Genomic DNA, 62,552 nt, shown 5'->3' with positions numbered 1-62,552 from the left:
AAACATACAAATATCCCTCTAATGGAAGTGGAGCTGTGACCCAAGTGGTAGAGCACTAGTATTGAGCAAAACAGCTCAAGGGTAGCACCCAGGCCCTGAGTACAAGCCCAAGACCAGTACAAAAAAAAAATCTCACTTTCAAGATAGTCTAAAAAGAACCCTATTCAAAAACCATGAGGAATTTTTTTAAGTAAAATGTATTATATAAGATGAAGTAATTTTTGTTGTTGATAATGCCCTCTGGATAAAGACAAAGCTATAACCCAGCAGTTAGGTGTGTTCATTTGATGCTGCAAAAAGAGATCACACAGCAGAGAATTTGTAGGGAAGTCTAGAACAATTTTAAAAAGAAGGAATAAAATGTAGGGGAAGAGAGAAGTAAAGATAAAATCTAAATAAAGCAGCAATAGAAGAGCTCAAAGCAAATCAGATCTATATATAATGTTGAACCTGAGTTCAGGAGTAGACTCAAGGTTCTGTGTGTTTGGAAACACAAATTTAAAACCATGCAGAATATGAACCTCTGCACTTTTTTTTTTTTTGGTCAGTTGTGGGGCTTGAACTCTGGGTCTGGAAGCTGTCCCTCAGCTCTTCAGCTCAAGGCGGGCACTCTACCACTTGAGCCACAGCACCACTTCTGGTTTTCTGAGTAGTTTATTGGAGATAAGAGTCTCATGGACTTTCCTGCCTGGGCTGGCTTTGAACCACGATCCTCAGATCTCAGCTTCCTGAGTAGCTAGGATTACTGGTGTGGGTCACTGGCACCTGACTAAACATCTGCACTGTAAATGGAAGCCACACTTCTAAGTCAAAGTGATTGACCATTCAAATCCTCCAAGTGAGAAAGGGATATTATGTTCTCACTGATAACCATCTGAGAGCAACGAAGTTTCCAGTTGGTCTAGGATGTTAAAGGTCCAATAACCTCAGCACCTTGTCCTTTGATAACTAACCAAAGCAGTTGTGCAGGTGTGTACCTTATAGTATTAAATAACTAGGACAAAGAAAATACAATGTATCAAGAAACCTCCAGGAGCTCTGATTTTTAAAGAATTTGAGTTATGGAAATAGAGAAAGGAATATAAGGTTGGGGAAATCTAGAAAGCCTCTTAAGAATTCTGTCATCCAGCTTTCAAGATAGTCCAAGATTGAGGATGGTTGACTACTGAGGCTGGATCATAACAGGCATTGTGGCTTCTGCCTGGGTCTCTTGGATTACATATTCTTGGGGAGCAGCTGCCCCCAGAGAACACTCAGATGACTCTAGACAGGGATTAAGGCCTCCCACTAGAAGCCAGCACCAGCCATCAGCACCAGCCTGACAGTCATGTGAATGAATCATCTGACAAACATCACCATCCCCAACCAAGCTTGGTAACTACAACTTCACAAATAATCCCACACCAGGAAGCTCGTCCCAGATGAGTCTAAATTCCTGGCTCATGTACACAGTGAGAGATAATAAAAGTTTATTGTGTTAAGCCACCAAAATTGGGTGTAGTTTGTTATGCAGCTGATGTGATTTGGGCTAAACCTTGAAAAAGCAGGTAGAACATGGGGTTTAGGAAAAGATATAATAACAACAAAAGTTATAAATACAAGGAAGTATATAACAGGCCAGGTGTGATAGTGTATACCTGAAATCCCATCGTGGGAGGTAGAGATACAGTAGTAGGATGGCAGTTTGTAGACCAGCCTGGGCAAAAAAAAAAAAAAAAAAAAAGTTAACAAGAATTTATTTCAAAAACAAGCTGGGCATGATGGTGCCTGCTTGTAAACCCAGCTGTGCAGGAGGAGGAAACAGGAGGATTATAGGTTGAAGGCCAGCCCCAGGCAAAAGCTAGAGACCCTGTCTGAAAAATCAAGCAAAAAAGGGTCATGTGGTAGAGCACCTTCCTAGCAAGTGTGAGGCATTGAGTTTAAACCCCAGGACTTCCAAAAAGAATGTCCAAAACAAGATGGAGGAACAGGACTAAGTTCAGAGTGGAGTATAAACCAAGAGAAAAATTTAATGTTTAATTGAGATGAGCTCCTGGAGGATTTGCAACATCAAGTTACCCAGGTGGGATCTTATCTTGTGTGGAGGAGGGGGTATTCTGTAGATTTAAGAAAGCTTTTGTTTAGAGAAAGCCATGCTAATGGAGTGTGAAGGACAGACTGAAGGAGGAAACCTGATCAGGGAGACCCATTTTCACATTTGGAAAATAATCCAGGTTAAAGCACTGCCAAACAAATAGGAAGAGAGGAATTTTGTGAATTTAAATTGGATGGGGCTAGGTAGGGTTGTTAATTGGTAGGAAAACTTTTAAATTGACTTACCTATTTCCTGGCTGAGTACTGAGTAGATGATAATATTTACCTAAAGTCAAAGGTACAGCAGTGATACACTCTTACCAGGAAAATGAGATACAGATGAATAAACCCGACTATTTTTCCCTCACCAGAAAAAATCCAAGACCAGTCTCTCTCTAAACTCCAATCTTGATATCCTCTCCTCCAAAAGAGATGTTCTACCTCACCCCAAGAGATGAACGCCCACTCCTAGTCACTACAATGGGCTTCTTTGGACATTCTACTCCTTCCTGAAATACAGTTTCTCCCTTCCTTAACTCTCTTCCAACTCAGTTCATCTTTTTTTTTTTTTACAAAGGTGATATACAACTGGGATAACAGTTCCATAAATCAGGTAATGAGTACATCTATTTTTGAACAGCATCATCCCCTCCCTTATTTACTCCTAGTTTTTCCTCCCCTGATCCTTTCCCCTTACCCCCAAGTTGTATAGTTCATTTCCAACATAGTGTCTAGTGAGTATCACTGCTGAATTGGTTCACCCCTTGCCTAGCCATTTCTGTGTTTTCCCCTTCCCATTCCCAAATCAGGGAAACTAATATACAAGACAGAAGGTATAGAAATAAAAGGGAAAAAAAAACAGAAGAAAAGAAAAAGAGCCACAAACAGTACGACAGACCGTACAATAATAATGAAGCCATAATGATCTGTTATGAACACTCTGCACATACATCCTGCCTAGTTGAACACCTCTTTCAAGTTAACTCCTCCCTCCTTTGTAATTACTTCTGCATCATATATAGTCCTATTGATATGTGGTGGGGTTTCTTGGAAGATCAATCTTAAAAAAAAAAAAAACTATCAAAGGAGAAACTGACAGCCACTTTTCTGACAAGGTAAATGTTACCCCCATCACTGGGAACGGATGGTATTGGCTTAGCCAAGTGTCTTCAGAAGCTTCTCTTAGGAAAAGGAGATACAAATGGAAGGAGAGCCCTAGGTACCCATTGCCCAGGTTACAGGACATTCCAGCCTGAGTTAGCCCAGGCTGCTGGGGAGAAGTTTATAGAAGACAGCCTCCTAAGGGGGTAGGGAGAGAGAGAGAGAGACCTCTGCCTCTTTCTTTTTTATGAAAATTCAGTATTTTTAGACTCTTTATATAGATGGGAGAGTTCCTGTTACCCACTTGCATTTCTAAACAAGAATAGGAAGTCTGGTGGTAACACAACCATAGCCCAAACAAAGGATTGCTCCTGTATAGTGTGTAGCTAAACCTTGAAGGCTACCACGGTTCAGCCCACCTAAGAACTACCCATGTTTTCTGAGACTAATGTCCCAGCATCAGGAGAGCTAGAAGTCATGCTTCCAGCTGCCACAACTTGTTCATCCAGGACTCTACGGCAGGTGAGCAAAGAGACCTGGCACTGAGACCTGGCAACTTACAAGGGCAATAACAGCTAGTGGCCAAAGGGGTTGTGGGCAACAGATTCTTTGGGATAAGTCTAGTGTCTTTGGGCTGAATAGCTCCTATGGTTCTTGATAATTAAGTAATAGGCAGCCTCAAAATTTTCTTATAAGGATTTCCTAATAAGGAATCAAATTGAGCAATTAACTGGAAAGATAAACTGTGTACCCCACAGTACTAAAATTCAAAACAATTATACAAATGTATTTTTTGTTTCTTTGTGTGTGTATGTCTGTGTCTGTGTGTAGTGCTGGTGATAGAACCCAGGGCTCACCCATGCTAAACAAGCACTCTACCACTGAGCTATATCACCATCCCAGCAGAGGTGAGGATGAGGAACACCCAACCCTTAGGCCTTATTTGGTCTGGTCCTGCCAAGGCAGCCACAGGTAGAACTCCAATTTCAACAAACCTTGGAGCTATTTTCAAAGCAAAGTTCAGTAAGTCTGGGTCTACAAATGATGTTAGAAATTTCCAAATGGCCCTTATCAGAGAAAAAGTTCTCCATTCATGCTACTGTATCCAATCTGGGGCTCAACTACACTGTTCCTGATGTTCAGTAAGTGTTTGCTAACCAAAACACATTCATTTTCAGTGTTAAAAGAAATGCCCTGTGGAAAATGACAAAGTAGCCAGCAATTAAGATCTAGTACTTGGGTCAGTGATAATTTTTTAAGTACACTTTTGAGTTCTTTGACATTTCAGCCATTTTAGTACCATTGGATTCACTTATTGAGGTGTTAGGGACATTTAAGGAGTCACATTGCTCAGCTTTTTAACAGAAGTTGTGTTTCTCAATTGCAGTTGATGCATCTGTCATGATGGATATCCCTTGCATTATCCCTCAGAGAAAAGAAAGCATGCAACAATTGCAAATTTACCAATTCAAGAACAAGCCGGATATTTAGAGTAAAAGCGATTGTAAATATCTATCATGTCTAACTCTCAATAGGGTTACAGAAGTTTCTTTAGAAAAAAAAAACAATTCATGAAGGGAAAGCTAAAAGTTTAAAAAGGATTAAAGGTATACATATTAAAAATTAAATGGTAAAAATCAGGGAGCTAGAGAAGAAGGAAAAGAAAGAAGACAGAAAAGGATGAAGTATATTGAATAAAGGTGTAAGAAATAATAGTTAACTGTCACTAGTTCTTTTTTTTAATTTATTTATTTATTTGTGAACATACTGTACAGAGGGGTTACAATTACATGGGCAGGATAATGCGTACATTTCTTACCAAGCATTGCAGCCTCCTCCTTTGGTTTACCCTTCACATCCCTTCCCAGCCTCCCCCCTCCCCCCCCTGTCACTAGTTCTTAACAATACCTCACAAATGATAGCTCTTGTATCATTAATGGCATGATAACAACTTGCTCCAGGGCAGACACTCAAACAAGTTCCTATAAAATAGATGGAATGCTGAAAAAAAGGAATGATCCAATAAGCAATTACTTAGAAGAAAAGGTTAGACCAGACACAGCATCAAGGAAATTGATAATTACAAAAATATATGAGACATTTAAGGAAAAAAGCCTAAAAAGAACCATTTTGGGGACAGTTAAACGAACTCATCTTTACTGGCACCATATATTTTCAGAACACTAGTTTCTTTCCCTCCAGTCATCTCTGAATTTCACATCTTCCACAGTCCACTCACCTTGCCTTGCCAACCCTCCCTACCACCATTTCTCCCAGGTACCCTCTGCTCCAAATAAACTGGGCTACAACTGGCCATCACTACCTAGACTTTTTTTCCTGCTATTTATTAGCATGCCTGAAATATCCCCTTTTCTGTCCTCTGCTTTCTAAAGATCTTACCACTAGAGAAGACTGACATTCTTAAAGCATTAACCAGGTCATATAATCTTCTGCTAAACTCTTCCAGAAGCCTCCCTGCTCTCAGACTAAAGTCCACCCTCCTTGCAAGGATACTCAGTCTTATATCTGATAACCTCTCATTACATAAGCATCTTTCCTGATGTGAATGGACTCCCCTCATTATCTCTCCTCAAGTTGCTGCAGCCCCTACTCTCCCCAATGTACCAAGTCTGCTCATGTCTTGGTTCAGTTACAAAGGTTGAATGATTTCATATTTGGAAAGTATTTAATACAGTGTTTGGCACAAGTAAATATTCTATGGATTTGTGTGTGTGTGTGTGTGTGTGTGTGTACATATGTGTTTTGCTTCTCTGAAGAATGCTGACTAATATAGGACCTTTATAAAAAGTGTTTGCTAACCTCTGCCCTAGAAAATCAAGGATAAGATTGCTTCAAACAGTAAGATATTTATGAGACATAGCAGGCTATAAAATGAGCATGCACAAATCAATATCATTCACATATACAAATAGCAACCAGTTACAAGATATAATGAATGAGGACTCCCTATTTTAATAGCAAAAACAAAGATAAAATATTCAAAATAATTAGCAATAAGCTACAAAAGATGTTCAAAAACATATCTAAAGAAAATTATAAAACATTCCTAAAATGCACAAAGGTAGACTTAAGCAAATAGAAAACATTCTTGTCCTTAGTTGGGAAGTTCCAGTATGATAATTCCACCAGTTTTCCCTAAGATATTTTATAAACTTAGCAACTGGATTTATAATTTACTTTAAAAATTACAGAAAAAAATCCAATGTGCTTTTCTATGGGGTTGTAGATGAGGTAAGCCTATAGTTCATATGGGAGAATGACCATCCAAGGCAATTGAAGGGAAGGAACAGAAATAGAGCCAAATGTATATAAGCATGTAGAATATGATACAGATAGTATCTCTTGAAACTTGGACAAAGATAGCTGTTTGTTTGTTGTTTACTTAATAAATCATGTTGAGACTGGTGGATAACCACTTGACAAAAAGGAGAAATTGAAATCCCTCAAACCATACATAAGCAGAGACTATAGGAATCACAGATCTAAATGTAAAAAATGAAATTGTACGAATCCTATGGAAGACATGGACAAATTCCTCTATAACCTAGATATCAGAAAAGGCTTCCTAATGCTGACTAAAAAGCCCTATGAAACAAAAGAAAAAAATTTGGCAAAACTTAAAAATAATTATATAGCTAATAAAACATTTTCACAGGTCAAACATACTGTAAGCAAAGTCAAAATAACAAATGACTAGCTGTAAGAAAATATTTCTAACCTGCATTGGAAATAAAAGGATAATATCCATTATACATAATCTATGAAGCCTACAGAAAAATATCAGAGATTATGCAGAAAAATGGACAAATGGAAAGAATGGACAAGTTACAAAAAAGATATAAAATGTTGGAAGATAGTCAAACTTACAATAAAATACAAAATGAACTATAGTAAGATCACTTCTGTACCCACAACATTGGCAAAAGTTCAAAAGCTTAGTAACATTACAATAAGGTTGTTGGGGGAAATCGACGCTCTGCACTTCTGGTCAGAATGGGAAAAATTTTAAGGGGCATTTGACAATACAGATTCAAATATAAAACAATACATATATTTACTATACTATATTTACCCTTTGACCCAGGAGTTTTTTAGGAAGTAGTTATACTTCCAAAAATACAAAAATGCATATGCACAAATTATTTTGAGATAGAAAAACATTGGAAACTAACCAAATAATTAAATGGACATTCATGGACTGATCTTGATATATACCCATAATGAGTTTTATGCAACTATAAAAACAAAGGGAAAATGTCTGTAAACTGAAATGGACTAATAGCCAGGAAGTTTCAGTAATTTAGAAAAAAACTAACTTTTAAGTAAGAAGGAGGGGCTGGGAAGGTGGCTCAGTGGTAGAGTGCTTGCCTTGCATGCCTGAGACACTGGGTTCAATTCCTCAGCACCTATAAGCAAAAAGAGCAAAGCCGGAAGTGGTGCTGTGGCTCTAGTGGTAGAGTGCTAGCCTTGAGCTGAAGAGCTGAGGGACAGCGCCCAGGCCCAGAGTTCAGGCTCCACGACCGGAACCAAAAAATAAATAAATAAGTAAGAAGGAAAAATGCAGACATTTATCTTTGTAAAAAAAAAACACAAAAGAAAAGTCCTGGAGTTTGTTCTGTTTCCAGTACCATTTGCTACACACTTATGTCAGAGGAGACCTAGGGTGTCTGAAACCATGAGGCAAATACTTTACTGGGTTGTCTGAAAAGATGGAAGAAAAATAATGCATCTCTCAAATATCCCTCATACAACCTGTAAAATAGTTAAGAATGCCCTGTAGGAATACAGTAACTCTCAAAACCCAACTAGGCAGTTTGTCATCTAAAAAGATGTCAGTGTTGCTACATTTGAAAGGATTTCTACATTTTGCTATGGAGGGGGCGGGGTGCAGGGGAAGGTTCATATCAGTAGTGGCTTATTTTTTTCTTCAAAGAATTAGGACATCATTTTATGCCAGGCAAGTTACCCTAGTTACCCCACACTGGGTACGAGGCTGAGAACTACACAAGCTAGCAAGTTGTGCCCCACATATACATAGACCTTTCACAGAACACTAAGGAGTCCACTGTATTCAAGTGATGCATGGAGTAGTTCAAGAACTTGCATGATAGTAATAATAGAAGTCTAAATATCTTATGTTTCAAGGGCACTCAACTATCATCATAGACAAGTTTGGGAGTTGCTTTTGTTTTGTTTGTTGTGGGTACTGGTATTTGACCTCGGGGCCTCACACTTGTTTAGCTTGCTTGCTCTGCTGGCACTCTGCCACCTGAACTATATCTTCCAATTTGGCTTGTTGCGGGTTATTTTGGAGATGGAGTCTGGAGGAGTTTTCCACTTAGGCTGGCTTCAAACCAAACCCCCTCCCCCGATTTTAGACTCCTATATAGGATTGTAAGTGTGAGCCTCTGGACCCTAGTTTAGTGAGTTAGTTAGTTGGTTAGTTAGTTAGTTGAGACAAGGTCCAGTCATACTCGTCTTACCTGAGCCTTTCCAGTACAGGAAGTACAAGAATGTGCCACCATACTTGGCTACAGCCTCATTGATAGAGATGAGCATGGATTTGTTCTCTGCATGCCATGAAGTGGTCAGCTCTGAGGCCCTTTGGTATTGTCCTACCTGTCCTGTGGTAGCTTTACCTCCAATGTCAACCTGCCACCTCAAATCCTCCCTTCATGTATTTTGTCTCTAACAACCACATTGGTCTAGTGTGGGAACCCACTTCTATTATCTCTGTTAGTAAACAAATTCAGGGGCCCCCATTGTCTTCAGTTCCTCAAAGTTTTTCTTTTTTTTCTGAGGGTGCGCATTTCATCAATCATTCTACAATGTTGTGCCATGATTTGCTAGGGCTCCAATCTTTCATGAGAAAAATCTGCTGTGAACACCAGCATACTTACCACCTCAAAGGTGTTTTACAAACACCCACATTTGGGCTGTAGATCTATCTGAGCACCCACACTTGAATGCCAGGAAAGAGAAAGAACCATGCACCAGGAGTCCTGAGTCTGAATTCCATCTCACACTCTGCCCTATGTAACTGTGTAGCTTTATTCTCCCTATTTCTTAACTGTCTCAGCTGTGGACGAAAAGGATCAGTACCAGTCACTTCAGGAATGGAGCTTAGAATTATTGGCTTCTGGATTTAAAGGTCTGGACCTGTGTCAAACCAGAGCATACCAATGGAGATCAAAGTAGATAAGCCTCCCCCCACATTTGAAAAAACAACGGAAAGACCTGTAGTTTTCATATTAGACACCACTGTACAAACATGTATATACATCACTTCTATCCATTTAAAAATACCAAATATATATATATATTTATGTGTATATATATATGTATATATGTATGTATATATATATATATATATATATATATAAAAGAAAGTTTTGATTAGGTGAAAATGTTTTTAGGAATAATGAGTTCATTCCTAAGGAGTTGTACATGGGAATTTTAATGTGATGAGAGGTTCAATATGGTACTCCAGTGGTAGACAAGCTGTGTTGGAAAATTCCACCAAACTTATACCACAAAAAGTAAACTTTCCTTTAGGGAAATTAAAAAAAAACAATCAGGCTACAGGAATCCCATGATAGAATGCTAGCTATGAAGAATGAACCTAACCATACCTCATAATCACATGGGAGAGGGCAGAGTAAAGTCCATGAGGATCTTGTCTCCAATTAATTAGCAAAAAGCTGACCAGCAAAAAAGGCACCCTGGACCAGAGTTCAAGCTCTACTACCACAGCATACACTGGAGAAGCAAAACTGGAGAAGCTCAAATAAAGTCTGTGGCATAGTCAGTATTGATTCCCACATAAATTAAAATTCTGTTTCTACTATACAATGATAACATTAGAAGCAGACTGGTGCACAGCGTACAAGAATTCTCCATTCTGTATTTCTTCTCTATGACTCTAAAATTGTTTCAAAGTAAGAAGTTCAGAAAATGTTACATTAAAATGTCTTCAGTGTCACAATAAAAAAAATCATATCTCATCAAAAGCCTTATTGTTGGATCCAGAAACCAAGTTCAAAAAAAAAATCTAAGCTAAGCATAATCAACAAATCCTAAAATTTCAACAAATGCAAGTTATTGTATTCTTTTTTTTCTCTTGAAATACCAGCCACATGCTGTTTTGGGCCTATCAACTAAGCCTGGGAACATGGCTTGCCAATCCTGAATTTGTTATTTTGTCATTGAGCTTACTTTTTATATCTTTAAAAGAACTTCAAAAGATTGCATAGTTCCAGGCTAGGGAAAACATTTTGTCTCTATCCAGGCCCAATAGACACAAAGAGAACCTTCAGCCATTTCCAACCTTTCTCATTTCTTCCAGAGATAGAAATGTGCAATAGTACATTCATGTGACTTAAAATGGACGTTTACATAAAATGGTTCCATAAATGCAAAATAAAAGAAAAACCCGCAAAAGTTCTTCTAAGCATATTAAGTACCATTTCATGGTAGAAGGGAAAGAAGAGAGGAAGGAATATGGGAGGAACTTCCTGGGTCCATGGGTGGGCAGTGAGTCGATGGCTGGTCCACACAAGGAGATTGGAGAAGTCTGATGAGGGATTTGTTGTTGTTGCTGCTGCTGTTGTTTTTTAAATTATATTTTTATTATCTTGAAGTGATTATACGAAGGGGTTATAATTCAACGTGTCACTATGAGTATAATGCATCTGCTCATTCTCACCCTTTTCATCCTCCTCTTCCATCCCCTCAATTTTTCTAGTTTCATAGGATATACATAGCAGTAAGGTGTTTGTGTGAATGCGTTAGGCAAGAAGCACCTGAGAGTAACTGTGGCCTGTGGCCTAGTGAATCATGAGTGTTAAAGATCAGTAGTGAGGTGTTGTCAGGTCCACAGGCTGAAAGAGAAAAGGGAATCATCATTAAGGCTTCATTTATAGTGGTGGATCTCATTTTCTTCTCACAATTACCCTAGGAGACAGGTGTTATTATTATTGTCCTTTTATAATTAGGGTAAATGAAGAAACAAAAAAGGAAAACATGAATGAACTTGCCCAAGGTCACACTACTAGTAACTGGGGGAGCCAGGATTGAAATCTCAAAAGTTTTAAGTTCTTAACCATAATGAAGAGTCAAAAATTGAAGACATGGAACCCAGAAGGGAAGGATGGGCATTAACACTACAAAACTCTAACACATGTGTTATTATTATTATCATCTGCAAATAGTTTCTGTCTAATATATCCATATATGTGTAGAATGCATCTTGATCAGTGACACCCATTCCATCATTCTCCTTCCTGTTCCCATCATCCCATCCCCTCCGCCTCAAGTTACCTAGCTCCATTTTCACATATGTACATTAAGTACTACAAGCGTATGTGTCTACCATTCTTCTCTCCATTCATCCATCCATCCCATTAGGCCCCAGCTCCCTCAGACAAGACATGGTTCAGCTTTATAATTTTTCATTTTGTCAAGCTGTCTGTTAATTGGTCAAAGTTCCATGGTGTAAAACACCCCAGGGAAATACACCTATCTGTGTATCATACTTTAGTCAGTTTAATAGTATACATATGCATGTAACCTTGCATGTGTTTTCATATGTGTTTATATTTTAGGTCTAACTTCCATATATGAGAGAAAATATATGAGTCCTTTATCTTTGAGCCTGGCTTCCTTCATTCTGTATGATTTATTTCCAGGTCCATCCATTTCCTAGTGACATAATATTATAATATTATTCTTCTTGATAGATGAATAAAATTGTATTGTGTATGTATATATATCACATATCACATATAGCACACATACATATGTGTATATTTTTTTTCTTGATTCACTCCTCTGTTAAAGACTGCATTGGGCTACTCCCTGTCTGTAGTCACTGATGGGAGAGGCTATTCTACTTAACCTTCTTCACTGTTCCCTGATAGAATCTTAGCTCTGAGCACCAGTCTAACAGGTTGGAACTCTAGCTATCCCCACCTACTTTTTACTAAGTTCCTTCTCTGAGGCTGAATCCAATTTCTTTCTAGAAGTGAACCACGCAAGAAGGTTGTCTGTGTGTATCCTTCGATTCCTGATACTGAAAATAGCCAAGCTCCAAATATTTTGACTTCAAATTCTGCCCTAGCTATCCTGGTAGCTTTCTTAAAGCTTTCTTAACCCAGTGTCTTCCTAGTGGCCCTCTTCCCACTGGGAACACCAGTGACACCATTGCAGAGCATATGGGCTATGGTCTAGTGTATGGATGCTAGGGTGTCTGGAGAATATATTGCACATTTTGGACAAACAACAGCAACAGTTTTTATTAATGGATTCTGTCTCTTTGTCTTTTTAAAAGACCTTCAGTCTATGTGAAGACTAATGGTAGCAAATTTGTTTAAGTGAAAATATAATGGACCTGGTCATATACCAAAGGATGCTATATTAGCCACTGGGGCTTTGTGTGTATATCCTATTTGGGGGAAATAGGTTTTTCTTATTTAAGAAAAAAAAAAGACAGGGGCTGGGAAAGTGGCTCAGTGGTAGAGCGCTTGCTTTGCATGCCTGTGGTCCTGGGTTCGATTCCCCAGCACCATATAAGAAAAAAGCCAGAAGTGGCGCTATGGCTCAAGTGGTAGAGTGCTAGCCTTGAGCTGAAGAGCTGAGGGACAGCGCCCAGGCCCAGAGTTCAGGCCCCATGACCAGACCCCCCAAAAAAAGACAACAGCAGATGCTAAAGAAAAATAAAGGGACAGCTATGTGATCTTTATCTGCAGCTCTATTTGTCATCTTATTTTCACCCTGTTCTAGTCTCCAAGATCTTGACCTTTATCACTAGCTTATTAAGTGGGCTTCCAGCTAGGTTTGGCCAGTGACTGGGAGAGACTTGAAAATGGAATGAGGGCCTAATTCCTTTGGTTGCTCCTCAATTGGTGACAGATTATGTATTTCTAGGTCAAAGGCCACAGCTTCCTCCAAGAACTTCTCTCCTAATACCTTTACTCCCACTGGTTTGAGTTCCCTGTTCCTTCTTGAACCAGTGCTTTCATTAAAGTTACATTAATCACCCCTTTTGGCTTTCATAGCTTTCCTGCCAGGGACTGGGTTGACTGCTGGAAACAGACCCCACTAGGGGAAAGACTGGGGCTCAGATCACTCACTCACAGTATGTGATGGTGGATGGATATGACATTAGTGACTATGGCAGCAAAGATATAGAGATAGCTTAGGTGGCTTGGGACAGCCACTTCTCAACTCTGGGGAGCACTGAATGCCTAACTCAGGCATTTCTGACAAATGGGGAAGTGTTTGTCACATTTTAGAAGTCATTCCTTCAATAGGTTCCTCTAGCTAGGCACAGGATCAATTTACTTGAGAATTTTAAAGACAGATGATTGTAAAGGCTAGAGTTGTAGGTCAATTAAATAACACAGCAAAATGGTTTTCTTGTGCTAAATTAAGGCACTAATAAAGGAGTAAGAACTTAAGGTATCTGGTAGGGATATTTAAGTGAAAGAGATGGAAATAAAAACACGATGTTCTAATGTCCCCTGAACATTCTTTGCTAGTACAAACATTTCCTTCCTTCTAATGGAACCAGACTCCCACCCTAAACAAAAACATGGGAAGAGCCACCAGCCATTGCAAATGCCAATTTAGTCTTGAACTATAAATGGGAATTTGAGCAAGCCCAACGTGATGATGTCATTTGTAGTCTGGCATCTTTTCTATTAGCAAGTACTCATGGCAGGGAGCACACTATCCCTTATCCCAGGCCATATCATTCTTTGTCTACTAGAAGTCAGAGGGAAATGATGGTTTTAGCATATCATGAATATCACATTGGTCCATTGCATTGTTACATTGTGCCCATTGTACCCAGAATCACATCCTCAGGAGGCAGAGTGAAGAGAAGGCAACTTTAAGTAAAATTTTAATGGGACATATGGAAGGGTTCTTTCCAAGGGAGGTTTTGCTCCTTCAATTAAGCTCTAAAAAGTGTGTTCACGCTCTTCTGTTTCCTAAGAGTTGTCTCCTTCTACTTGAGTTTTGACCTGACTGCCCTAGCAGTCTGAATAAAGTAGGATCTCAGTGATGAGGTTTATTTTATACCTATCACTGTGTACAGAAGCACATTTTAACCCCATCAGTTTTGCACCTTCTTTGTGGCATATATAACAAGCTTGCTTGTAAATATTTTAATTTTTATATTCTTTTTTTTTTTACTTTCCGTAGCACAGATGTTAAGAGATGGTGCATAAGGTGCTCATGCCCATGTCTGCCCAGCTCCCCACAGACCTATAGTCAATGAAATGGAGAGCTTTCCTCCAGATGGAAACATCACCATGTTTATGAGTTCTTAGCCTTTGTAAAAGGATTTCTTCTCTGGAGATATTTGGTAAGTTATACTTGAGGTGCGTTCCTCTCAGAGTTATGCTTATCTTCTTCAGGATAAAGCTGTTGCTCAATCCCTCTCTTCTTTTTAAAAAATATCTTGAACTGGGCATCATGGTCTCAGGCCTGTAATCCTAGCTACTTAGGAAGCTGAGATCTGAGGATGGCAGTTCAAAGCCAGCCAGGGCAGGAAAGTCTGTGATACTCTTATCTCTAATGGATCACCAGGAAACCAGAAGTGGTGCTGTGACTCAAGTGGTAGAGCACTAGCCTTGAGCTGAAGAGCTGAGAGACAGAGCCCAGGCCCAGAGTTCAAACCCCAAACCAAGTAAAAAAAAAAAAAAAAAGAGTCTTGAATGCAAAAAATACAAAATACAAAAAATCTTAAATGGGTGCTATTGGCCAAATTTAAACTGCATTCAGAAATGATCTTCTCAAATTTTCAGTCCTTTCATAGAATAGGGTAGAAATGAATGTTGATTGCCAAGAAACAATATCAAACAGGGGATATGCATATTTCATAATGTATGAAACAATAATAGTTAACTAAAACAAGTCATTAACATTGCCACAGTAAAAGACTACATCTGTTGTACATGATTTCTCTTCAGAACTAGAATAATTTATTTCCTTTGGAAATAGAATAATCAGGGATTATTATATAAATAATAAATCATCTTTTGCATCATTATAATTCTTTTTATCTGTAGTGCCTTAGGTTATATTACAGCCAGGAGAAACTGGCATTATTTCTACATTTTACAGATCAAACTTCCAAAAACACTATAAATTTTCTTCAGTTGATATGGTCAGTAATTGGCAGGAACAAGCTTTGAACTTGGTACTGTTTAACAACAAAATTATTTCCTTTTTACCATGATAAACAATAACTAAAGTATACTCTGGAGTATAAATAAATGACCCCTAGTTGAAGGAGTCTGGGAAAACTTTTGAAGGAAGCAATATTTAGATGGAGCTTTTCAAAGAATTCAAAAGTAGAACTGGAGCTGTCGCTTGAGTGGTAGAGTACCAGCCATGAGAGGAAAAAGCTAAGCAAGAGTTTGAGACCCAGAGTTCAAGCCCTGATAATGGCACAAAACTAAATATAAATAAATATGTATAAATTTAAAGGTGACTGTGGAGAAAGAAAAACATCCCAGTGAAGAACTCAAATGGAGGCCAGACTGGTGGCCAGCTCCTGTGAATGGATCCAGCCAATGAAAACAGGGCTGCCAACATGTTGGAATTCTGCCTGACTTAGCTATCCCAAGAGACCTGGGGAACTTTGTTTTATAGATGTGGATGCTAGGCACAGAGACCCAATGTTTTATCAATTCTTGGCAGTACAGGACATTGTGTAGTATGGGCAAGGACTTCCTTTGTCACTAGTTGGAAACAAACACCAATTGTATTTGCCTGCCATCCTGTACCATAGAACCCACCAGTCATCACTGATAGCGAAGATTCACAGAATGTCAGCATTATCCTGCTAGCCCCTTCCTCAGAGGGCTGTGAGCGCATGTGCAGCCATCTCTCCCCACAGTTAGTGGTATCTCACTTTGATGCTGGAGCACTAAGGACTCAGAGAGAACTAGTCTCCAAGCAGAGGGCCAATGACCTGATGAAACCAGAAGCAACCTTTGGGCTCATCCTTGGTGATGTGTCTGACCTCCCAGGGGGAGATCATAGAGCAGGAGAAGACAAATACAGGGCTCAGCAGGAGGCACTGAGGGTCAACATTGTCCTGAAAAAGACTGAACAGTAGAAAAAGGCAGCCATCATCCCTGCCAAGGGCAATCCCAAAGCAGCCAGTGGATTCCCAACTCACTGGCTACTGTGGATTGCTTGCCTGCTTGATGAGGGCAAGCTGGGAACCGCAGAGAACATCACCCTACCAGTTTTCATGCTCTTGGAATATCACCTGTGTATGTATACACACTTACACACACAAACATACACAGAGACATGCAATGTCTAGAACAAGTCTCTTGCAAATGGCTCTTGCAATTACACTTATATAAACGTGAGTTATTTATGAAATGAATATTACATCATCATTACAATGTCCTCTTGACAACTTTCATCCACAGAGAATAAAAGTTACATATGCATTGTAGCTGAATGGATCAAGAAAATGTGGTCTATATACACAATGGAATTTTACTCTCCATTAGAAAGAATGGTATGGTTCTGTTTATAAAGAAATGGAAAGATCTGGGAAAAAATATGTTACATGAAGTAAGTCAGGCCCAGAGAAACAAAGGATCCATGTCTTCCCTTATATGTGGAAGCTAGATTTAGCTTTATAAACTTACAAATAAATGCAATGGTAGCATGCAAGTGTATACAAGTGTATTAACAGACATACAGTAGATTCAAGGGAGACCTCAAATAGTGTCATTCCTTAGAGAGCCAAAATCAAAGTTCAACAAAATAAAACACCTTAAAGGGGAAAGGATAGACAAATGAAGAGGAGCACAGGGAGAGAATGCAACCAAAAATCCAATGTATAGCCTACAAAATGAAGAAGAGTGAGGGAAAGGGTGGGGAGGAGGAGGGATGGGTGAGAATGCTGAAAGGGGGGACATTGTTCTCTTCCTAAAGTGCTTTATTAAATGGCACTTCCTTTGTACAACTGCTTAAAGAGAGTTAAAAGTCATGCATTGTACATTTTATTCAATCACCTACTGTACGGCATGCATGCATATACATTTCCCCACTGCGCTAACAACATATTCTTAGTGATACACATAAGAATCTCCTAAGGTGAGATTAGCAGTTGTTATTTCCCAAACTGTGGTTAACGACTAATAACAAATCCATGCTAGTCACGGGGTCTTTGAAGTGCGATGTCTTGGAAAGACTAGCTGCACATATGTTGCACGCTCAGGAAAAGAGAAGTAACCCATGCTTGTGGCCTGATAAATATGGAATACCCTTGTGCCACTGGGCACATGACACTCAGGAAATGACAAGTGGCAGGGATGGGGACAGCGGCTGCCCATTGGATGAAGCATGCTTTTAGGCCTGTCAACAGCTCCCTCCCTTTCCCTCTTGGCTGCTCCACCTCAAGTGTGCTTTGGGCATCTATGCTCCCCTCCCCCTTCTTCTCACTCTACTTTGTATTCTGAAGTCACTCTGGGTGTTGTGACATCAAAGGTCTTATTCCAGTGCACAGTTATGTTTCTTTGCTCAAAACCCTTTTAAGACTTCCTGGAAAGCCAATTCCAGCTCTTTCTGTTGCCTCACTCCCACTTCTAACCACAGCCATTCGTTCTCTTTCCCTGAGCTGGGAGAATGCCCCCATTACTCCACCCTGGATCAATCTCTGGGATGTTCCAGAGATAGTAACATTTAATCTGCCTAAATCCAGTTTCTGCTACAGGAAAAAAAAAATTAGAGCTTTCGGAGGTGCATCTGGGCTGCCAGGGCTCTGCTTCCGGTTCCTGTCCACCCACAGGTGTCTTTTTTAAGCCACAGGCTAGCCTCAGCACAGAGGACCTGGCCTGCTGAGGTTCACTTTCTTTATGGCTGGGGTGGAAGGAAGTGATTGCTAAGGTCCTGCCTCTGTCTACTGAGGTCTTTGGAGAGAGGCTGAGAGGTTTTCCCAGCCCTGCTTTCCCTGAGGGCTCCGCACAGCCACTCCCAAGTAAAACAGGTGGCAAGCCTGGAAGGAGAAAGCCCAGAGGAAGCACAGTGCAGTCCTCGATCCTGCTAGAGCTTTCTGTGGTTTCAAGACTGTGCCCTTGGTTACAGAAATAAACTGATTGTGCAGTGATTGGCATCTGCCTTAGACAACCTGGTTTCAGAAACTGAGTGATGAGGTTAGAATGATTCCTTTAGGCTGGGTCTCGCTGACAGGCCGTGTCCTCTATGAACAGTGTTTTGTTTTCTTCACTACAATAGCCATGGAAAGTGGATTCTCCTTGTCCTAATCACTGGTAAGTAGACAGTGAAATAGACTGAGTCACCTCTCTAACAGGACACAGTTTAAGAAATGGCAAGGTGAAATTTAAACCCAGGTCTTAAAATCAGCCGGTTTTTAGCCTTCCCCAAAGGAAACGGAGATCCTCCCCCATGGCAATTGAAGCACAGGTCACTTTATTGTAAAACAGGTTGTTTGAAATCAGTACTTAGTAGTCAATGATTTACAGAGTTCATCTAAATGCAAGGTCCAGGTCAATGAAGGACAAGCTAAATTATGACACACTAGTTGCCTTCACATACTGAATAAAAATGTAAGAGATGAAGAACTTGCAGGCTAGAGATATAATAAATAACCTTTTCAGATAATTTACTTTGTGTCAGACCCTGTGCTAAGCAACTTTCATACCATAATGAAATTGCATAAAATTTAACTTTTTGGGAGGAGCTGATTTTGTGTTGTTCTCGTCCTGGGGTTTGAACTCAGGGCCTGGACACTGTCCCTTAGTTTTTTGTTTGTTTTTTGGTTTTTTTTTTAACTCACTCAAGATTTGAGTAATATGGGCTGGGAAGGTGGCTTAGTGGTAGAATGCTTGTCTTGCATACATGAGGCCCTGGGTTCAATACCTCAACACCACATAAGCAGAAAAAGCTGGAAGTGACACTGTGGCTCAAGTGGTAGAGTGTCCCCTTGAGTTGAAGAGTTGAGGGACAGTGTCCAGGCCCAGAGTTCAGGCCCCCACGACCAACAAAAAATAAATAAATAAAGACTTGAGCAACAGCTTCATTTCTGGCTTTTTGCTGGTTAATTGCAGATAAGAATCTTACTGACTTTCCAATCTCTATCAGATATCAACCTCCCAAGTAACTAGAATTATAGGTGTGAGCCACCAGGACTTGGCTGAGTTTTCTCTTTCTTTTTTTTTTAATAAGTTTTTTATTGTGAAAATACTGTATAGAGGGGTTACAGTTACTTGAGCAAGGTTATGAGTACATTTCTTATCAAGCATTGTTGCCTCCTCCTTTGTTTTTCCCTTACCATCCCGTCCCTCCCATCTCTACAACTACACTCCCCCCTCAAATTGTGAAGTTCATTTTTTTTGAAGTTCATTTTTTTGAAGTTCATTTTCAACATAGTGTTTTGTACATCTCATTGTTGCAATGGGTCCACCTGTATCCCTATTTAAACAATTTTTTCCCTTCCCCTCCCCAAATTATTTCAGCATCAAATACAGTGAAAACAAGGGTTATACTATGGAAAAATTATATTAAGTGAAGTAAGCCAGGCCCAAAGAAACATAGGTCCCATGGTTTCTTATTTGCAGTAACAAATTGCAAATAAGAAACAAGCAGAAAAGGTCAGATAAGATAATGTTAAGCAAAATGAACCCCAAGATAAGGACAGAAGTGGTTTTTTCCTTCTTGCTATTGTTTCTAACTTATTTATAAGGTACCACATGATTTTTTGTTGCTTTGTGAGTCTTTCTTTCTTTTTCCTTTGAAGGCATTCTAATTTCTATGTTCTTGTCCTATTTAATGGGCTAGAACTTTTGCTACTATTTTCAATCAGATTGGTAACTGTGGACATCCTTGCCTTATTTTTGATCTTAGAAGAAAGCAAATAGTTTTCCCCCCTAAATATAATGTTAGCTGTAGAGTTTTATGTAGATGCTCTTTATCATATTAGGAAAGTTCCTTTTTAGTCTTATTTTATGAGGTTTTTCTTTTTTAATCATGAGTAGACATTTTTTTTCTCAAAAAAAAAAGTGTTCTGGGATGGTACGATCATATAGTCTTTTTTCCCGTGGTCTATCAGTATGATGAATTAAATAGATTGAGTTTCAATTTTTACTCAGTCTTGCAACTCTGGAATAATTCCACTTGGTCACCATATAAATCTCTTCTGGATTTGATTTGTTAAGGATTTTTGCTTCTATTTTCATGAAAGACACTAGTGTTTGTCTTTCCCTTTTTTTAATTTGGTTTTGTACCAGAACAATACTAACCTCCTAAAATAAATTGTGAAATCCTTACCTTTTCTTTTTTCTGGAAGAGATTGAATAAAATCAATGTTCATTCTTTCAATGTTTGGTAGAATACTCCAGTGAAACTGTTTAGAACAGAAGATTTCATTCTTGGAAGCTTTTAATATTACAAATCAAAGTTGCTTACTAGTTACCTATTTAGATTATCCATTCACATTTGTTACTTGTTATAGCTTTTAGTTTTTGAGGGCTTGGTTCATTTTATCTAAGTGGTCAAATTTATAAAGAGTTATTATTTATATATGTATATGCAATTATTATATTCCCTTATTATGCCTTTGAGGTTTATAGGATGTGTAATGATGTCTATATTCTATAGGTGTCTATAGATGTCTATAGAATATAGAAATCTATAGAATGATGTCTATAGACTATGTAATGAAGTCTAGGAAATATGTCTAAGAAATATGATGTCTGCATCTATAATAATTATGTAATGATGTTTCAATATTGATGTAAGTTGTTCTTCTTTTAATCATTCTTTCTAGAAGCTGACTATTTCATCGATCTTTTTTAAAAAGCCAGCTCTTTTGATTCATTGATTTCCTTGATTGCATTTTGTTTTCAGTTTCACTGATTTCAATTCTTACCTTTATTGTCTCTTTCTTTCTGTTTGTTTTTTGCTTCTTTTGATCTTTTTGTCCTGGAGATTGCTTTTTCTTTGTTTTCTTCTTGTGTTTTACAAGGACTGGGGTTTGAACTCAGACTCCTGTTTACTAGGCAGGCACTTTACCAGTTGAGCCATATCTTCAGCTTTTTCTTTTTTCCAGTTTCTTAAAGTGGAATGTTACATTACTGATCTGAGATTTTTTTTACTGGTGTTAAAATATATGCATTTGGTGTTGTCTATTCCTTCTATGTTGTTTTATATATGTATTATAAATTTTGTTTTCATTTTCATTCTTTTCAATGAAAATTTTTATTTCTCTTGAGGTCTCTTCTTTGACTCATGGATTACATAGAAGTAAATTATTTAGTTTCCAAGTGTTTGGAAATTTAGTTTTTAACATGCTTTGATTTATAGCTAGACTCTTGTCTTTCGAGAATATACCTGTATTATTCCAATTCTTTTACATTTGCTTAGGTTTGTCTTATGCCCTAGGATACAGTCTCTCTTTCTATAGGTTCTGTGGACATATGCACTTGAAAAGAATATGCATACAGTAATTTTTTTTGTCAGTCGTGGGGCCTGAACTCTGGGCCTGGCCTCTGTCCCTTAGCTCTTCAGCTCAAGGCTAGTGCTCTACCACTTGAGCCACAGCGCCACTTCTGGCTTTTTCTGTTTATGTGGTACTAAGAAATTGAACCCAGGGTTTCATGCATGCTAGGCAAACATTCTACCACTAAGCCACATTCCCAGCCCCATTTTGGAGCTTTTATATTTGTACATGTACTGTTTTAACAGACTGATTGTGAAAAACAAAAAAGGATTCGATAAAATGGAGCTATGAACTTTGTCCCATGGGGTGACTGGCACTGCAAGCAGAAAGGACGATGGTTTTGCTTCAGAGAATAAATCATCATTAATTTGCCCTCATTAGCATTGATGTTTTCTGCCTGAAACTCTGAAATGGGTACTGATAGAAGTCTCAAGTTCTGTAATGTCTAAAATAGTGTCAGGTCCAATGCTTTCAGGAAGAGATCTTAAAAACATACATGTGAACTGATTTACTCAATCCTATCATTAAAAAAAAAAAAACCTGCTCACATTAATCCTATTTACTTATGAGACTGCGATTTGGATATCCTGGTTCAAAGCCAGCCCAACCAGGTAAATCCAGGAGACTCTTATCTCCAAATAACAAGAAAAAGCAGGACGTAGAGGCATGCCTAACGTGGTAAAGTGATAGCCTCTCTAATTCTACATCAAGATACTGTCACAGCAAAAAAATTTATAATCTTAAAAGCATAGCCACCTTTTAAAAGAGGAATTTTTTCTTCCTTTTCACAATGACATTAATAAATTGTTTTAATGCAAACATGTATCTATAGGGTGCTATTTTATAATTTTTTTGTTTTTGCCTATGTTATCTCTTTTAGGAAATGAGTAAAAATTAGACAGAAGTATTTTTATTAAAGAAAGAAGGCCTGAATAATAGAAATTACGAGCTGGTATTCTATTCTGTGACTATTCCACAGTGGAGTCAGCCATTTAATCATTGATGGGCATTTAGGTTCACAGAGTGGTTCTGAGGTTTGGCTGGATTAGAATGAACTTTCATACACTGAACTTTGCTACATAACCAGCACACAGATGGAGAAACACACCCTTCCTCAGGTCTTCTCTAGTCATATGCCCCAACAGTGACAGCTAATTTGATCTCAAATATTATAGAATTTTTTTCGTGAAGCACTGGGTATTGAACTCAGGTTTTCATACATGGTAAGCAAGTATTCTACCCCTGACCTATATTCTCAGACCCTATATAAAGATTACCTGGCTGTTTTCATTGCTGCTGCTATTGGGGTAGTTGAGATTAGAAATGACTCAGAAAGTATTTTTTCTCTTTTCTAGAAATGTGTGCCAAAAACCCATTTGTGATCAATGAAACTAGACCCACACACTCTAGAAGAGGAGAAACAGTGTCTTTAACTCACTAGTACAGATTGTGGTAGTTCCTTGCTAAGGAGTCAATCACTAAGTCACTGACTTGGTTTCCTCTGATTGGGTTCAGGAAACTAGGGCCTCTAAGTATAACAACCTGAAAAGAGTTCACCTTTATCTCTTTCTTAGGAAAATGGGACTAATCATATCTTTTGCATCTAAGTACTTGTGATCTTCCTGAGAGTGTGCACAACACTCAGCTATCACTAGTACTTAAAAATGAAAAGTAAAATAAAATGAAACACTAGAGAATGATAGAGCAGAATGGCTCATCTGTAAGAAAAATAAATTTTGTAAGAATTTTTCCCTAAAATTTATGTGTGTGTATGTACTATGTTGAGTTAATGTATTTTTTGGCTATGGGTAAGAAAACTATTCTAGATGAATCTGTAAGAAGGCCACAGGGCCAGGGCTTAGGTATGTGACTCAACTCTTATGGACATGGCTCATGACCTAGGAGGTGGCTGCAACCTGGACCATCCTTGGCTGGATAGTGCTTTTTGCAAGACCTGAGAAAACAACGAAGCGACCTGGTCAGCAGGTATCAGGTCAGCAGTGGACAAATATTGCTGCAGGGTCAGGCAATCTCAAGTTCGAGAATTACAGGCAATTTACATTGGATGATAAAATAGGCTTGATGAATACTTAGTAAATTAATAAATTACTAACTTTTCTTCTAGGAGCTTTATGCTCAGTTCTAAACTCCAGGGGAACATAAGCTATGTTTATTTTATTTGGTAGTGCATATATCTAACAGGAACTCAAAATTATTTGTTGTTTGGGTTAGGAGTGTTAAAAAAAAAAAACTCCAGTAAACATATACTGATTTTTTTAAATCTCAAAAAGAATACTTTTACATTATATTTTACATTATATTATATCATAAAATATACATAAAATAATTATATTATAAAAATAACTAAATACTGTTAGCTCTAAAATTGGAGGATGTATATTTTCTTTCTAAAAGATCAACATGTTATCCCGGCTATGTTCTTGATATTGAACTATTTGATTAGAAAAACTTTCTTCTTGGAGAGGAAGGCATTCTAACATAGCATTTAAACCTGTCATAACTGTACTTCCTCCCACATTTTCCTCGTCCCTATTGCCACTTTCCTCCACTTTTTGACCGAGAGGAAGAATATTGAACTTGCTAGTACCAGGGCTTGAACCCATGGCTGACACTCTACCACTTGAGCCACACCTCCAGCCCAGCTTTTTGATGGTTGTTTTGGAGATGAAGTCCCTCAGACTTTTCTGCCAAGGCTAGCTTCAAACCCCAATTTTCTGGATCTCAGCCTCCTGTGTAGCTAGAATTACAAGCATGAAGTACAGGCATCCCAGTAAATACTGCTTTTTTTTTTCTTTTTTTTTCTTACTTTTTTTTTTTTTTTTTTGTCATGAGGCTTGAGCTTTGGGCCTGGGCGCTGTCCCTGAGTGCTTCAGCTCAAGGCTAGCACCCTATCACTTGAGCCACAGCACCACTTCTGGTTTTCTGGTGGTTTATTGGAGATAAGAGTCTCACGGACTTTCCTGCCTGGGCTGGCTTTGGACCACAGTCCTCAGATCTCAGCCTCCTGAGTAGCTAAGATTACAGGTGTGAGCCACCAGCACCCAGTTTAAATACTGCATTTGTAAAATGTAAAATAAAAGCATTTCTATCAGCTTGCCCACAAAGAAACCCCAACCCTCTTTGAGCACCCACTTACCAGCCATGTAAACCTGACACATCTTAAGGATCTGACCTTTATCTTCAAAGCCCAATAAGACTATTTTTTAAGCTCTAAATTCAGATCAGTTTGAACCATCTGCTTCCTTTCTGAGTTGTTTTAATGGAAGCTCTTCAGATGTTCATGATGCAAAAGATTTTAGGGGGAAAAGGCCAAGCAAGTCTTCCATACTTAGACTGAAAATCTTATGACACTTTAGAATCTCTCAAACGTGAAGTCCTTCCTTTTCCATTTCATTTCTGGTGCTGAAAACAACTTACCCAATGTTATTTCTCCTCTAGTTTCCTACCAGGTTACTTCAAACAGGTCAGCAATAAAGAAGCACTCCCTGAGGATGAAGCAATACATGCACCTGACTTACTTAAACAAAGCCACCCACTGGTAACCTCTGCCCCAGTTGGGAACACCTTTTACCCTTCCCCTAGTTATTGTTCATTTTTATAAATAATTCTGGAAAAGTGTTGGATACGTTGTTGACAGCAGCAATGAGTGTGAGGGTAGGAGGGTTGTCAGGGGAGTTTTATTTGTATGCAAAGTCCAGATTTTCTCCATCCTTGGTAAGGCAAAATGTACAAGCACTTGTAATAAGGAGAAGGGAAAGGACTTTCCAGAGCAAAGGGCAGGGGAAGCACATGTGAATAAGTTGAACTATTGTCTAGTGACTGTCTTTTTCCCACTCACCTGTCAGACGATGTAAATGTGACTGAGGATTATTGGTGGAAGATTATATAATGTTATGCTGAGGGCAAAAGTCCTGAGACGAGCTTGATTATTTCCTCAATGGAAACAAGTCAAATATATAAGCTCTCAGTTGCTTCTGGACAAACCTTAAGATCTGCAGTTTCCTGAAAGGTGAGATTTAGGCCACAATAAATGGCTTCTAGATGATTTCTTCTGTGTTCCAATGGGATATCCTCTTTGGTATTTGCTCTGGATGAGCCGAAGGTCCTACAGGATAGTGAAGTTTGCATAGACTTTGGAGTGCGAGGGAACCAAAGTCTAAGTCTCTTTCAGGATCCTTGAAAAATGTACTTAGTTTTAGCTGGAATGCTTTTAGGTTACAATGAAGTAGTATAGCAATGTTTAACACAATGATTTCCAAGTTGGATCTAGGTTTGAATCAGGGCTTGTTTTGTGACCTGGGCAGATACTTTATCATTCTCTTTTTTTGGTTTTCTTTATGTACAAAATGAAGGAAACAATAGGCTTGTAATACGCCTTAAGTACAAAGAAGTTGAGTTCAATGGAGGATGGGGGCGGGGAAAGCAAATCTTCCATGCTTAGATTTAAGAACCTATGACAGTTTATAATCTCTCAAATGTGAAGTCTTTCCTTTTCCATTGCACTTCTGGTACAGAAAAATCTGAAAATGAGTTAACCAAGGTTATTTCTCCTCCATATTTATACAGCACTTGTTTAGCATGCTACAAACTCTGGGTTGAATCATCAGCACCAAAATAATAGTAATTATAAGCCTTTAATACATAAATTCATTTAAGGTAGTAGAAGAGTGCCAGAACTTAGCTCAGTATTTATTTACAAGTAATCAAATAACTTACTCAAGCTAATTTAAAATTTCCAGAGGCATTATTCCTCTCTCTTAATAGAAGTCCCTGAGATAAAAGGATGCCACAGCCATCCTGAATGGTGGTTTCAATTTTAGTCTGAAAGAGATGTGATTACGGATATGGCAAACATGACATCTAGAAATAAGGTATATTTTCTCTTGTTGCCTTTTTCTAAGAGAAAGATGACATTTCAGAGATGTTCCTCCTTGGACTTCTAAAATGTCAATGGCCTTGTGAAGGTTAAAATGTGTTTGTGACCTTTTAAGTATCACTCTCTCAAAATACTGTGAAATTTATGTCATCACTTAATCTCAATAAAAATTATTAAAAACTAAAATAAAATGTCAATTCAGGTAACTTCCCCTTGGAAGAAGGCTACTGATGGAGCCCGGCCAAGCCCACCAAAGCATGGAGAGCTGTGAAAGAGAAGCAAAAGTCACCACAGTCCTGCATCTGTCCTCCTTCTGCTGGTGGTAGGGGACAGGACTGGGCTACATTCACTTGGTAGAAAGGTTTAACCCATCAGCAGCAGCATGACTGAGTATGATAAGTTCTTGAAAGACACCAAGAGATGTGAAGGAATTGAGATTTTACTCTACATGCAGACTAACAAGCTAGCTTCAATTGTGGATTTTGGCAGAGAGCCCAGCTGGACGAAACCGAATCTGCTGGACTGGCCATTCCCAGGTGTGCATGGGCAGAAGAAGGCATAGTGTATTCCCGCATACTTCCACAGGTGCTTGCAGGTACGGGCTGCTGTCCAACCAGAACACAAAGGTGTGCTCCTGCTCACAACCTGACCATCCTCCTCCACCACCACGAGTGTCAGTTTGCTCTTTTTAAAATCCATTTTGTGGCTGGGAATGTGGCTTAGTAGTAGAGTGCTTGCCTAGCATGCATGAGGCCCTGGGTTCAATTCCTCAGTATCACAGAACCAGAAAAATCTGGAAGTGGTGCTGTGCCTCAAGTGGTAAAGTGCTAACCTTGAGCAAAAGAAGCCCAGGCCTCCCAGGACTGGCAAAAATAAAAATAAAAATAAAATCCATTTTGGTGATCTTAGGCCAAAAGAATAAGCTTATTTTGTTAGCTCCTTCAAAGCTTAACATGCCCATCGGGATCAGTCCAAGAGAATATTCACAGTGATCTCTTCCCCTGATAAAGTGTATGTATGCCCCAAACATTTCCAGCCACTTTGCTTTATTCGGCTAGGAGAGTGCCACCTGGACAGGGCTTTTTTCCCTGCACTCTTTCCATCTCTAGAAGATATAAAATCCCATCGCTTCTGTCTGATTTGGAATGAACCAAAACACAGCTTTGATGTGTGTTCTGGAAGCTCATACTCCCCAAGCTCCGCTTGCAGACAGAGAGCAGCTAGTTCCACAGCTGTTTCATAGGGGCACATCAATTTTCTAGAAAGAATGTTATTCCTGAGTCATCGAACAAACAGATACCTTGTAAACTCTTCTCGAAGTTTGTTTGGTTCTGAAGAATGGTATTTAACTTGCAAGGGCAAAGCATATGCAGGCCCAGTATTCATCTGCTTCTTTATGGTCTTGGAATGATCCAGCCAGTATGTGATCTGGGCAGAGTCAAGGAACTGGAGGCCAGAGTATTCTGTTTCCTTGAGGTCCAAGCAGTACACCATCTGATCAAATAAATCCTGGCCTTTGGCGTGTTTCCCAGAGACAGCAGGTAGGTAGCAGGAAAGGAGGAATCAATAAATAGGACCCACAAAGAGCTTTATTACTCACAAAAATAACAACAGCCAAAGTATGAGCATTTTTGTTGGCTCTTCAAGTCCCAATATCCCACAGGATGATGGGGGGGGGGCACAAGACTCAGGTAACGTCTGATTATATAATAGAGTCCAGCCCAAACCCCAAGCTGAAAAAACTTCAATATTTTATAATGGAATATAAGCCTTCTTGTTCTTTGTTCCAGAAATGAATTGTATCTTCCTTTCCTTTCGTTTCCTTTCCTTTTCTCTTCTCTTTCCCTTTTCTTTCTCTTCTCTTTCCTTCTTTTCTTTTTCTTTCTCTTCTTTCTTCTTTATAGTACTTCCCAGTACTATGTGTATGAGCCTTTACCTAGCCCTTGCTAGGTAAGTGCTCTACCCTGCCATTAATATCCCCAGCTCTTCAATTCCCTTATTATATGAACTAATGAGGATATCTATCTTTACTACCTTGGATTCTGCTAAAAATTTTCCCATGAATACACCATTCCCTGGGCCACTGATTATGAGAGGCTGAGACAAGCTCTGTTCAATTTATCTCATCCTTCCTGGGATCTCAGACCCAGCCAACTAACAACAGATAATTCCATAAATCCCAGAAGTCATCAGGGTCTACCTTAGAAAGTCAGCTGGCTCTTCACATTTCTATAATGAACTTTCCACTTGACCTGAGATATTAATCTGGGCCCAACAAGATAGATCACTGATTATACAGGCTGGGTCTTGGCCTTTATAATGGAAATCTAGGACAACTATTTCTATAACAATGCTAGCCAGAGAGTTGAGACCAGTTCAGTTGCCTTCCAGGAAATACCTAGTAACCTTGATCATTTCAACTAAAATAAACACTAATTTTGTATCATCTTTTATAACTGGATGGCTCAGCACTAATTTTCTTTTATCTTTTCTAATTTGATGGCTCAGCACTGGTTTTCCATTACCTTTTCTAATTGGATGGCCCCTGACATACAGACAACACCAGGAGTGCTTGGTTATCCTTCTGAGTATATGTTCCAAATAAACATGGGTAGCCTTGCTTTTTGTTTTTTGGGGGTTTGTTTTGAGAGGGACATCTGTAGTCCTGGGGCCACCTGATCTCCTAGGGTTACTCACTTACATGCTTGAAGACTTCTTTTGAGTGCTGCTAAATTGTAAGGCCCTGTTTACAGAAGGCTAGGTGTACGTTGTGTCCAAGAGAATACTGTGCTGGTTAGAACTGCTGAGGACTCCAAAGTGGAAACCATATTATTGGAGGGAGGTGATTAGCAGTGCCTCTCACATGACTTCTTACCCAGAGAGCACACCTAAAAAATTCCAGTTCTGTTTAAATAAATGTAGTCTTTTCCTGAGGGAAGTCAATCCAATCTTTCCTGCTTGTCAGCACCACCAGTTGGATGACATTTGTATAGCAGAAGGAATGATTGAACAACTGTTTTGGAACCTGCAGTAGGAAAGACCTCTGGACGTGTTAGAGATTTTTGGTGAGGGGGCCAGCAGCTGAGGTCATCCAATCCTGTTTCCAGTAGACTTCCCAGTTGGGTTAAGTGATGTTTCAGACAAGCTATAGTGAGCAACATCTGGCAGAGGATTACTGGCCCAGAAGTCAGGTAAAGGGAAGGCTTTCCAGGAAAATGTCACTGGAGTACTGTCCTTTACTGGAAAAGCTCCAGCAGTGATTCTGAAAAACAGATATCTTGTTTGTTTCAGGGTCTAAAGTGGGGCTGGGAAGGTAACTCAGCGGTAGAGTGCATGCCTTGCAGGGTCTGAAGCACTGTGGTTTGTGTGTGCGGGGGGGGGGGGGGAGTACCTACTTTTGTTCTGCTCCCACTCCATAACTATCTATACTGAAGACAGAAGACTCAGCACAATGGCAATCGTCATGTACTGGCATGTGTACCAGTTTCCAGAGCCTCAAGGAAAGAAAGGAAGATAATAGGACACCTGTGATGAAGCAGATAGTGTTAGCAAAGACCTTGCAAGTCCAAACATTTTATATTGGACAGCAAGCCAACATGCACCTTTGTTCCAGCGGGCCATCCTGTCAACCCAGGCTTTTTAGTGATACAACTACTCTTAAAGCAGCAGTGGATATCAAGGGTAGAGGAGGAGGGATTCGTACAGTGATATGAACACATTTCAGAAGTAGGATGTTAAGTGATCACATTTGTATGACATTCTTAGGAGAAGAACTTATAGTGAGGAAAACTGTGATGTGGGAATTTTGATTGGGAGATAGAAGAGAGATGCCATAGTGATCTAGGGAGTGTCAGGAGACACGAGGCATGGCGCAATGGTGACAGAGGTGGAGGGGCCTAAATAGGGTCTCATGAGTCATGGTACAGGTATGGCAGGTCTGGCAGGTCTGTAGTCCAAGTCCTTACCCCTGCTTCAAAGAGTTCAGGTGCCTATTATCTGGGGGGTGGGAGGTGTGGAAGCAGAAATCTACCTCGAGAGTCCCCACCATCCACCAAAGTGCCAAGATGGCCCCACTTAGACCCAGTATTTATATTTCAAAAGTAGATTGGTATTTTCCAGGTATTCTGAGTGATCAGCTTCTAAGGGCTTCCAGGAAATTGGTGGGGGAAGGGGAAGATGTTGATATTCTCTATATTTTAATTAATTGGTGACTTTTTAGTGTGGGAAACTATAAAGAGCAACCATCTAAACCAATGAATACAATTCGGCGACATGCAGTACATTAACTGTTATGCAAGCATCACCACTATTGCCAAAGCTGTTTCATCGTCCCACACAGAATCTTTGTATCACCAAGCAATAACTCCCCTAGGCACTCTTCTTTTTTAACTTTCAAAAAAGTTTTTGTTGTTATTATAAAGGCGATGTACAGAACGATTACAGTTACATAAGTCAGGTAAAGAGTACACTTCTTTTTGGACAGCATCATCCCTTCCTTCACTCTCTCCCAGTTTTCCCCTCCTATCCTTGCCAACAAGTTGTAGAATTCATTTTCAACACAGTGTCTACTGAGTACCACTGCTGCATTTGTTCACCCTTTGTCCCTCCATTTCTGTGTCCCCATTACCCTCCAAAAATAGATAAATGAATAAGACAAAAACAAAAGAAACCATAAACAACAACAAAAGAAAAAAAACTCTCACCAGGCATCCTTGGCTCATGCTTGTAATCCTAGCTACTCAGGAGGCTGAGATCTGAGGGTCATGGTTCAAAGCCAGCCTCAGCAGGAAAGTCCATGTGACTCTTATCTCCAATAAACCACCAGAAAACTGGAAGTGGTGATGTGACTCAAGTGGTAGAGCACTTGCCTTGAGCTGAAGAGCTCAGAGACAGTGCCCAGGCCCAGAGTTCAAGCCCCATGACTGCCAAAACAAAAACAAACTCCATTTCATGGAGTCATTTCTGACCTGTTAATCCTGTCATCCCTTCAGGAGAGTGAGAAAGTTGTGCCTCTTCCTTTTGGTTTTCTTTCTCTTTTTCTCAAAGACAGGAAACCAATGTTTCCTTCTTTCTTTTCTATCAAAGTAAGGGCGGAGTAGTTCTTAGTTAAAAACAAAATCCTACTGAGCAAGAGAGTGAATTCAAGGTACTGAACTCAACAAGATACTGAGTTTAAGTCTCCATACCGATATCTCCTCCCACAAAAAAGAAAGAAAGAAGATCCTATTTTTTTTCAAGAGAAAATGATGTGATTTAGTAGAAAACCATGCAGGCAGAGAATTGTGACCTGTACTATTTGCAGATCATAAGGTAAGCTGATAAACCAAAACCTGCCTGATAATGATATGAAGACAGGGACTACAAAAGAATTAAGGAAGTGACACTAAATTTTTGACCTCACAACTTTATAGAAAACAGAAAGGAGACCCACCAATCAGAAAATCATCTTCAAAAACTCCAATGCTTCCTTCTTAATCCAAGGCTAATCTCTGTAAGGCTGATGGCTGAAGTACTATCTTCCCATGATGTATCTATACCTCATGTTGTTTTTCTGCCATATTTTTTCTTTACTTACTTTCATGCCTTGCCTGTATTCTTCTCTTGCCAGATACAAGGACCTAGGTCAGCTTAGCTGCCCTAAATTTCTGGTAACATGTTTGGTACATGGGTCAGAAAACTCAGTATTTCTTTTTCTGATTTGGTTTAATCAAAAGATAATAATAACTTGAAGTTGTTGTGTGGTATGTGAAAAAGAGTAGCCATTTAGAAGCCATTTCTCAGATGTTCAGGAGCACAAAATTTGAAGGCTGCGGGTTAAGGAAATAAATTAATACATTCAGCAATGGGAAAATGAAGATGGGGCCTGCATTTTCTGCAGATTAGATTGCCTCCAAGGAGACTGAGCTTGGGCTATCCACTCCATACTCACAGGGGTCTGAACCCTTGTCTAGGCAGCTCTGGGCACTGGCAAAGGCAACAGATCACTCCTTAGAGGGGACTATCTGAGCTCTCTCCTTCCCTCCTGTATTCTAAGGATGACCTACCACTGGAGGTAGGGAAATCATTCTGGGGTGAAGACTGACCCTGTACAAAGGCCACAGAGTTTCTTTGTGAGGTGGGAAAAAGAATCCACAAGAAAGAGGTGAGGATGGGCATGATGCTAGTAATCACGAGGAACTCCCTATAAAATACTTCGATGATCTGAGTTCACTCCCAGGAAAATCACAATGTTTTGGAAAATAAGAGTGTATAGTAAATGAAATGAAATAAGGATACTGGGTCTAACTGGCATCAAATTGGCCACATGGTAGTTGATAGGGAATTAGGTCTAATTGGTGCCATTTTGCCTTCATGGTAAAGGCGGGGATGTTCCACCTCCAGGTGTTGGGCATGCCTGAATTCCTAGAGGCAAGGATGGGGACTTGGACAATAGGTTGCTGGACCTATCAGTCCTGTGTCTGGAACTCTGAGACTCAAGTTTCCTGTGACCTTGCTCCCTGACTCTGATCCCATTTAGGCCCAGATCATCTCAGGTGCCATTATGCTATGCCTCATATCTCCTGGCTCTCCTCTAGCTACCATGGTGTCCAACTTCAGCTCTCTATTGGAATTGATCTGGCTTTTTGATATTGTTTTTCTTCTCTTTCTTTCATCTCCTGTTCTCATGTCTCAGTTTTCTAACAGTGTTAAATGTATTTAGGGGCTGTCTTGTGCCCAGATAAGAATCCCCAAAGACCACCAAGGAGCTGATTCCAATGCAAGTACATGAGAGTCTCTTTTTGCAAGCTCAAGCCTGGACTCACCACCGTCACCAACACAGTGGATCTAGATCGGAAGCCCGGACCCTTTCTCTAGCAGGGATTTTATAGGTTTTTTTTTTTTAGGGACTTCTATGCATCATTGCAACACTTAACAAATCAGATCACACCATGGGAAAATCATAACATAATTCTAAAAGATGATTAGCATAACCAGTGGTGGGAACTGACCAGGTACTGGGAATTGGCTGTTTCATGGAGTTGATGCTCTTCAAAATGATTGGCTAAAGCAGATGGTCTGAGCCTCAACTGAGTGGTCTTTAACTTGCAGGAACATCTGGAACTTTGGGTTTTTCCTGTTATCTGCTGATTAGCTGCAGTTAGTAGAATTTACCATAAAGAGAGAGTTGTTCCTAGAATTTGGGCTCAAGGGGATCAAGGGGAGTTGCTGACACATTTCCTGGACAAAATGGAATCCAAACCTAAAATTGCCATATTTTGTTCAGGCCTCAGGGCTGCAAGTCTTTTTGTTTGTTTGTTTGGTCAGTCGTGAGACTTGAACTCTGGGTCTGGGCATTGTTCCTCAGCTCTTCAGCTCAAGGCTAGTGCTCTACCTCTTGAGCCACAGCACCACTTCCTACAGCTGCAAAGTCCTTATGACAAGAGTAAACCTGCAGTCACCAGCTTTCCAATAACACATCAATTCAACCTCTCAAAGTGTGGCTTCTCTGTTTCTCACAACTGAGTTCCCATAAAACATGTGGAGGCCCTAGTAAGATTCCAGTATCAAGGAGGGCACCTAAGTTCCTTGAAGCCACTAGCAGATGGCCTCAGTTAGCAGGCTGCCAAGGGACAGGAACACCACAGGGGAGATGCCCCCTGAGGTATTCTAGGGTCCTGTGGCTTTTCTGCTTCTCCGACAGCCAGTTCGTGGATGCCTGATATGCCACTAAATCTTTTTGGAATCATTCTTTTTGAAGTCACTTGGGAATTTTCTGGAAGTAAGTCTCAGTTTTAATTTGTCCTCTTATTCTATTAATAATTCTGTTTTCTATTTTCGGGATTGATCCATCTGGAAATGGGGAGTTAAGGAGAGCAAACATGCTTGAGAGCCACTTCTTGTTCCTCTGTTGCTAACTAGATCAGAGAGAGCTAGGTCATTGTGTGGGAAAGGCCCACTCAGCAGACTCTCATACTGTAGAGAGTTCTGCAGGGAAATCTGTGATCAAGGCCTGACCAGTGTGCTCTCAGGACAGTAGAGTTCTGTTTAAGGCTGAGCTGGGGACCCACTCATGGTTGGAATGCCCCCAACTCAACCTTTGTTTTTTTTTTGTACTTTCATCTTGATCTTGTCATACTGGTTTCTTAAGAATTGGTACCAGTTTGCATTGTGGATCCTTGTTTTTGATGTCTTTGTTCTTTAATTAGACTTCACTATGGGGGGAACCAAAGTCTGCTATGTCCCCTCCACATGGCAGCAGTTGGAGGTACAGCACAAGTAGCCACAGGTCTGGCTCAGACATCTAGCTAATCCTGGCAGTGTGGAATTGTAAAGTGCTCTTGTCTTAAATTGGATATAAGATAATTAGGCCACCAGGTGGCTATGAGTTTAGCTTCAGATGACTCCCACCTGTTTTCCATCTGTGGGTATTTAAAGGTCAATTGGTATGCTAATGTGCCTTGTTAGCAGAATCTCTTTTCCTAGGCCCTGAAGAAAAGAGGATATGTAACGTGCTTTGTTAGAAAAGCACATTGGTCATCTGTTAACAGTAAGATACTGTATTTAGTTGTTGGCAAAAGTATGTCTTGCCACTGAAATTCCAGAAAACATATGGCTGGTATTCATTTTTGCGCACTTTAAGATCTTTGTGCACAAGTGGTGTGTGTATGTGTATGTATGTGTGTGTGAGAGAGAAAGAATATGTGAACATATTCAAGAAAATCTGGTATTTTAATGCATAAAAGTTGTTAACACTGTAATCAAGAGTTATCTGACTAAGCAAAAATGTAAGTATTTGGAGGACTTAGGGTTTGCTTCCCTCCACTGTTAAAATTTGGGGCTAAGTATTATAAATTTGAGTATAAAGATTCGTTTATCACTGTCAAAGATTACCCATTGTATCTGTCTGAAACTGCTTTGGTTTTATCCCAGGAATCAAGAGAAAAGAACATGTAAAAATTTAGGATGTGCAGGTGGCCCATCTTTGCTTCTGTTTCTTTCTTTTCCTTAAGACAGACACTGAAACCCTGACAGCAATTTGGGTAATATGATTAGTATTCCTAAAAATGTCTCATGGGATGTATTAAAAAAAATGAAAAAGCTTTAATAGGAGGGTTAGAAAAGAAAAAAGGTTAAACTCTTTGTGTAATGCAATTTGGTCTCAGTATAAGTTAGCATGTAGAAACCTAAATTTCAATCCTATTTTGCAATTAGATGCACATTGGGAAAAGCAAAAATGTTCTGAGATTCCTTAAGTTTGTTGTCTGGACTCTTAATGCAGTGCCAGCCTACATATAATTCTTGCATTAAGAAAAAAACTGTTATTTGAGTACAGAGGTTTTCTAAGAATTAACTCAAACTGGAGGGGGGAAAATGCAGTTTTAAAATCAGACTGCAAAGAGGCAAATAAGTGTTTACCTAGTGTTTCAAGGTTTTAAAGGGTTATTTAAATGCAAATTAGAGTGCTAACTGGGGATTAAAAAGGCTTCCTCTGGCAAGTAACAATTGTCCTGTTTGTTTCAAAGTGGAAAAAGGAAAATTTATTTTTGCTGTCTAATGTCTGTTTCCCAAAGATATGAGCTGCCTTGGATACAGATCCTTTTTCCTGCATTCTTCCTTGTAATCACAAAGGTTTGACTTAGTAACTGAAGTATCCCGTTTTCAGATGCCCCCTCACAGACCACCAAAGACCACAATCAATGCAAACAGCAAAGAGTCATTTATTGCAAGCTTGAGCTTGGTCCTCCACACACTCCATAACCGGTGACACTAACAGGTCCCGAGCGTAGAATCAGCACAGTTTTTATAGTATTGAACAAACAACTTTAAGGAATTTTTACATAAGAAATTACATGATTGGTTAACATTTAAAGCAAGATAAGCTGGGCAAATATGATTGGTTGACCTCTACAGAAAAATATCCTTGGTCCATAGCTTGACCACAAACAGTTATGAGTCACACCTGGACCAACAGTATGCCTGGCACGTTTCTCCCTGGGCTCTGAAGAACCAGTTGGTCGGAACATTATATGGTCAGAACATTATATGGTTTTAACTGAAACTCTTAGCCCTAGGTCACTCAGGGGCAAAGTCACTCGGGGGCAAACACCTGCCTTAAGCAGACACCATCTATGGCTCCAAGAATTGTTTGTGCATGACTTTCTGTCATAAATTCCTAGCATTGGGGTTAAAGTGGACCATGAGTTAAGTTGCAGAACTGAGATGGGGTCTTAAGTAAAATGGAGTTGCTTAGGTTTCTCATTCCCTCCTCTTCTAGAGCATCAGGGACCAATCATGGTCCCCTAATTGGCATGGTCTTTTATATTTACAGTTTGGGATCAGGACCTCAGAACTAATAGATGGACTGCGCTGATCTCTTTTTTTTACAAGGTCTGATTGTGAGTAACAAAATTAACAGTACCAAAGGCCCTTACATTTTTTTCAGTCCTGACTCCATATATCACAGCTAACTTAATTTTATACCAGCTGTACTCATAAGCTTCAATTTTTAAGACATACTCATACCATTTGCTACATACTTAAACTTTCTGAGGTTTGTCTTCTTTACAAACATTTTAAGACAATCCTTACTTTTCAAATCCTTTCTTATCCAGAAGATACAAGTTTTTCCCAATTTCTTTCTCAAGGCTTTCTTTACTACCCTCCTCTCCTTTACAATTCCTTGAGTTTCTTTGTGGCTAGAGTTTAAAACTGCCCTTCCCCCCTTCTCCCCCCCCCCCCCCCGTGGCTTGTGCTTGTGGAACCAAGTTATCTCAGAATAGCCTCAAAGCACCACTGGGATGTAGAAGCTTGCTAGATTTTAAGGCTAAGAGCAGGGCTGAGTCTCATTCCTTTTACTACCTGCATTGATAACACACTCAGGTTATTACCATACCAGAGCCAAACTAGGCTGTGACTATAGAGTGGATTTCCAGTCACTATGCACTGAAGTGCCTAAGGCAAGCAAGCCAGTGATATCCTTGCCCCCAGTATCTACTGTGGGAATAGAGAGGGTTTCTGGATATCACCCAAAAGAATGTCCCACAAGATCTTAGTTTTAGCAGCCTTCAACCGGAAAGCAGTCTTAGGTAATGGAATGAGGCAGGAGTTCAGTCTACTTTTACCACGGTGGAGGTGGTCTGGGTGACAATGTAGATTTCCTCCAGGTGACTGTCAGGCTGCCATTGAACCTTACCCATTAAGGTATGAAGCAGCAGCAGCAGCAACAGCAGCAGGGTCTCTCAGTGGCCCCAAGGGACTGTCACACCTCATGCTGGGCTGCAAATTTCTACATAGACTGGTTAAGGATACATTACATAGGCTTGGCAGGCTTTGGCCCCATTGGTTTTTAAGATTGTTTAGACAATAGCCCAGGACAATTTACCAAAATGACAACTTTTTTTACTAACCAGATATTTTTGTAAACAGACACAAAAGGCTTAGTGTTGTAACTATCTCTGACAGATGCAGTCTCCACACTTGCACACCTGTTAACCCTATTCTTTATGCCTCTTTTAAAAAAAATAATTATTTTATCTATTTTGCCTCATTTTCCCAAAACTGACTCTGGATTCTTGATCTTAAAAGGGGGTTGATGGGCGAAAGTCCATCTTCTATAATTTCTTCAAGCTGACTTCAGGAGCATTGATCCTACCTAGCCAGGAACCTATAACCTTAGCCTATTTTACAAAGAGGCTATCAGGGTTAGATGTCATTAAGAACAATATTTAACTTTTGAGAACTGCACAGACCTTTTCTCCGGCTACAGCAGTGTAGCTTGTATAGTACTCTGGTTTGCAAAAGCATCTTTCTGGATGGCTTAGGAATGTGATCTCTAGCGACCCTAACAATGCCTAAATTACCTGTGCAGGCCTTCAGACAGATGTCAATAGAAACACACTTTCAGGTTTACAAACTTTTTCTGAGCAGATGAATTTCATGTAACTGGTACCAGCTCAAAAGTTACTGCCATTTAGAGCTTTTGGCACATACAGGGATTGAAATTTAAACTATCCCTCATATTTTACAACCTTAGCTTTTTAGTACTATCACAGATGACTGACAAGTTCCTGTCCCTTACAAGGTAGTCATGAACATTAGGCATACTTACAAACTATTTTCCCATGACCTCCTGGCTCTGACTAGTTTTGAAGGGCCACACACAAATGACTCTAGAATCTGACATTATTTCTGCCATCCAAGCAGTGGCTTACTGCCCCTGGATGCTTGACCATTGCTTTCATCCCAGGAGTGTCTTCTTTACACTAGGATAAAATGCCCCATTGGCATTTCCCTTAGAAGGTAACTGGACTTGAACTCATGGCCTGAGTGTTGTCCCTCAGCTCTCCAGCTCAAGGCTAGCACTCTGCCACTTTTGAGTCCTAAAGCAACTTTGCTTGCTCTTTCAGCACTCTGCTGGCTGAGTAGAGGTGACAGTCTCACAGGGACCTTTTCTGCCCAGGCTGGCTTCAAACCAGTTTGCAGATCAATGAGTCTTATAAAAGGCCACTTTACTCCAATTAAAAGCAACAAGGTGGTCAACATAGAAGTAGCTTTGAAGCATGCTCTTACCTGAAATTTATTAAGAGCCAGGGTTACATTTGACAAACTTGTAAGAATCCTCTGTGCTTTGCTCAGAGGGCTTGCTGGAAACTGTTAAAAAAAAAAAACCTATAAGAGCAAACTGGAATAGCAATTATTTTGGTAATCCTAATTTTTCCTTTGTGCAGTTTGAGGCAAATGTTAAGAACAATTTTACTTTTAAACTTTATATCCAAAAATCCATTCCTAATTTCTTAAAGCCTTTTATTAATCTCTTTTAATACTTTATACTTTAGTTTTCATTTGCATTTTGAAAAAAATCCCTTAAAATCTTGAGGCCAAGTGTCACTCTTTGTCTCTTGGATGCTTGTTTTAAAACAGATATACATTAAAAATTTTAAACTCAAATGACAATTTTTCCTTAATGCAAGAATTACAGTCCCCATCACTGTACCAAGAAGCTAGACTTAACACCTTTATAACTTTTAGAGACATCCTAATTGTAGAACATCATTGAAAGCAAGTCACATTATACAAATAACTTGTTAACCTTCTTTTTAAGGCCTTCTTAATTTTAATTTTAATGCATCCAAGGGGCAGTTTTAGCAATACTAATCAGATCACCACATTACCAATTTTTACCATCATGTTTCCAGTGTCTATCTGCAGGGAAAAAGGACAGAACAACAATGGGCCACTTGGCCCCTCCTATGGAATGGGCACGCACCCAATCCGACTCTTTAGGGTTAGATGAACTGCGTTTGGGCAAGTTTGCCCTCTTTTACCATGCGTGGACTCCTCCCAGGGCCCATCCCACTATCGGTGGACTCCCCCAGGGTCTGTCCCTCTATGCATAACCAGCTGAACTGCACTTTTGCCTGCTCACCCCTCACCCCTAAAGATAGATCTTCTGTTGGCTTTTAAGTTTTTCCCTTTTTTTTTTGGTTCTTGAATAAACTATAAAGTTTTAGACAGACAGAACAGGTAATGTTTTTGACAGTGTTAAACTAACCTTTACATTTAAATTTCTAATATTTATCCCCAAATTTTAGCCAAGGGAACTAAATCCCAAACTGCCAATGCACTTTAAAATATTAGATTTTTAAATACTGAAAGAAGTAAGGATCCGAAACTAACCTTCAGTAGAAGCAGGTGATTACCCCCAAGTGGTGTTGCCCCCCAGAGACCTAGGGCTAAGAGTTTTGGTTCTGAGGAAAACCATATAATTTTCTGACCAACCAGTTCTTCAGAGCCCAGGGCGACACATGCCATGCATACTGTTGGTTTAGGTGTTACTCATAACCGTTTGTGGTCAAGCTATGGACCAAGGATATTTTTCTGTAAAGGTCAACCAATCATATTTGCCCAACTTAGCTTGCTTTTAATGTTAACCAATCATGTAATTTCTTATGTAAAAGTTCCTTAAAGTTGTTTGTTCAATACTATAAAAACTGTGCTGATTTTATGCTCAAGTCCTCTTAGCGTCACTAGTTATGGAGTGTGTGGAGGACCAAGCTCGAGCTTGCAACAAACGACTCTTTGCTGTTTGCATTGATTGTGGTCTCTGGTGGTCTGTGAGGGGGCATCCGAAAATAGTGTTCTTCATCTGGGGGCTCATCCGGGATACCCCCCCTCCCCCCAGAAGCCCACACAGACGACCAGCAAGTCCTCTAGCTGGCCAGTGAGTAGGGGTGCAGCTGCTTCATGTTGAGTGTTTCGTGTCTGACTTGCAAGTAGGGTTTTGTGACTAGCAAGAAACGCGCTATAAAGTAGCCAACAGGCCAGTGGAAGACATTCCCCGGACACTTGGGGGAAGCCCTCCTGAGTGGGGACACTGGACCTCCACTGTCTTTTGCCAGACTTTGCCCTTGGACAAGGAAGTCCAGCCTCTGCCACTGCGCGTTAAGGGTGGATTCGAGATTTGCCTAAGGGCACTGACCCTAAGGTAGGAAAAACCACCGCCCTGGTGGGGACGCTGGGCCTCCACAGTCTTTCGGCAGATTTCGCCTGTAGACAAGTATGTCCGCCCTCGACAACTGCAGGTTAAAGGTGGATTCAAGTGCAAATCTCCACGAGCATGCTGTCTCTATTTCGTCTGTGTTTGTCGTTCTAATTCGGTGCCTCTTTTCCTTGATCATTTTACTTTCATTTTCAGATCAGAGAGCATCCTGGAACCTCCCAAAACAGGCAGCCAGCGGCTTATTTCACCCCAGCCACTCTCCCCTTTTAATCCTTTTGGAGTTCCAGGAAGATACCAGGAGCTGACTTATTCCCCCGTAAAGCCTCTTTTTGTGCACCAGAGTCACCAACCCGCGCCAGTGACGACTTTATCGATTCCTTTTTGGGTGCCTCCTCCTTACAGTAATTTCCTTCTTGGGTTGGGTTCTCTCCCACCCCACAATGGGACTCAGAGTAGTCTGAGTACTCCTTTGACTCTCCTGACTAGGGCCAGAATAGTCTGAATACTCCTTTGACTCTCCTGACTCTCCTGACTAACCATTTCAAAGACAGGGCCCACAACTTAAGTCTTGAAATTAAAAAAGGCAAGCTAATCACTCTTTGTTGTTCAGAGTGGCCGGCCTTCGAGGTGGGATGGCCTCTAGGGGGCACTTTTAACTTGTCAATTATTCAGGAGGTAAAGTACAAAATATTCCTGCCTGGAAAGTGGGGACACACAGATCAGATTCCTTATATCCTGGTATGGGAAGATCTAGTAGAAGACCCCCCAAGGTGAGTACCCTCCTTCCTGTTCCCCACTTCTGGTGCATCCGCCATATTGGCCCTGAAAGGCCCACAGGCGCCTAGTCCATCAGCACCCCCTCTTCTAGCAGATGATGACCCAAATCTCCTCAATACTCTGCCCCCACCTTACCCTGTCCCATGACCCCCTGCAGTGCCCTTGGTTCCCAGGGAGGCGGAAGCAGTAGCGCTGAGGGGGGGCGGAGGGAGGGGAAGAAGTCAGAGGAGAAGATTTGGATGGCCCTGCAGGGAGGATGCGGGGCCGCACCCTTCAGGCCACCAGTCCTTACCCTCTGGATTCGACTGTGGCCTTGTCACTTTGGGAGATCAGGCCACCGGATGACACGGGAAACCCAGGACTCCAATATTGGCCCTTCTTAACTAGTGATTTATACAATTGGAAGTCCCAAAATGTGAAGTATTAAGATAACCCTAAAGATTTGATTACTCTTTGAGACAGTGTAATGTTTACTCATCAGCCCACCAGGGATGACTGCCAGCAGCTGCTTCAGATCCTGTTCACCACTGTTGAAAGAGAAAGGATACAGGCAGAGGCCCAGGAAACTGGTCCGGGGAGATGACGGGCAGCCGCCATTAATCCAGATCTAATTAATGCCTCCTTTTCCTTGACCAGGCCCCCTCCTGACGATTGGGATTACAATAAGGCTTCAGGCAGGGAGAGGCTACGGGTCTACCGCCAGACTCTAATGGTGGGTCTCTGGGCTGCTGCTAGCAAGCCCACTAATTTGGCCAAAGTATATTCAATAATGCAGGAAAGGAATGAGTCCCCCTCTAGTTTCTAGAAAGATTGATTAGGCAGTACACCCCTATGGATCCAGGTGCCCCTGAAAATCAGGGTGCAGTAGTTATGTCCTTTGTTAACCAGGCAGCCCCAGATATTAAAAGAAAATTAGAGAAGCTTGAGGACTTGGAGGGCAAAAATATTCAGGACTTAGTGAGAATAGCCCAAAAAGTATACAATAATAGAGACGCTCCAGAAGAAAAGTGAGTACTAGCTACCAGGGAAATGACTAGGATGTTAGTGGCGGCAGTTGAAAAAGGGTCAGGGGAACAAATGGAGCAAAGGATGTATGGGGTGGGAGTGAAAAGACCCCAGAGACAGCTGGGTGGCCGGGGCGGGGGACTAAGGCCAGAGCAGTGCACCTTTTGCCGTGAGACAGGACATTGGGCTAAGGAAGTCCCAGAAGGGAAGAACAGAGATCTAGATGATGCCCCCCCAGAGACCAATGTTAATGGCTACTCCTCCAAAGGACCACTAGGGGCAATGGGGTTCGGATCCCCTCTCCAAACCCAGGGTAACTCTTAAGGTGGAGGGGACCCCAGTAGACTTTCTAGATGACACAGGGGCTCAACATTCGGCCTTGATTGAGCCTAATGGAAAAGTTTCCAACAATGCTGCGTGGGTACAAGGAGTCACTGGAGTAAAGAAATACCCGTGGACCACTAAGAGAACTATTGACCTTGGGACTGGGAGAGTGACCCATTCATTTTTAGTAATCCCTGATAGCCCTACCCACTTCTGGGTCGAGATTTGTTGACTAAGATAGAGGCACAAATCCATTTTCACCCTGACGGCCCTCAGGTAATGGACTCATGAGGTCAGCCATTTCCTATGCTGACATTGGCATTAGAGGATGAATACCACCTTCACCTATAACTGCAACCTCCAGACACAGACATCAATTACTGGCTGAGCAGGTACCCCAGGGCTTGGGCCAAAACTAGAGGGATGGGCCTAGCAAAACACCGACCAGCCCTCTTTATTGAGTTAAAACCAAGGGCTGATCCAGTCAGGGTCTTCCAATACCCCATGACCAAGGAAGCCCAAATGGGAATAACACCCCACATTTGGAGGCTATTAGAGCAGGGGGTACTACGCCCCTGCCGGTCTACCTGGAATACCCCACTGTTACCGGTCCAGAAGCCCAACTCCAATGAGTACCGGCCAGTACAAGACTTGAAGGAAGTAAATAAGAAGGTCATGGACATTCACCCTACGGTACCTAACCCCAATACTCTCTTGAGTGCCCTCCCGCCATATAGGACCTGGTGCACTGTCCTGGATCTCAAGGACACATTCTTCAGCCTGCCCTTGGCGCCCAGGAGTCAAAATCTCTTCATATTCGAATGGGACTAATGCTGAAAAAGGCATTAATGGCCATCTGACTTGGTCCCGGCTTCCCCAAGGTTTCAAAAACTCACCAACCCTGTTCGATGAGGCTTTACATGAAGACTTGGATGAGTTTCGGGAAAGCCACCCTGGCTTGACTTTACTACAATATGTGGATGGTTTGTTAATAGCTGCAGAGACTTGGGAAGAGTGCACTCAGGGAACGGAGGACTTACTCCAGACTTTGGGTAACCTAGGGTACCGGGCATCTGCAAAGAAAGCCCAAATATGTAGACCAGAAGTGACATACCTGGGGTACCTTCTAAAAGAGGGGCAGCATTGGCTGACTGAGGCAAGAAAAGAGACTGTCCTTAAAATACCACAACCCAAACCCCTGTATGAGCTGACCACAGAAAAACAGCCTTTTCAATGGACAGAAAAGGCAGAGCAGGCATTTCAAAGACTAAAAACAGCCCTGCTGTCTGCACCGGCCCTGGGGTTGCTGGACATCTCTAAGCCTTTCTACCTCTAAGTGGGCAAACATAAGGAGGTAGCAAAAGGGGTCCTGACACAGCAGCTGGGACCCTGGAAGCCACCAGTTGTGGCTGGATGGGCCCCATGTCTGAGGATAATAACGGCCACCACGCTCATGGTCAAAGACATAACAAACTGACCATGGGGCAGGAGTTGTACGTGGCCCACCCTCACCCCATAGAGAGTGTGCTGAAACAACCTCCCGACCGTTGGCTCAGCAATGCTTGCCTGACTCACTACCAGGGACTCTTACTCAACCCCCTTAGAATCATCTTTCAGGCACTGACAGCACTCAACCCTGCAACACTATTGCCAGCCCAGACCTGGAGGCTCCCTTCCATGACTGCACACAGATCCTTGCACAAGTTCATGGGACCAGAGAAGATCTCATCGACCAGCCACTGCCGAACACAGATGTCACCTGGTTCACTGATGGGAGCAGTTTCATCTGAGATGGCAAGAGGTATGCGGGTGCCAAGGAAGTCTCAGAGACCAAGGTGATCTGGGCTGAGCCCCTCCCCTCAGGGACTTCGGCTCAAAAGGCAGAACTCATAGCCCTCACTCAAGCTCCGACTTTGGGAAAAGACAAACGGCTGACAGTCTATACCGACAGCCGATATGCCTTTGCCACAGCCCATGTACATGGGGCCATTTATAAAGAGAGAGGACTATTAACAGCAGAGGGAAAAAACGTAAAAAATAAGGAAGAGATTCTTGCTCTCCTAGTGGCGCTGTGGCCAAGAGACTGGCCATTGTCCACTGTCCTGGACATCAAAAGGCGAGAGACAGAGTATCCAGGGGCAACAACTACGTGGACAAAACAGCTCAGGAGGTGACCTTTCAGGTGGTGCACGAATTGGCCCTTAACTTCACAGATCCAGGGCCCCAAGAATTGCCTGGGGTACCCCAGTACACAGAAGAGGATTTAAGCTGGTTAGAGGGATTGTGCCCATGGGCACAGTGCATACAGGGATGGTGGCAGGACTATCAGGGAAAGATCATAGTTCCGGAGAAATTAGGCCACCAGATTTTACAAAAAATGCATCAAGCCACCCACCTGGGAGAAAGGAGAATGCAAGACCTGCTAAGTCACACGCAGCTTAAAATCAAGGGTGCCACTTCCAAAATTCAGTGGATTGTAGCAGTTTGCAAGACATGCCAACTCACTAATCCGGGACACTGGGCTTGGGTACTAGAGAAAGGAGGGACAGGCTAGGAGCATACTGGGAGATAGATTTTACTGAAGCAAAACCAGGAAAGTATGGGTACAAATACCTATTAGTGTTTGTAGATACCTTCTCAGGATGGGTAGAAGCTTTCCCCACGAAAAAGGTTTGCTCAGGTAGTAACCAAGAAGTTGTTGGAGGATATTCTCACCAGGTATGGTTTCCCCATGATGATAGGATCAGACAATGGACCTGCCTTCATGTCCAAGGTAAGTCAGGGATTGGCTTCCATCCTCGGGGCAGATTGGAAATTACATTGTGCTTATTGCCCCCAAAGTTCAGGACAGGTAGAGAGGATGAATCGAACCTTAAAGGAGACCTTAGCCAAATTGACCATGGAGACTGGCGGAGACTGGGTGGCCCTCCTTCCTTATGCCTTATATAGGGTCTGCAGCTCTCCCTATAAATTAGGAGCTACCCCTTTTGAAATTATGTTTGGCTTGCCCCCACCTGTTATTCCCAGCCTATCAAGTCATCTAATTGTGGAATTTGATGATTCAGAACTGTTGCGCTCCTTATGGACGCTACAACAGGTTCACCAGGACATGTGACAGGACCTCCTCCCCAGACACACAAGTTCCAACCTGGAGATTGGGTCTACGTCAAGAGACACCAACAAGAGACCCTAAAGCCTTGCTGGAAGGGACCCTACATAGTGCATCTCACCACTCCCACCACTCTCAAAATCGACGGACAGTGTAGCCACCTGGATTCATCATTCTCACGTCAAATCAGCAGAGTCGGCCCACGTGAGAGACTATTTTGTAAAGGGACAGGAGCCCAAGTGGGAACTGATTCCAAGCCATAATTCTAAACCCCTAAAGTTAAAATTGTGCTGTAAAGATGTGGCAGGGCCTAATGAGTTTAATAGGAGTTTTTGCCGTCCCTTGGGTTTTGGCCACCCCCTACCCATCTAAAGAATATATATGGGAATGCCGAAAAACTGATTCAGGGGAGGTAATGCACAAAACCCAAGCCTTAAGTCATAACACCATCCAATTTAATACAACCACCTGTGCCTTGGTCCCCTGTTATTCTTATAGCCCCTTTTACATGTGCCCTAGTACGATTTCTTCTTGCAATCAACCCGGGCATTACTATTGTGCCCACTGGGGCTATGAAACTATAGCGTCTGACTGGGGGGGCCGATAATGACCCAGACATTACAGTGGGAAGATTGCCCCAACAGGATGACAGACTGCCTACCACTATTGGAGGAGGAAAGAAATCTGTTGGTACTTGGGGTGGTACAAGGACAGGGAAGCCCCCCTGTCGGCATACGACTAGTGACATCTTCAGGGGTAGCTATTTTAAAGATAAGGGTCATAAACCCTGTACCCACATTTTTATTAGAATCAAGAAACCCTTAGACCCAAAGTGCCTATGGAAAGATTTGGGGCCTAAGATATTATGAACAGGGGACCAACCGAGGGGTGGGATTATTATACAGAGGCTGGAAGTTCAGACTCTGCCCCAGCCCATTGGCCCCAACCCTGTACTAAACCCTGATCCCAGCCCACTCAACCCAGTAACCCAGCAATAGCATCCCCCTCTACTCATACATCCTTCCTTATTAGTCCCCCGCAAAAAAATGAAAATATTACACAGGATACAAAAGACCTCATAGACCGTTTCTTTCCCTTAATTAATGCCACTTTTGGCCTGCTAAACAAATCTAACTCTAATGCCACTTACAGTTGCTGGCTTTGCTTAAGCCCACAGCCACCGTATTATTTGGGAATTAGCAGACATTCTGATAGGAACAACAGATCAAGACATAAAAAATAACAGTTCCCCTTCATCCTGTAAGTGGGGACAGACACCCAAAGTAACTTTGGGAGACATACAAGGGCAAGGGCTATGTGTTGCTACTGAAAAGGGAAAACCCGCTTTGCACTATCATAGTTTTTGCAATAGGACCATTGTTCCAAAACCCTTTTCCACTTTCCTTGTTGCACCAAAGGGAGTATGTTTTGCTTGTACCTCAGGGCTTACTCCCTTCCTTAATCTAGCCTTGTTTAAAAATAGCTCCTGGGAAGAACTGTGTATAACAGCCTATATTTTACCTAAGGTGTAATACCTTGAGGACACTGACGAGCCACTCACCACAGTTCAGAGCCTCAGACGGAACTTGTGTTGATTCTGGTACTAGCAGCAGGGAGCATAGCGACCTCCACAGCGGTTGGGATAACTGCTCTAGTACAGACCTCTGAATTTTCCTCCTTAGCAGGTCAAATAGATTCTGATCTTCGAGAAGTGCATAAAAACATTGAACAGCTGACGGAGTCTCTAAACTCACTGGCTAAAGTGGCACTTCAAAATAGGCAAGGGCTGGATTTATTGTTCCTAGAGAAAGGGGGGCTATGTGTAGTCCTAGGAGAAGAGTATTGTTTCTGGGCCAACCACACAGGACCAATTAAAAACAGCCTTGCGGCCCTAAATAAGAGACTAGATGAACACAAAAAAAGGCAAAAAGAGTCTCAAGGGTGGTTTGAGTCCTGGTTCAACATCTCACTGTGGTTGACCACTCTGCTTTCTGCCCTCTCGGGACCCCTAATACTCCTTTTACTTGCCCTCACTATCAGGCCCTGTGTAATTAACAAGGTTTTATCCTTTATTAAAGAAAGGATTAACACAGTACAGCTGATGGTGCTGCAGACCCAATACTAGCCACTCACCAAAACTGGCCCTCACATGGAGTTGCAACTGGGGATCCACGATTGGCTTCCTGGGCCTGTAGAGAAAGGGGGGAATGAAAGAAGTAAGGATCTGAAACTAGCCTTCAGTAGAAGCAGGTGATTACCCCCAAGTGGTGTTGCCCCCCAGTGACCTAGGGCTAGGAGTTTTGGTTCCGAGGAAAACCATATAATTTTCTGAGCAACCAGTTCTTCAGAGCCCAGGGAGAAATGTGCCATGCATACTGTTGGTCCAGGTGTGACTCATAACCATTTGTGGTCAAGCTATGGACCAAGGATATTTTTCTGTAAAGGTCAACCAATCATATTTGCCCAGCTTAGCTTGCTTTAAATGTTAACCAATCATGTAATTTCTTATGTAAAAGTTCCTTAAAGTTGTTTGTTCAATACTATAAAAACTGTGCTGATTTTATGCTCGAGGCCTCTTAGCGTCACTGGTTATGGAGTGTGTGGAGGACCAAGCTCGAGCTTGCAATGAACAACTCTTTGCTGTTTGCATTGATTGTGGTCTCTGGTGGTCTGTGAGGGGGCATCTGAAAATGGGGTACTTCAATACCAGATTTTCTAATTTTTAAGTTAAAGAATCCTTAGAAAACTATTTAAAACAATGTGAAAGTTCTTTAAAATTTTTGGTAATGTCCAAACCTCATAACCTTTTACATTTTAAATTTAAACTCACCCAGTTGTTACAGCATGTTGACAATTCTTATCCTGAACATGTTCACAAACACATACAAAACACACACAGATACTAAAGCGCGTAAAAATCAAAATCAGTTGTACGTACACCTTCTAAAGTTTTTAAACAAAAATTTAAGACAGTATTTCTTTTAAACTAAGTACCTTTGTTGAGCTTCATTTTCCCAGAGCTTGCTTGTTTAACAAGGCAATTCACTAATTAGTCTTTTGAAACCCTTCTGTGGGAGGAGGGCTGGGGGAGGGGGTCCCCTAAAACTAAATTGGCCAGATTTGTTTATCCAATTTTAGACAAGAGCACTTTACAAATTGTTACATTGTCAGGACTAGCTGAAAAAGTCCAAATCAGGCACACAGCCTTCTACACCCTCCCTGCCCGCAGCCTCCACAAGGAGAAAATGCATCTTGAGGCTTGAAGGGAACCAAACTAGTCCAGCAACCTTTCACGCCTCACAGGGAGGGGGGCATAGCAGGTCTGTGACCGAGCCCAACCAGAGGCTAGAACTTTTATTCCCCCAGAGATGTTCAAATAAATAACAAAAACACAAATAAACACAAAAACCAAGGATCCACACTTAAAACTGGTACCAACTTTAAAACAAAACTAGACAAGACAACAACAGAAGGCTGAGTTGGGGACTAATGGGCCCCCAGTTCATCCCTACCAGAACTCTGCACTGTTCTCACTCAGCAAGCTGAATCCAGGGAGACTGCTGAGTGAGCCTGCCACCCACACCCAGAACTTCCCTACCTCAGAAAACAAAAAACACACCGAAGTAAACAAGACAGACACGTGGCCACAAAGACAAAATCAGGTCTCAGTGAATGGGGCAACATCTCAAATCCACTTACCAAGGGACTCAAACCCCTCTACTCATTCCAGAGGATTTTTCTCTTTCTTTTTTCTTTTTCTTTTTGTCAGTCATGGGGCTTGAACTCTGGGCTTGGGCGCTGTGCCTGCACTCTTCAGCTCAAGGCGAGCACTCTACTGCTTGAGCCACAGCACCACTTCCTCAGGAGGATTTTTCTTTTAGATTCCTGCAAACATTGACCCAGGGGCATTCCAAGGCAGAGGAGAATTCCCAGTCATCTTGGGGCAAGGGAAAAAAGTCCCTAGTGACCGTCCCCTCAGACTGACAGGTTCTCCCCCATGCTCAGACCCCCCGTGCCAAGGCCTGAGGTTAAGCTCTTACTGGGTGGGACCACTTGCAGGTGGTCAGTGGCAGTTTGAAAATGAACAAGGAAAAAGAGGCGCCAAATTAAAACGACAAACACAGACAAGACAAGGACAACATGTGCATTGTAGGCTATTAGATGGACAGTGCCAGACACATCAGGGGACTCGAACTCCTTCAAAAGTGCCAGACTGCGGACTCGAACCCCCGCTAAAACAGTCTACCCTGTAAACTATCTGGGGACTCAAACCCCTTCCTCGATAGTTTACCCCCACTGGGGATCCAGGGGACGTCTCCCACTGGCCCCGCTGGCTACCTTATAGTGCGTCAGCCAAGGTTTCTTTTTTTTTGGGGGGGGTCCGGTTGTGGGGCCTGAACTCTGGGCCTGAGCGCTGTCCCTCAGCTCTTCAGCTCAAGGCTAGCGCTCTACCACTTGAGCCACAGCACCACTACCGGCTTTTTTACTCTTGCTTATGTGGTGCTGAGGAATCGAACCCAGGGCCTCAGTCATGCAAGGCAAGCACTCTACCACTGAGCCAACTTCCCAGCCCCAGCCAAGGTTTCTTGCCAGCCACAAAACCCTACTTGCAAATCAGCACAAAACACTTAACATAAAGCAGCTGCACTCTACTTACCGGCCAGCTAGATGACTCACTGATCAGGCGTCTGGGTGGGCTTCTGGGGGGGCATCCCGGAAGAGCCCCCATCTGAAGTACCCCATTTTCAGATGCCCACTCACAGACCACCAGAGACCACAATCAATGCAAACAGCAAAGAGTCGTTTATTGCAAGCTCGAGCTTGGTCCTCCGTATACTCCATAACCAGTGACGCTAAGAGGTCTCAAGCATAAAATCAGCAGTTTTTATAGTATTGAACAAACAACTTTAAAGCAAGCTAAGCTGGGCAAATATGATTGGTTGACCTCTACAGAAAAATATCCTTGGTCCATAGCTTGACCACAAATGGTTATGAGTCACACCTGGACCAACAGTATGCATGGCACATTTCTCCTTGGGCTCTGAAGAATTGGTTGGTCAGAACATTATATGGTCGGAACATTATATGGTTTTAACTGAAACTCTTAGGCCTAGGTCACACAGGGACAAAGTCACTCAGGGGCAAACACCTGCCTTAAGCAGACGCCATCTATGGCCCCAAGAATTGTTTGTGCATGGCTTTCTGTCATAAATTCCTAGCATTGGTGCTAAAGTGGGCCATGAGTTAAGTTACAGAACTGAGATGGGGGTCTTAAGTAAAATGCAGTTGCTTAGGTCTCAATTAGTGTCCTATATCCAGTTAAAAATTAAGAAAATGATTGTTTAATTGCTGTTTCAGTTTTGCCTTTACAGGTCTTCTGTAGCTATTATTGGTGGACCCACAGAGGGACAGATGACTCTTAAAAGTTTGTCAGATGTAACTTTGACTCTTAATAAGTTCCAGATAAGCCATGCTTAGAAACTCTTTTTATTTATCTCCTTGTTGCTTCAGTTGTAGTTAAGGGGCTATTTGACAGACTCATTTGATCTGAGGACTGCAGTTCAAAGCCAGCCCAGACAGAAAAGTTCCTGTGAGATTCTCATTCTAATTGCTGATTAACCAGCAAAATGCTGGAAGTGGAGCTGTGGCTCAAAGTGAGAGAACACTACCCTTGAATGGGAGAGTTCAGGGACAGCACCCAGGCCCTGAGTTCAAGACAGCCACTAACCAAGAAGGGAAAAGCCAACAGGGACATTTTCCCATCCTGGAAAAGAAACCCCTGGGACAGAGATTATCCTGGCAGTAATGGAGTATCCAGAGGCACTGCTCAGATGAGAGGAATGGTGTCAGATCCTGGAGTGACTTGTGCTTGGCCCTTCAAAAGTAATCAGAGACAAGACATAGAACATAGCATGCCTTTCTAATGCCCATGTCTGTCTTCTTTGTAACAGATAGATGCCTATCAGTCATCTGTTATAGTGAGTAGCAAAAAGCTAGGGTTGTCCAATGAGGAATAGTTTAAAATTAACAAAAATCCCAGCCCCCAGTATTTGCTCAAAGCCCTAATTGGTAGTAAATTTTTGGTCTGGCACTTGCCACATAAATTCATCTGTTCAGAAAAAAATAAATTGTATCCAATTGGGCATGGACCTGAAATCATGTCCTTACTACTGGGCTGTCTGGGAACCTTCACAGGCTGCTGTTATGCATTGTAAACCAAATGTTAGCTTTCCCAGGCAGCCAGGAAAATATTGCTGCAGACTAGAGTGCTAAACAGGCTGTACAACTGTAGTCCAAGGAGAAATCTGTGCAGTTGTTAAAAGTTAAACATTGTATGTAATTTTTAGTTTGGAGCAAAAATATTGCTCCTAATGACATCTGATCCTGGCAACCCCTTGGTAAAATAGGGTAAAGCTTTAGGTCTCTGGTGAGGCATGGTCAACACCCCTAACTCAGCTTGAAGAAGTTACAGAATATAGATCTTTGCCCATCAACTCCCCATAAGATCAAGAGACCAAAGTTATTTTGGGAAAAAAATGAGTCAGGATAGATTAAAGGAAGAGGCATGAAAAACAGTGTTATGGTTATTGGCTTAAGCCTTCTATGTCAGCCCAGGAAATCCTAGCCTTATTGGAGTAAATCTAGTTACCAAAAGTTGTCGCCCTGGTACATTGCCCTGGGCCACTGCCTAATTGAAAACCAGTGGGGCCCCTAATTCAAAGCTGGTGTATTCAGACAACGCAACCAGAAGAATATTGTGAATTTTCACTTTAGTCAAGCCCCAACCTGCTAGCCAAGCTAGTTAAGTTAATAATGCTTTCTTAACTTAAATCTCAGCAGAACTTGCAGGCAACTCAGCAGGAGGTGTGTAAATGGTCTGGGAGACACTGCTACTGTCTAGCCCAGATCTAGCCCATCTCTTACAACTTAGAGATTCTGCTTGGGTTAAGAAGTTCAAAAATGGGCTGGGAAGGTGGCTCAGTGGTAGAGTGCTTGCCTTGCATGCATGAGGCCCTGGGTTCGATTCCTCAGCACCACATAAGCAAAAAGAAAAAAAAGCCGGAAGTAGTGCGGTGGCTCAAGTGGTAGAGCGCTAGCCTTGAGCTGAAGAGCTGAGGAACAGCACCCAGGCCCAGAGTTCAGGCCCCACGACCGGACCCAAAAAAAAAAAAAAGTTCAAGGCTGGCCTTGCAGCCTTTTAGAAGGGACCCTACATCATCATCCTAACTATCCCCACCATGGTGAAGATAGACAGAACCACTACCTGGTTCCATCACATGCAGCTGATTCCTGGTGGCAGGCCACTTTGGATCAGTTGAAACTAAGATTTTTCTTGTATGACATTCTTTGTGGTACGTAGATTTGTAAACCTTACCCAGCCTGGCCTGGGAAAGGATTTCTGGTTAAGTTGTTTTAATGCTAATAAAACAATTCTAGCCCAGGAAAACCTCCTTTGTAAACTTTGGGTAAAGTAACTTTGTTAGGGTTTTGGTCCTAAGGGCCCAATGCAGCTCTCACTGAGAAATCAATTATTTGATTTCATGTACATAAAACCAGTGAGGAATGATATAAGGATACTGGGTCAAACCAGTGCCATCTTGGTCACATGGTAGATGATAGGGAATTGGTTCTAACTGCTACCATCTGGGCTTCATGGTAGAGGCAGGGAAGTTCCACCTCCAAGTGTTAGGCATGTCCAAATTCCTTGAGGCAGGGACATGGACTTGGACACATCCAGGTTACTGGACCTGTCAGTCCTGTGCCTCAAACTCCTTAGATTCTCAAGTTTCCTGTGACCCTGCCTTCTGACTCTAGCCCTATTTAGGCCTGGACCAGCTCAGACACCACTATACCATCCCTCATGTCTCCTTGCTCTCCTCCAGCCACCATTGCACCCCACTCCAGCTGTCCACCGGAGTTGATCTGGCTTGTTAGTATTGTTTTTCTTCTCTTTCTTTTCACTCCTGCTCTCAAAGGGCTGCAGGTCTTTGTGACAAGAGTCCACCCACAGTCACCAGCTTTCCAATAAGACACCAGATTCGATCTCTCAAAATGTGACTTCTCTCTTTCTCATGATTGAGTTCCTATACAACAGAAGTGGCCTTCCCCACTCTACACCTTAACTGTCGCCAGGTAGAAAAGTTCTTTGAAGTGGGAGGACTGTGCCTAAGAATTCCAGATAGGTAGAAGCCATGAGATTATCTGAAGTCCACAGTGGGAACCCAATGAAGCCCTTATAATTGAAAAGGTACATTTGATTGACAATTCTAGAACACAAGGCAAAGCCTCTCCAAGTATTTTCTAGGCCATTGCAAATGGACCAAATCTGGACATCACCACCCCAAAGAGAAAGGGGCAGGGGTTGGGAGTTGGAGGATTTCATGTATTTGAGAAGATCAAGGCCACATTTTCCAAAATGGAGTCTTAAAAGAGCATATAAAGAAAGTGGTACAAGACTGTTGTTAAAGAAGTGGTACTGTGGCTCAAAGTGGTAGGTAGAGCACTGGGCTTGAGCAAAAAGAGCTCAGGGATAGTGTTCAGGCCTTGAGTTCAAGCTTCATGGCCAACAGGCTCATTCCCATAATCCTAACTACTTAACTACTCAGGAGTCTGAGATCTGAGAATCCTGGTTTAAAGCCAGCCCAAGGTAGGAAAGTCTATGAGGCTTTTATCTCTAATTAACCACCAAAAAGCTGGAAGTGAGAGCATGGTTAAAATGGTAGAACACCAGCCTTGAGCAGAAAAAGCTAAGGGACGGTGCCCAGGCCTCGAGTTCAAGCCCCAGAACCAACACACACACACACACACACACACACACAAAATGAAGCATGCACAGGTGGAAAATAATGATAGACTAGGATAAAGCAAAAACAGCCTACTTACAAAGGTACATTTATACAGTGTGATTTAAAAGGATGACATGGAATGTTTAATTACCCAATACTATTACTTATTGCAGCTGAAAAGACAAAAGGAAGGGAGGGTGAAAGGAACAGTTAAAAGAATAATGAACTTTGTTCTAAAGACATCCAGTCAGAGGCAACTTCCCAGAGAGAAACCCAAGGAAACAAATACTTGGAGCTTATGCCCTTCCCACAGGCTGAACCCAGCTGGAAGCCAAAGGAGACCGAAAGCAATGTGGGTGAAGTCTGGAAAGGTCACACCTGAAAGGCAAGTGGGGCATAAGTGGCCACAGGAAACTGGACTCAGTCTCTCCAGTTCATTAAAGCTATTCTGAAGTCAGAAGGCCTGAGTCAGCCTGGGTTACTACCTAATTACTATGTGATACTGGGCAATCTTGTTCTCGCATCTGTAAAATGAGGAAATAATAATACCTACATCTCAGAGTTGCTAAGAAAACCAAATGGAAAGATACAGAAAGGCCTTAAGCCGGTGTTCTGCATAAAGAAACCAATGAATATGTGATTGTTTCTTTCCCTCTCAAATTGCTAAATAATATCTATACTAAGCAGGTATAAAGGGACCAGGCTCAGGTGGTTTGTGCTCATAAACGTAGCTATTCATGAGAGTGAAATCTGAGGATCAAGTCTTTTTTCTGTTTTTATTTTTTCTTTTCTTTTCTTTTCTTTTATTGTGAAAATATCGTACAGAGGGGTTACAATTACGTGGGCAAGGTAATGAGTACATTTCCTATCAAGCATTGTTGCCTCCTCCTTTGTTTCCCCTTCCCATCCCTTCCCATCTCTTACCTGCTCCTCCCCCCTCCCCCCCCAGGATCAAGTCTTAAAGCCAGACTGACCAGGAAAGTCCATGAGACACTTAGCTCCAATTAACCAACCATAAAGACGCCAGGAATTGGGCTATGGCTCAAGCAGTAGAAGGCCATATGCTCTCACTGGCTTTTCCCTCTTTTTTGTGCTCATGGCTGGGGCTCTACCATTGGAGCCACAACTCCACTTCCAAGGTTGAAGTTTCCTTTGTTCACAAAGTGCCTGTAGCACTCTAACCAACATTCACTATCCCCTCTCAGAGAACAAACAGCTAGCTTCCTTTTCCTTGGCTACCAAGCCAAGGGAACTTCAGCATAATCTGACTGATTTATGCCACCTATCGGGTGGGGCGGGACCATCTTGGAGCCCATAAATGTTTCTGGGAGGATTGGGAGTCCTGCCTCTCTCACTCCATCCCAGCTCCTAGAGGAAGGAAGACTACTTCAAAGCCTCCTGGTTGGGAAACATCACTATTCTAGAGTGATCAGAAAGGGGCTTATTCTCCCATCCCTCATTCAGCTGGTGCCGGACATTGTTCAAGCCCTGAAGAAACAGCAGAGAGTGAAATGGACCAGGCCTCTGCTGTCACCAAGGGGAGACAGAAAATAACCAAGTAATCTCTTTGAGAGTAAGGGCTACTGGAACGATGAGGAAGTGCTGTTCTGTAGAGGGCTACTGGGGAGATGCCTCCAGAAAAGTGGAGAAAACAGGGAAGGGAGCATACACAGTGGGAGTAAGCACAGAAGAGGGCCCTAGGTAACAGGAGTGAGTGTGGAGGATGAGGAGATGAGGAATGGGCAAAGGGAGAGGGAGGGACGAGTAAAAATCATGCCTGTGTTCAGGCATGGGGAGGTGGGAGGCGGGGAGGAGGTGAACTAGGTCCTCTGGGGACCAGGCCTTGCCTGTAAACTGTGGGCTGCTGGCCTCCATGTCCCTGCCACTGCCCACCACACTTCTTCCTCATCACCGAGCTCGCCTTCCATGAATGGCTGAAAATAGGAGTGTTGCTTTCCCTGCCTGCCTGCCTGCCTGAGAAAGTGACTGCTGGTCCATATGGCACAGCTTATAGTCAGATTAGTTTGGTGAGGGGAGGCTGTGGACTAGGGTAGATCAGGGGCCATTTGTTACCAGACTCTGGGACAGGTGGAGGCAGGAAGGCTGGGGATGGGTCTAGGACAATAGATGAGGGCTAGATGAGTTGGACAGGGCGGAGATTGGGTTTGGGGAGTTCAGGAATTGAATGTGAGTGGGGTGGGTGGAAGGGGGGCACAATCAGATAAGAAGTGGCCTGGGTGATGAGAGAAGATGGAAAGGACTCTACTCTACATATGCTGTCTGTTCTGCTCCTAGCCTGGGAAACTCCCATTCATCTCAGATTAGTTGTAACCTTCTCTGGGAAGCCTACTTAGTTCCTCTTCTAGGCTCCCAAATTCCTCCACAGATACCTGCATGCTGTCACTTGTCACCCAGAATGCACTGTAACTTCTGTTCTCCTTACTGGATTATGCAGAAAGTAGAGTTAGGGTACTGTTCGTGGTTTGGTTTGGTTTTCCTTCTGATAGTGGGGAAAAGAGCAGAGGGTAAAAGAGATGGGGTGAAATTCTGAAATACATGTTAGAATATTGGTGGGAGAGATGAGGCTATGCTTAAAACCTCTGAGATGTTTCTGGAAGGAGGAGATAGAAACTTTTAAGTTAGTACCATATATGAGAAGGAAGTTTGATTATTAACTGAGAAGAACCCTACAAGAAAAACAGGGAAATATTAAACTAAGTTGACAGCTTAAGCCCTACAACAATGTGGAGGTCAAGAAGTGATGAGATCAAGTCTTTTGGATTTCCTGAAAGCAAGAATCACCTCTTTTTTGGGTCCAGTCATGGGCCTGAACTCTGGGCCTGGGCACTGTCCCTCAGCTTTTCAGCTCAAGGTGAGTCCTCTACCACTTTGAGCCACTGCGCCATTTCCAGTGTTCTGGTCATTAATTGGAGATTAGAGTCTCACAGACTTTCCTGCTCTGGCTGGCTTGAACTGTGGTTCTCAGATCTCAGTCTCCTGAATAGCTAGGATTACAGGTAGGAGCCACTGGCACCTGGCAACAATCACCTTTTAAGATGTAGTTATACAAGCCAGGTGCCCATGTCTCAGGTCTGTAATCTTAGCTACTCAGGAGGCTGAGATATGAGGGTCAAGATTTGAAGCCAGCCTGTGCAGAAAATTCTTCAAGATTCTTATCTCCAAATTGATCACCAATAACAAACAAATAAAGAAAAGTAGAAGTGTGGCTCAAGTGGTAGAGAGTCAGCCTTGAGCAGAAAGAGCTAAGGGACAGTGCCTGGGTCCTAAACTCAATCCCTAGTACTTGCACACACACGCACACACACACACACACACACACACACACACAAGTACAATCATACAATGCAATTATGGAAAAACTTACATGCTCAAGATTGACTTTTCCCTCTATAGAAATCAATGTAAGGTGGGTGCTGCACACTTAGCTTGCGTGATGTGTAAGCAGATGGCTTTGCAGCATTTCTCTGGGGGCTCATTTCATAATTAGGCCAATCACAACCCTCTGCAGAATAGCAGTCCCCCATCATTTCCTACAAGGCATTACAATATTTATTGTCTGTCTTCCTTCCATCACATCAGAGATTTTGTCGACTTCATTCTCTCCTGTTTCCCCAAGATCCCAAACACAGGCAGCTTACAATAGATAATCACATTTGACACTGCCCAGAGACATTTTTGACTGGTGGAGTTCTATTGGGGTACTTCTTGTGATGCACAGAACAGCCCCCAGAAAACACAGCATCATCAGACTCAAAATGTCAATTTTACCACAACTGAAAACCCCAGCCAAATGTATCCTAAATTAGCACAATAGGCAACTGTCTGGCCTTGGTCAAAATTGTATGGTTGTTTTTTTTCCAGTTCCATAGTACATCACAAGAGGGTGCTGTGAGATTCTTTTCGAAACCTTAAGCAAGGGCCTGAAGGTTTGTTCTTTCATTATTGTACCTAAATAGTCACAAGATGGTGCCATATCACTCCTCTTGAAAACTTCAGCGGCCAGTTCTTGGTTTGGTTGTTTAAATTATACCAGAAATGCCATTGTACGCATAACTAGACATGTTAGTTGAAACTTCCTTGTACAAGTATCTGAAGATAACAAAATATTATACAAAAAGAATATAGTTAGTATGTGTTTAATTGCAACAACATAATTCATGAGGTTAATAACAAACATTTTGTGAGGAAACATTTCAATGTTTAACATAGATCACATAGGTTTTTGTTTTCAGTTCTAGATTAAATCATAGAAAACTTTTTAGTCTTTGTTAAGAAAAAGTTCAATGGGAAAAAACACAACATTTTTAAATTACACTTCACTCATGGTGGCCTAGGTGTTGTGTCTCAGGGAGGCGGGGCTCTGAGGAGCTGCTGTAGATCTTTCCCAGCAGTTCACACCTGAGCAAATGAGAGGTTGATCTAGAACAAGGCTTCTCTTGTGGCCTGGGCTGTGTTCAAAGAAAAGTTCCAACTATGTTTCTACTATTGGTTTGTGTGTGTGTGTGTGTGTGTGTGAATTTATTTACATAAATTTTTATTTTAAAACTTACTTATATGAATAAATGAATACATATATATATATATCAACAAAATAAGTGACTTCCATACCAGACACCAGTGGCTCACACTTGTTATCCTAGCTATTCAGGAGTCTGAGATCAGAGGATCACAGTTCAAAGCCAGCCCAGACAGGAAAGTCTGTGAGACTCTTATCTCCAATAAACTACTCAGAAGTGGCACTGTGGCTCAAGTGGTAAAGCACTAGCCTTGAGTACAGAAACAGAGACAGCACTTGGTCCCTGAGTTCAAGTCCCAGGACCAACATAAAACAAAGAAAAAGTGACCTGGAGGTTGGGAATTATATATAACATAAATGTGTGTGTGTGTGGGTGTGTGCGCGCGCGTGCGCATGTGTGCATGTGTGTACTTAACAAACATAAGTGACTTGAGAGTTGTGAATTAGTAAAACCTCTTGTCCTGTTGTTTCCCATCCTGGAGGAGGAAGAGGTGGAAGAAGATGCATGACCTAAGACTAAGACTTTGTCTTAGTACCTTTCCACCATCACGCATCATTCTTAAAATAATGTTACCAATGCAGAGCTTTTACCTTTGCTCAGATAAGTACACTGAAAATTTGAGAACTTTCCATGATCAAACAACCAGGGAGAGGAGGAAACAGGAGCCAACCAGATAGCAAAGAAATGGCAAGTATGTGGAGTGTGTGTGTGTGTGTGTGTGCGCTCACGTGTGCACACACATGCTAGTACAAGAAGTCTTGAACTAAGGTGTCATGGTCTGCCTTAGCTTTTTCACTCAAGGCTGGCTCTCTACCACCTGAGCCACACCTCCACTTCTGGCTTTTTCATGGCTAATTGGAACTAAACAGCTCATAGACTTTCCTGCCCCATTTAGCTTCCAACTGTGATCCTCAGATCTCAGCCTCCTGAGTAGCTGGGAGCCCTCTGTGCCTGGCCAAACATGGAAACTTCTTAACAAAAGCTGACAACTGACTATCCACAACTTTAGTATTTGTTCTGTGTTGTCCAGGGAACCTACTGGAAACCTGTTATTGCTCTTAAGTTATAGCGTTGGCTACAGGGGCAGTGACATATAGATGCTGGGTAGTTTCTGGATGGGGTGGTAGGTGCTGCTTCTTGGCCCCCTAGGACCTGTCTAGTAAAAGCTACCTAGCTTCATCCAAGATGGTCGTTTCCTTCTTTTGTTTATTGATTTGCCATCAAAAGAAAAGTGCTTGTCAACAACTTGCATGCATGGACAATCTAATTAAAATAATTAAAGTAATCGCTTGTAGCAAAAAAAGAGGTAGTAAAACTAATGATTATAGAGTAGTGGCGTGGGAAGATGAACATTGCTGACATTCTTTAGGTCTAAGCAGCTCTGTCTGGCACAGGGACACGTAGACAATTTAAGAGATCCCTTCTAAGGATATGGTTTTCTTCTCTTCAACCTAGAGTTAACCTCTCTCTGCTCCTCATCTTGATTTTTAATTTCCTTCTTGGCAAGAACCCTCCGCTGGGTGGGTCTCCTATGTTTCCCACACCAGATTGTCCCTTGTAGTCTTGCATTTGGACTCTTTTCTTTTTGAACTCGGAGAATTATGAATGCTTAGAATCTAAGAAACTCAGCCCCACAGGCAGTTGGAGACCCCCTCCCTTTCCTAGGAGAATGCATGAGCCCTCGGCAAAAGAGTTTCCAGAACATTTCCAGTGTATGTTTGTCCGGCTCTTCTTGAGCCCTTTCAGAGAGGCTTCCATGATTGCTGAACATGGGAGAATGAGATTCCCCCCCCCAAAAAATGTTTTTTTTCCAAGTACTTTATCTGCATGTATGAAAATAGAACAATGGAACCTGTTGAAAGTGGTTTAAGAAAGAGGGAGAAGAGACCAGGAAGAGTGATGGAGGAAGTGAATTTGATCAGGGTACATTTGAATGCATCAAGGAAATGTCAGAGTGAAAATATCCCCTGTACAACTAATATATGCTAATAGAGAGGTGTTTAAAAAAAAAGGAAAAATATTTCTTACAAGTATTTGTAGTCAGCCGACATGGTCTCATGCTTTCCCTGGGTTCAGTTCCTAGGGCACACCTGTTAGATGTCCCACCCACAGGAGCAGAGCCCCGCCCAAATGCACTTTTGATGGATCCTAAAGTTTAACCTATAAATTTGCTCAGTTCCCTAGAAGCCCCTCCCCCTCTCCTCTCTGCCAAGGAGTCACAGGGGAGGGTAAACAGGAGGAATGAAAACTAGAAGAGGAGATTGAACGACCATTGTTAGTCACAGTGTCAGGAGAGAATAGATCCAGAAAGGCTGTTTAGAACCAAGGCATAGACAAAAACTCTGAAACAGACTTCTATTATTTATCACATGACAGGCCTTCACAACTGCCTTTATGATCCATTCTAGAATCTTTTTAACATCTCATTAAATAATATGATTATGTGGTAGACGCCATCTAGTACTTGTGGGTAAAAGGGCAACAGAGAGGAGCTTGAGAATGTATATAGGAACAGAGGGAAGAGACCATGTTAGTTACAGAGACATACTTTAGTACAGGATGAGATTAACATCAAATTATAGCGCTACACAGTCAGTTACTTAAAACCAAATATTAGCCATCCTGTGCTTAGAGCTCACTTGGAAATTCTTAACCATGCACTGCCTGCCTCTGTCGGGGTCCCTGAGAAACTTATCTTACTCTCACTGACGCTTTTTTTTTTCCAGTCCTGGGGCTTGAACTCGGGGATTGGGTGCTGTCCCTGAACCTCTTTGTGCTCAAAGCTAGAGCTTTACCACTTGATCCTCAGTGCTACTTCCGGCTTTTCTGAGTAGTGTATTCAAGATAAGAGTCTTACCGGGATTTTTTTTGCCAGAGCTGATGCTTCTTTTTTCTTTTGTCTTCTCTCTCCCTTTGGCTACCATTCCTCAGTTCCTATAACTTTTTTTT

At 41.8% G+C, this 62,552-nt stretch overlaps 2 pseudogenes; one reads left to right on the top strand and one right to left on the bottom strand.

Moving 5' to 3' along the window:
* Window positions 1–11,045: 11,045 nt before the first annotated feature.
* Window positions 11,046–28,136, bottom strand: LOC105987084 (annotated as a pseudogene).
* Window positions 28,137–34,277: 6,141 nt separating this feature from the next.
* LOC105987083 lies at window positions 34,278–46,285 on the top strand (annotated as a pseudogene).
* The last annotated feature ends 16,267 nt before the right edge of the window (window positions 46,286–62,552 follow it).

This window comes from Dipodomys ordii, unplaced genomic scaffold, assembly GCF_000151885.1.
Source record: "Dipodomys ordii isolate 6190 unplaced genomic scaffold, Dord_2.0 Scaffold39, whole genome shotgun sequence".
NCBI classification, from domain to species: Eukaryota; Metazoa; Chordata; class Mammalia; order Rodentia; family Heteromyidae; genus Dipodomys; species Dipodomys ordii.
This window is presented reverse-complemented; position numbering and strand designations above follow the sequence as displayed.